Consider the following 65,396-nt stretch of genomic DNA (forward strand, 5'->3'; position numbering starts at 1 on the left):
CTGAGAACCATCCTCAGAGACATCAGGATGTCCTAGTGTCACAGACAGGCCATGGGGGTTAGGAGGACAGATTCCCAAGGTGAAGACAAATTGTACTTACTCCTGCCTTTGGAGTTCACCGGCAGCACTCCTGGGGGCTTTGTCATCCTGACCTCTGCAGGGTGGCCACCAGCCCCTAGTTAAAAGGGTCTGAGGCACCCTGGAGAGAGTGGGAGTGGGGGGCCCGCCTCCTGCTGCACTTCGGCCCTCAGAGGGAAGAGGACAGGTGGGCAGGGTTCTCTGGAGCTCGGAGGAGGAAGGAAGGTGAACAGAGTCCAGGGTCCACTAGGGAAGAGCAGGAGGCCCACATGGGCCTCGACCAAAGTTCTCCACCCAAGATAGGGCAGCTCTGCTGACAGCCGGGGCGGCCAGGCCACACTGCGCGAGGGGCTGGTGCTCTGTGCTGTGGTTCCTTCACGGGATGCGCTCAAGACCAAGGCTGAGTCCGGGAGAAATAAAGTTCATAATAATAGACTTTATTATGACAATAAAGTAAATTTAATAATAAAGTTTATAAAAGTGGTGTGTGGTGTTGTAGAAAATTCAAAGAAAGCAAACTAAAGCAAGAAAAGTATAATTCCACCGTCCGTAGTTCATATCATCCAGCAAATACAAATACCAAATGTTAAATCTGCTCTTCCAGTCTTTTAAGGCATTTTGACTGAGTTGAGATGAAAAATGAATATACGTTTGCAGTCGATGTTTTTTCACTTGACAGTATCAGCATCTTCCTATGTTCTCAGAGACTCTTTGAAAGCATCGTTTTCAATGGCTGCTTCATCAGAACACGAATTGACCACGTTTGCTCAGAGACTTCCCTGTCTTTGAACATCTAGGTCGTTTACAATTTTTGACTCGAAGGACATATTTATACATGTTTTCATCCCGGATTTTGTTTTGGATAGTTTACAAAAAGTTAAATTAATAGACCAAAGTATAAACAATTGTAAGTCTTTCGATTCTGTTGTAGATTTGCTTTCTGAGTGGGCTGCACCTGTTTTCTCTCCAGCCCAGATGAGATGAGATCTGCCCTGACCTTCCATCCCTTAAGCGTCCCCTGGGGGCCTGGCCAGTGCTCCTCCCCCAGGCTGGGGATGCTGCCTTTGCCCCAAGGGCCCACAGGGGCCGGCTCTCTCGAGCAGCAAGGATCTCAATGTCACTCAGGTTCTCTCACACCCTCGGAAAGGTAGGAATGAGAAGAAGCAGTGTTTCTGAAGCAATAAAATTGGGAACGCCAAATAAAGAGAGCAGCTGTGTAGACACTTGAAATGATGTCTGACTCAGGGGTGACATCCATAATGCGCTGGAGGATTGGTTTATGGTAATGTAAACATCCACGGAGAAGGTCTTGAGCAGGACACTGGGAGTGGCAGAGTCCAGGAGCTGGCTGGCAATGTGGACCTTGAGTTCCGATTACTGGTGCTCAGAAACCCTTGCTGACTGTTTCCTGAACTCTTAGCCAGCATTTGAAGCCCTCTGGCCTGTGCAGAGACGTCGGGTTCGCCCAGTGTCCTTCACCTTCTTCCTTAGGAAAGACAATCACACTTCCCAGGCTTCCTTGCAGTAGGCCATGTGACTGACCACGTGAAGCGTGGTGGGCCCCTCCTTCACTCTTTCTTCTTCCTGCTGGCTCTAATGTGGATGTGATGCCCAGAGCTTGAGCAGCCATTTTGAACCATGTGGTGGAACCATGGGCTTAAGGTGGCAGAGCAACAAGTTAGTGCTAGTCCCAGACTGACCACTTCCAGACTTCATTTCTGGGAGAGAGAAATGTACTATCATCTGGGATTTTCCCTCACACCGATCTTAATGCATTTGTCCAAATCTGCTCCATCAGAGTTGCACAGGTTCTGTGCTGCCAGATCCCTCCCTTGTCTTTGCCACCTCCTACTTCACTCATGGTCTCTGCTGCTATCACAGCCTGCCATGGGGTCCCCCAAGCAGAAACATGGGTGGGGCCATGTTTTCCCTGGGGGAACCGGGAGCAAACATGTCCACCCAAGTTCCAAACCTCAGGGTTGCATGGGCTGCATAATGCTGTACCCTGACACTAGGGGTGCTCCCTGCTCCCCTGTGACATTGGGGGTGCTCCCTGCCCCCATGACATTGTGGGAGCGCCCCGTGACCTTGGGGATGCTCCCTGCCCCCTGTGACATTGGGGGTGCTTCCTGCCCCCCATGACATCGTGGGTGCACCTCGTGACAGTGTGGGTGCTCCTTTCCCCCCTGTGACATTGGGGGTACCTCCTGCCTCCCCATGACATACATTGTGGGTGCTCCCCATGACATCGGGGTGCTCCCTGTCCCCTCGTGACATTGGGGTTGCCCTCCGCAACGGTGTGGGTGCTTCCTGCTCCCCACAGTTGCCCCCTGTGCTGCTCAGTGTTTCCGGGTATCTGGCTTGGCTGAACTCCTGCCCTGTGTCCTCAGCTTCAGAGCAGCTTTCAGAGTGCGGGCACCCCACCTCCCTGTTGGGGACAGTCTGCTGTCTCCCACGGGACAGTCTTCAGTTGCTGCCCTCAGGCCTCAGTTGTCCATGCAGCCTGGGGCCAGCCATGTGTCCTCAGGACCCCAAGGGCTCCCCTTCCTGAGCTGGGGTCCACAAAGCCAGGGCTCAGGGTGAGAGAAGACAGTTTCTTTTTGGGATCTGTCTCTTCCTCAATCCTCCATGCCCCAGTTTCTCCTCTAAGGGAATCAACACTGGACATGGGGGGTAGAGGTTTGGACACTCTGGAGGGGACCTGGGGAAGGTGAGTCCTGGTGTCAGGAAGAGTGATGGGGAGCAGGGGGCCAGGTGATACTGTTGGGTGCTCATGTGCCCCCCACCCTGCTTCCCCCCAGGAGGGGGATGCCTATCTAGCTCCGCCTTACCCTGGAAGCCCTCTGCAGGTGAACTTGAAGGCTCAGGTAGGGGGAGGGGTCCCCCACCGGGCCTCCAGGAAGGTGTCTGAGGCCCGCTTGCTCCTCCCCATGCCTGCCGGCTCGGGACCAACGGAGGAGTAGGGAGGAGAGAGCAGGGAGGAGAGAGAGGCGGGGGGAGAGAAGGGCGAGTCCCACGCGGAAGTCAGGTAGACGCGCCAGGCGCCTCGCAGCCACACTCGGTACCCGCACCCCGACCGCCCGCCCTGCTGGCCCGGGACATAGTGTGGCCATCAGCATGCAGGTGAGTCCCGGCTGCGCGGGGTCCACACCTGCGCCAGCTGCCGCAGGTGTTCCCAGCCACGCCCACCCGGCCTGGGCCAGCCCGCCAGCCCCACCAGCCTCACCTGGAGAGTGCCTGCTGAGTTCCCTGCAGCCCCAGGCCGGGCTGTGGTGTGGCGGCCAGAGCCCGGCGGAGCCCTGGGCTCCTGGGGTTTGGGGCAGGAAACAGGAGGGCAGCTTTCCGCCAGGCCAGCCAGGGATTCTGGGGACCCCCAGGCCGGGCTCTTGGTGAGTGTATGGGGCCTAGATGGGGAGGGCATGTTCCTCTTTGTCATCGTCCCCCTGCCGCCTCCCCACCCCCAGCCAGGGCAAGGACCCCCAGACCTTGCAGCTTTGCCCTGCAGCTGGCATCTGAGAGGCAAGGGACTGTGGCCTCTAAGGTGGGCTGACCTGGGGTTGGGGAGGCCCAGGGGACCAGCTGGGCCCTCTACTCCCTGGGGGTCCTGCCTCAGGTGGAGGTGGGGGCTGCTGGATTCTGATTCTGAGGGACAGAGCAGGAGGCTGTGGGGCCCCCCTTGGAGGTGGACAAGAGAACATCCTGGGAAGACATCCTTCCTCCCCTCTTGCAGGGAAGAGGTCGAGGAGGTGGGGGCCAGCGCCTGGGCAGCCTGGGGAGGAGATCCACGCAATGTGGGGGGAGAAGCCAGCCTCCCACTCTGCCTCTGCCCAGGGTGTCCTGAGCCTTTCCAGAGCCAGCTCTGGCACCCTGGCCACTCAGGCTGACCCAGGCACCCCTGCCAGCCCCTTCCTCCCATGCCAGCCCTCCCAGGGTGGAGGAGAAACTTGGGGGGACCGGGGTAGGGGAGAAGTCGCACTTGGTTTGGCTGAGGCGAGAGATCAGCCCTTTGGGCAGGTGCAGATGCAGACAGTGGGGAGGACCTGGTGGCCCCAGCCCCCGGCTGGATCTGAGCATACCCCTTCCGGCTCAGATCCCTTCCGCAGCCCCTCATTGCCCCCAGCTGAAGCCCAAGCTCCACAGCTGCCTGAGCAGCTCCATGGATCGCCCTCCATAACCCGGCTTCTGCCAACCCCTAGCCTCACCTTCCGGCAGCTCCCTTCTTGTTCTTTGTGCTTCTGCAAAGCTGAAGTGCCGAGGACAGAGTCCCTGGGTGTAGTAACTACCAAGTCCTTTCAGGTGCTGAGGACCAAGTCTCTGGGTGGTGCTGAGTACCAAGTTCCTTGCTGCCCGTCATGGTCTGTCCACACATTTCCCTCTCCCAGGAAGGCTGCCCCCACTTTTTCACCTCCTGCCAACCTCTTGCCCTACAAGGCTAAGCTCCAGGCTACCTCCCCTGCAAAGTAGGCACCTGCCCCTCCAGGCCCGTGTCTGCTCACACCGTGCACTGCCCAAGAGGGCTGAACGCGGGGCGGGCTGCCTCGTCAGGGAGTGTCTGGGGTGGAGGGACACACGAAAGGATGAACTGACAGATGACGGACAGATGGATAGCTGAAGGGGGGCGCAGACGACCGGCTTGCGAAGCTGAGGAGGCAGGGCCGGGGGGCATTTGCTCAGGGAGGGTGGTCACAGGGCGTCCGGGCTGGGCGAGCACGGATGGGCTTCTCTGTGTGTGGACATTGGTGGGGGCAGGCAGGTCCCCCTGCTGGACCATGAACCTGCAGCGTGCCCATGGGGCCAAGCCAGGAGGGCAGGGGTGTGACATGCCCCTCACACAAGGTGGGCCACGGAGGGCGAGGGGAGGCCCATGCGTGTTCTGTGTGCAGCTGGGTGACCTCACATGTGTGCTGCATGTTGCCCGCTGGGCCAGGCCTGGTCAGGACCTGGGTAGTGGTCACATCTACACAGCTGTCTCTTCCATCCCACTGGTGACCTGGAGGCCAGCCTGGGAAGGGCCAGGCAGGGGCAGGAGTCCCCAGCTCTGAATCTTCCTGTCCCCGTGAGGAGGGAGGGTCTCCCAGGAGCTGCAGCATCTCCAGAAGTTTCCCCATCCGGAGCCAGTGGTGAGCCCACCGGACTCTGGCCTGTGCCAGGCCTGGGACCCTGGCCCACTGCGTGTGTGGGCTGTAGGGGGTGGGGCTAGATGGACTGAAGGGAGATAACAGTGACCCCAGAGCCTGAATCCCTGATCTGTGTGCAGGGACGTGCCGGGGGTCCGCCCATGGCAGGGCTGGGACCCCTGAGGTGGAGTGTACAGGGGAGCCCCTGCCCTGGCTCAGGGATCTGGGAGCCTCATGGGCACATGTCTTCCTGGAGGTGGGGCTGGTGGCCGGGGCATGGGGGTCCTGGACAGCCCGCTTCGGGCGCATGTAGCAGTCTGCTTGGCTGGAGGTGGGCTTGGATGGGGATGCTGACCCGAGTGGACAGGAAGCAGATTCTCAGAGCCTGCTCTCTGTCTGGCTGTGGACCAACCTGGCTGCTCCTGTGGCTGCTGGCCCATCGCCGAGGAGGGACCAGGCGGTGATGAGGCAGCCCTCAGGTGTGCGTGTAGCTTTGCTCTTGGGGGTTCTCCCTGTCCAGTGGTCCGAATCAATGGTGGGGGCCAGTGCCTGGCGGACACCTTAGGCGGCATCACTCTCCACTGATCCAGATAGCATACGAGTCCCCAGGGGAGATTGAGTCAGCCTTTTCCAAGAGGCTCTGGGTAACCGTCCCAAAGCTGTCTCTGGTGGGGCAAGGGGTTGTCTGTGAATTGGGAGCTGCACCAGGTCCAGCAGCCTCATTTCTGGGGCCACTAAGGGCTGACCTCCCACCTCAACCTTTGATGGTCCCTCATGGCCACCCCTTCTTCCCAGGCTCCTTCCTCCTGCCAGCATCCCAAAGTCCTACCCAGTCTGGCTTCCCTGAGCTGCCCCTTCCCGCCCTGGGGTCCCCTCTCCCACCCCTGATTGTCCTGCATGGTCTTCAGTCTCCGCCCTGCTAATATTAGGGGTCTCTCCTTCCAGCCTCTGCCAGAGGAGCTCGGTCCCGGGCACAGGGGGCATAGGGAGGGCCCTCCAGGGTCTGAAGCCAGCACTGGAGCTCCTGAAAACATAAGGATCCATTTCACTGACAAATTTCTTCAGCACGACACTTACTGAGCCCTATGGTGGGCAAGTCACAGAGCTGAATGCTGGTGACACAAACGTCCCCGGTCCCCTCCAGCCAATACTTACTCTCTTCCCTGAGACAGAGGCGCCTCAGCCCGGGACCCCTGCCCCTCCCTGCAAACCTGTCTGTGAACGGCCAGTTTCTCCTCTGGCTGGAGACGGGGGAGAAGTTTCAGGTCTTGCCGGCCACACCTGAGCTGAGGGATCTGTGGGTGTCGGTGTCGTGGGAGGGCAGAGCGCCCGGGAGCAGAGAAGGTGATGCTGGCGGGGCGGAGACGGCTTAGTGGGAGACCTGCGCCGGGCAAAAGGCCAGGGTGAGCCCACCCCAGGTGATTCCCACGGGGCGAGAATCTCAAGGCCCAGGCAGGAGCCGCAAGTGGGTTTGGGGCACCAGATGGCATCTACACTGGCCTGTCTCCACATGACTGTGACATCCGGTGCCTTAGAACCTGCAGTCCGTGGTTGGATTTGATGTATTTCCTGGCTTCTGTGATTGAGAAAGAGGGGGCCCAGGCTGTCCCGGAGCCAGCAGTGCTGGGTGGGCATGGGGTGGGGGCGGGCGGGTGGAGCAAGGTTGCAGTTTTAGCGAAACAAAGTAAAAAACAGACACCTACTTAAATTGAGTTCCACATAAACAATGACCTTTTCAGTATAAGTATGTCCCATGCAATAATTGAGACATACTTATACGAAAAGTGTTTGTTGTTTATTGGAAATTCAAGTGTGACTGGACGGCCTACATTTCACCTGGCAGCCCTCGAGACAGACTGGGTGGAGCAGTCCAGTGGGGCTTCCTGGAGGAGGCGGGTCTAGAGCTGGGCAGGAATGTGGTTGGGAAAGGGAAGGGATAGCAGGTGGGAAGACCAGCAGGGGCAGCAGAGAAGACGGGTGGTGGAGTAGGGTGCGGTGCAGTGGGAACCACCTTGCACCAGGCTGAGGGCTCAGCCGGGGAGGAGCAGGGCCTTGCTGGGGCTGTGGGGGTGTAGGCTGGCAGGAGCCCAGGGCCAGTGGGGGCCATGGAGGGGTGAGCGGTGCCCAAACCTGCCAGCTGGTCAGGGCAAGGTGGGGTACTCAGACAGACACAGCCCCCACAGTGGCCCCCACACCCAGTCCCCTGGGACGCAGCAGGGTCCCTGTCCCTCCGGGATCCATGTGCCTCTGGGAGCTGCCAGCTGGGACGCGGCTAGGGTCCCTCTCACTGGCGCACACACAGCGTGCTCACGCCACGCTGGGGCCACAGGATGCCCTGTGCATGGGGTGAAGGCCCTCAGGGCAGATACCATCACTGTCTGAGGTGGAAGAGGTAGATGACCTGGCCCGAGGGCAGTGGCGTTGGCATCCCCTGGCTCTCGGCTCCAAAGCCAGCGTCATCTCCTGGCTCCTTGGCCTGGGGCGCCCCCTGCCTGACCTGCTCTGACCATGTGCCCTTGTCCCCACCTCCCGCATCCCCCACCCCTCAGCCATGCGGCTCCCCCAGCGAAGGGGCCTGGTCACTTTGTCCTGGCCTCAGTGCCTGCTGTCCATTTGCTCACTGAGCATGAGCCAGGCCTGAGCCCACGCCCACCCAGACGCTGACCCCAGCACACCCAGCTCCCTGTTCCTGTGTGTGCACTTTTAGCACAGCTGTAAGAATTCCTGAAGGGCTATGGAGATGGTACAAGGTCCCCTCTGCCCTTCGCCCCACCTCCCCAACGTCAGCGCTCCACCACCTGAGGCACCCAATGCCGCCCCCTTGACCAGCTTTCCGTGTGTGTCCTTTCCTGTGGCTGGTCCTTGCAGGATCCCACATGGCACGTATCGTCATGTCTTCTTGGCACCCCACCGCGTCCATGACAGTCCCTGTGTCCCTCTTTGTCCTTGTCCTCCTGACTCTCAAGTCTGCTCGGGCTCTGGGGAAAGTCCCTCTGAGGTCTCCTCATGCTGAGACAGGACCAGAGGTTCAGGGAGGGGACCACATACTATGACCTCACATCCTGTCAGGGGGTCCCTGACATCCCAATGATGTCACCGTGACTTGACCTTCATCACCAGGGTCGAGGGGCATCTGCCGGGTCCTCCTCTGCAAAGTGACTGCCTTTCCCTCCCGCGCTTTCTCCATTAGTCACTAAGTCCAGCCCACACTCCCTGAGGGATAATGAGCGAATGTGTGACATTTGTTGATGCTGCCACAAGGATAAACAGATACTCAGGGAGAGACTGGGAGGCTGTGCACATATTCGCTTCCTCCTTCAGGTTCTGCCCACTGACCTTGGCATCCATCTGTCCGTCCGTCCTGGGTGTGCCCACAGCAGTTACTTCTGTGGGGCTCCCATCAGACTCACCATTACCCAATTCAGTACCGTGTCGTTGGTCCCTGACACCCCGCAGCTGCCCACTCGTGCGCCTGTGGTGTGATCTTCCACCGCGTCACAGAGTCTCGTCCACCCGCCCGCCCGCCGATGGGAATCTGGGTTCCCTCCACAGTTTTGATGTGAAATATGCTGCTGTGAGCACCCCGTCCACGCCTCCAGGGGCGGCTGGGCCAGGCCGGGCCGTAGGGTCTGGGATGTTTGATTTTGTTTCACAAATTCATGCACCGACGTGCACCACGGCAATACACAGGGATTCCAATGATTTGCTGCTGTCTGACCCAAAAACACCTGTGACCAGGGGCCTAGGAGGCGCCACCTCCTGGTCACTGGCCCTGCGTTTTCCTGATGGGCCACCACCTGAGCACCCTCTCCTGTGAGACCCTTTGCTTCTCTGTCTGTCCATCCATCCTGTCTCATGCGTTTCAGGGGCTCTTGGTGTAGATTCCCAAAGACACCTTCACTGCTTGTCTGTGTCGCACCCCTGGAGCCCGGCCGCAGCTGGACGGTCCTCTTGTTTCCCACCTCCCCCTTCTGTTCTCGCCCCTGGTGCTGGAGGCCTGGCCCAGGAGCTTAGCAATGAGCCCGTCCCTCTGTCTGCCCCCACCTCAGGGGGAAGAGAGCCTCCAGTTCCTGGGGGGGACCGAAGGGGACAGCTTCCCACTGGTAGAGATCAATACTTGTGAGGTGAGTCTCGCTCGGACCCTTGGGAGGGGTCTCACCCCCTCCCCCTGCCCTGTGCCTGGCCCACCCCGTGCCTGGTCCCACACCTTCCTCCTCCAGACTGAGGCCTCTGAGCAGTGGGATTATGTGCTTGTGGCCGATCAGTGCACCCAGAGAAACCCCAGGCAGGCCCACCAGCAGCAGCGGTTCTTGGAGGAGCTCAGCAGAAAGGGCTTCCATCACAAGGTGGGCTGGCTGAGGCCCGGTGCCATGCGAGGGTCATCGGATCTGGGTGGGTCCTGTGGGGGAGTCTGGGGAGGTGGCCTGTGACCTTCTGCCTGAGGTGGCAGTGGACGAAGGGGCAAGGGTTCTGAGGTGGTGTAGCGGGTCCCGTGCGGTGTCCTGCCCCCAGAAGTTGCAGGACAAGGAGAAGATATTCTTCGGGATCCGAGCCGACAGCAGGATCTTCAACCTGTACCGCACGCTCCTCCTGGAGCCTGAGAATCCTGCCCCCGGAATGGAGCCGGCCACACTGACCCCCATCCCAGCCACCACCAGGTGAGAGCTGGCCCAGAGCCTGGCCAGGAGGAGCCCTGCCGCCCACATGCCCTGTCCAGGCAGCGAGGCTCCCAGGCGTGGTCTCAGGGTGGGGCCTTGGGGCAGTTTTGTCTCTGTGATAAGGGATGAAGGCCCTTCTCACCTCTTGAGGTGTCCTGAAGGTTACACATGACTGGGTCCCCAGGACCCAGAGGAGAAACCAGCCTTAAAGGGCCAGCAGCATTTGGAGAGGCTGAGGGGATCCTCTCAGCCGTCCCTCCTGGCTCTGAGGTCGTCCCGCACAGACCCCAGATGTGGGTTCCCACCTCGCCCCTCCTGACCGAATGCCCTTCCCTGGACTTCTGTCCCGACCTCCATACACCCACCGCCTCCTCTGTCTCCAAGCACCACTTCTCCCCTTGACCCTCCAGTCCTCCCAGCCAGCCCTCCCTACTCCCTTCCCCACCACCTGCCCAGCGGGCCCAGGCCCCGCCAGCCCAGCTGGGACCCGGCAGGTAGAGATGGCAAAGAACGCTCCAAAATTTGGATTCAAGACAACAGGGGGCCTCCTGTGAACACAGGAGAACTGGCTGGTCGTGGGGAGGCAAGGGGAGGACGGATAAGGAGAGGCACCTTGATGGGGCCTGGGAGGAACAGGCTGTGGAGAGTGCCCTGGGACACCCGAGGGACAGCGTCTCACAGGAAGATGTTTTAGAGGAGCATAGCTCTCTAGTCAGGTGCCGCTGTGCTACTTCCTGGCTGTGTGGCCTTGGGCAAGTTACTCAGCCTCTCTGAGCCTCAGTCTCCCCACAGGCAAGATGGCTCACGGGGTATAAAGAGGATTCATGCACATAAAGGTGTAGGGTGTGCCCTGGACAAATGGGGGCTCCAGGTGGGAGGTGTGATTGGAGGTGGGGGGTCTGGGCTGAGTGTTGGGGTCCTGGGAGGAGAGGGACCATCCCTGAGGGAGCCTCACCCTGGAGCCACGGGGCGGCTGGACCCTGGGAGGATTTAAGGAGGTGGGGGGTAAGCTCATGGTGGGCTCCACTGAGTCCTGGATTCTGGGCTCTGGTCAGGCGGTCAGGGCAGGTGGGCTGGGGGCTCTGCCAGGATGGAGAGGGGCCTGAGCCAGGCCAGACAGAGGGCGGGGTCCACCGAGGCCACATGGGCCATCCTGAACCAGCTCCTGTGTTCCAGAATCCGAATCGTCAACTTCATCCTGAAAAGCAAAATGGCAGCCGGCGGTAAGGACGGGATGGGCAGGGGGCCTGCACGGTGGCCACCAGGACGTAGGGAGGAGATAGCAGGTCCTCCTCACCCCTCACTCCTCTCTGACCCGAGACTCCCCGTGACCCCCAGCCACCTTTGAGGATTTGGTGAAGGACGGGGTCTTTGAGACCAGGTTCCCACTACACAAGGTGAGGGGTGAGCCGGCTGGGAGAGGGCCTGAGGGCGGGACGTGGAGGCAGGAAGCTCTCACTGTCTGCCACCTATGCCCAGAGGGAGGAGGACCTGATAAAGAAATGGGCCCAGTGGAGAAACATGTTCCACAAGCAGCCGATTGATGAAATCAGGTAATGCTGCCCCAAGCAAGTCACCTGTGCCCCCATAGACACATCTGTGCCCCCACAGATGCACCTGTACCCCCACAGACGCACCTGTACCCCTACAGATGCACCTATGCACACCACAGACGTACCTGTACCCCCACAGACACACCTGTGCACACCACAGACCCACCTGTGCTCCCACAGACGCACCTGTGCCCCCTACAGATGCACCAGTGCCCCCACAAACGTACCTGTACCCCCACAGATGCACCTGTGCACACCACAGATGCACCTGTGCGCATCACAGATGCACCAGTGCCCCCTACAGATGCACCTGTGCCCCATATAGACGTACCTGTGCACACCAAAAACGCACCTGTACCCCCACAGATGCACCTGTGCACACCACAGATGCACCTATACCCCCACAGACACACCTGTGCCCCCTACAGATGCACCAGTGCCCCCATAGATGCACCTGTACCCCCACAGATGAACCTGTGCACACCACAGATGCACCAGTGCCCCCTACAGATGCACCTGTGCCCCATACAGATGCACCTGTGCACACCAGACACACCTGTGCTCCATACAGATGCACTTGTGCACACCACAGACGTACCTGTGCCTCCCACAAATGCACCTGTGCACACCACAGACACACCTGTGCCCCCCACAATTGCACCTGTGCCCCCTACAGACGCACCTGTGCACACCACAAATGCACCTGCGCCTCCCACAGACACACCTGCACCCCCCACAGATGCACCCGTGCCTCCTATAGACACACCTGTGACCCCCAGGACACACCTGTACCCCCCACGGACGCACCTGTGCCCACACTGGCACACTGATGCCATCACTACAACACTCCTTGCCCCCACATGTGTCACGCCCACCCAGGCGCTGGCGTGTGACGTCACCCCTGGGGGGTGGCTCTGACGGGGCAGCTGTGGCCATAGGGACTACTTCGGTGAGAAAGTGGCGCTGTACTTCGCCTGGCTTGGCTGGTACACCTACATGCTGGTGCCTGCCGCAGTGGTGGGCGTCCTCATCTTCCTGAGTGGCTTCGCCCTGTTCGACACCAGCCAGATCAGGTGGGAGGCTGGGCTGGGGGCTGGGAGGGGGTCCCGGGGCCAGAGATGGGGTGCAGCGGGGTTGGGGCTGGGGGCAGGGGCAGGAGGGGCCTGTGTCAGAGAAGAGCCCACACCAGCCATGCCTGCACCCCCAGCAAGGAGATCTGCGAGGCCCACGACATCTTCATGTGCCCTCGTGGCGACCACAGCCGCAAGTACCACCGGCTCTCAGACACCTGCACCTTTGCCAAGGTTTGCCACTTGGGGCCTGGCTCACCCTGCAGGAGAGGCCTGGCCTGTCCTCCCAGAGAAGGGGAAGCCGAGGTTGGGTCCCTGCAGAGCTGGGCTCACCCGTCCCCCCGGGGGGGGATGATGGGTCAGGGGAGGCGGCCCCCAGGCCACACATGTGCCTCTCTCCCCAGCTCACCCACCTCTTCGACAACGACGGCACGGTGCTGTTTGCCATCTTCATGGCTGTGTGGGGTAAGTCACCTCAGGGGAGCTGGCCTGAGCTCCAGGGCCACTCCTGCCCCCAGGCCCCTGGGCCGCCACCCCCACTCCCATCCCAGGGACACCCTGTGATGCCTCTCTGTGCTCCCGGCTGCAGCCACGGTGTTCCTGGAGATCTGGAAGCGGCAGCGCGCCCGTGTGGTCCTGCACTGGGACCTGTATGGGTGGGACGAGGACCAGGTGAGTCGGGGCAGGTGTCCAGGGCCGTGTGGCCACAGTCCTGGGTCTGCCGTGGCGGGGAGTGTGCCCATGTCAGAGGCGTGTGCATCTGTGTCTGAGGCGGGGGTCCCATGTCTGCGCTGTGTCCGGCGCCCTCTGCAGGAGGAAATGGCGCTCCAGCTGATTAACTGCCCCGACTACACGCTCCAGCCGTACCAGCACTCCTACCTGCGAAGCACCGCCATCCTCGTCCTGTCTCTGCTCATGGTAGTCCTGGGGGACCCGCAGCACGGCTGGGGCCCGGGCTGGGGACGGCACTCCTGAGGCCTACCATCCTGGCCGCCCCTCCTGCAGATCTGCTTCCTGATCGGAATGGCCCACGTCCTGGTGGTCTACCGCGTGCTGGTCACCGCCCTCTTCAGCAACTTGCCCATCCTTGGGGAGCAGGTGACCACGGCCGTGGTGGTGACTGGAGCCCTGGTGCACTACGTGACCATCCTCATCATGACCAAGGTGGGAGCGTGGGCAGGGGAGGGTGGGGAGGACCCTGCTGAGGCCCCAGTGAGCCTGCCGGTCTCCCCTCCCGCAGGTCAACAAGTGGGTGGCACTGAAGCTCTGCAACTTTGGTGAGATGAGGGCCCAGCCCCCTCTGGCTTCTACGGGAACCACAGGAAGCGGATGGGAGGATTCAGGGCTGGGGTCCTGGAGGCCGGGGAGGGGCCTTCCTGCTGTCTCTGTCGCCACTCCCATGAGAGGGCAGGGGCGCACACCTGGGAGACAGGTGAGGGGCGCAGATGCCCCTGAGTTGGCAGGATAAGGACTGGTGGGGTGTGGGGCTGCCGTCGGGGCGAGGGGTGGGTGCGGGACAGCCCCACGTCTTCTTCCAGAGAAGCCCAGGACCTTCTCGGAGCGAGAGAGGAAGTTTACCATCAAGTTCTTCACCCTGCAATTCTTCGTGCACTTCTCCTCTCTCATCTACATTGCCTTCATCCTGGGCAGGTGGGCCACCACCCCGCACCCCTCCAACTTGCCTCTCCCCCCTTAAAGGTGGAAATACCTGCTCCTTCTAATTCTAAAAGAATTCACGCTCAGAACAAGTGGAGACCCAGCATAGAAATGCGTGAAGGGAGCCCGGACTCTCCAGTCCCCGTCCCCGGAGGTGACCCTGTAGCCGGTCAGTGGGTCTGCCTGGCTTTACTACACGTTTAAGTCACACACATACGCCCAGTGACATAAACTGTTCTGTCTTCTGAACACCTCCATCTGCTTTCCGCGCTGGACACACAGTGCGGGCATCAGCCGCATCCGCGTCGGGGCCAGGCCTCCTTTTAAAACCCACCGCGAGCGCTCTTCCTGGGATGTGCTGGGGTGCACAGACCCCTCAGGTGGTGCATGTTTCAGTGACTTCTGGTTTCGAGCTTTATCCATAAAGCTGCAGTGAGCGTCCCACACGACACGCACGCATACTCGCTCACACTCCCCTCACCTCCCCAGTCAAAGTGAAACGAATCCTTCAGATTCCGTCAGTATACTTTTTTGTCTTTTCTGAAAATAATTGTTCCATTTGTTCTGGGTTTGCTTAGGGTTTGTAAAGTGCATACACATTGCCAATGAATCCCAAACTCTCTACCAGAACTTTAAAAAACCCCAACCCCTCCCAGTACGTCCAGAGCTGTGGGGCATCCCTCTCTGGCCCTGGAGGGCCGTGTTTGGCCCTCCGTCCTGGGAAGCCCTCAGTGTCCGCCACGTAGGAGCCGGGTTCTCCCGAGAAAGGCGGATGGAGAATCCGATGTGCATAGCTTCCCCTTCACGGGGGGCCGGACCGAGCGCTTGCTGGAGACAGAATTTCAGGCAGACAGTGTTTTCCTGACTTCAGAAGGGTTTTTGTCTCCGGCATGCAGCATGCATTCTGCAGGCCCCACCTGATTGCAGTCCTGACTCTGCACACCCAACCCATCCCGGCCTCTGAGGTCGCAGCCCTGCGTCTCGGTGGGTCTTCTCCATCCCACACACTTCGGCGCTGGCTTCTCTGCTCTGCCTCACCAGCTTGCTCTCCCTGGATGATCTCCACCGTCACACAAATGTGCGTCCCCTTCCTCAAGGAAGCCTCTCCCCTCACGTCCTTCCTGCTCTCCCTCCTCAGCACCGGCCGCCCCCTCCCCTGCTGGCTCTCCCCCCTCTCTGACTCCAGCTGTCCCCACGCCCAGGCTCTGTCTGTGACTGCAGGCACCATCACAGACACCACCTGGACACACCAGCGAGGCCGCACGCCCCCACCCAGGCCTCTCCCTGGAGTCCAGACTCAGACCCAGCTGCCCCTCGGCACCCCCACACAATGCCTCGCAGGCGCCCCAACCTTACCGCGTCCACAGCTCATCCCCCATCGCCCGCCTTCCATACTCCACTCTTCCAGCACCTGCCCTGCTTCCCTCCGTCACCCTCCTGTCCAGGACGCGTCCCAGGGGGCATGGGTGCTTGTCCATCACTGAGTGCTCAGCGCCCACAGCAGGCCTGGCGTGCGGACTCCAGTCGGGCAGCTGAGAGAGTGTCATGCCGGAGCCTCCATCCTCCGGTCCCTCTCATGTCTGACGACGCCTGCTTTCGTGCCCTGCCCCTCCTCCAGGATCCTTCCTGTAAGGAAACTGGGCCTTCTGAATTCACCACCTAATTTTCTTTGTTTTCTTCCATTTTTGTTCCAGCTTCTGTGAGTTTTCTCACCTGTGTCCCAGCCCTCTGGCTGAACATCCTACGCCTGTTTGCATCCTTAGTCTCAGGTGCTCCTTTCGACGTCTGCAGGCTCCCCACAGCCTGCCCCTCGTGCTGCCTGTATGGCTGTCCTTGTCTGAGGACGGGGCCTCTGTCTTTTTCTTCCCCTCTGGCGTCGCGTCTGTTCTTTCCAAGCTTCTTGGATGCTCTTCCTTTGATTGGTCTCTGATTTTGATGTCAGAGACTTTCTTAAACGTCCTCGATTCTGGGCCACCTGTCCGTAACTGAGAAAGGTGTGTGCCAGTGGCTTTGCTCTGGGCCACGTGTCTCCCATCAGACCTCTTGCTCCATTGGTCCCTGGAGGGGAATTCCTGGTCTCCTGCCTGGAGGCGGAAGGACGCTTGTTGGTGTGCTGGGAGCTCAGCTGGGGCGGGGACAGTATGGGATCACAGCGTGCACCCGACATGTTCTATCTTAGGTGCCACAGGTTCATCAGCTCTGATCCGCACAGCAGCCCATGGGATAGGGACTCTCTGATCCTTGTCTTACAGATGAGATGACTGAGGCCCAGAGAGGTTAAGAAACTACCTAAGGGTCACACAGTCTGTAGGTGGAGGAGCAGACAGAGGCCAGAGGGTGTGGTTCCAGAGCTCAGGTCCTCCAGCCTTGCTTGTGTTTGCTGCCTCTGTGGGCGAGGTCTCTGAGAAAAGAGGCACAGCTCCAGCTCGTTACTCTGGAGGCAGAGTTCCTTTTTTATGTCCCGAGGCTTGTCACATGTTCTTTTATGGTGTCTGCTTCTCATGCCCCGCTTGAAAAGGCCTCCCCCTCCTCAGGATTAGAAACCTGTTCAGCTGTGATTTCCTTTAGATGTTTATGGTTTCGGCATTTTAAGCCTTCAAACCTTTGATTCGTAAGGAACTTGTCCTGCTGTGAGGGACCCTGTTTTATTTTTTCCGAATGAAAGCCAGCCATCCCCAAGCTGTATGTGGCCACTGCATCACCCCCCTCGCCCCTCGTCAGACACCGCAGGCCCTGCTTGCTCGCGTCCAGCCTCTCTGGCTGTGTCACCCCGGCACCTTCCTGTGATAAGTGTTGTTTCACAGCTTCGCTTTTAGGCAGGGCCAGCATTCACGACTCTTCTTTTCCACTGTTGCTTGATTACGGTTATTTACACGTTTATTATTCCAGGTCGACTTTAGAATCCTTTTGTCCAACTACATCGAAATTCTGTGGGATTTAGCTTCAGATTGCAGTAAAGGTATACATTCTTTCAGGGAGAATCAACATGGATTCCCTATTAGTTTCCTGTGGCTGCCGTAATGAATGCCCACAACTCTGGCTTTAAACAACACAGATTTATTACCGTACTGTTCTGGAGGCCAGAAGTCCAAGAGGGGTCTCCCTGGGCCAAGATCAAGGTGTGGGCGGGGCTGTCTGCCCGGGGCCTTGGGGGAGCACCTGCTCGCCTTTTCAGCCTCTGCAGTTGCCTGCCTTCCTCCGCTCCTGGCCCCTTCCTCCTCCACCCTCAGAGCCAGCAGCTCAGGCTGCGTCCTTCTCACCCACCGTCTCTCTGGCTCTCCCTCTTCCTGACTTAACGACCTTGTGATCACCGTGCAAGCCTGGATAAGCCCAGATAAACCCGGATAAGCCCGGATAAACCTGATAATCCCTGCATTGTAAGGCCAGCTCATTGGCCACCGTGACACCCTCTGCCGTGTAAGATAACATACTCTCGGGCTCCAGCAATTAGGATGTGGACGTTTTCGGGGGCCCATCCTTCCATCAGAAAATATAATCTATTCGTGTCTTTTTTTATGTTCTTTTTAAAATTTTTTAAATTTAAGATGGGCACCTGAGCTAACATCTGTTGCCAATCTTTTTTTCTTCTTCTTCTTCTCCCCAAAGCCCCCCAGTACCTAGTTGTCTATTCTACTTGTGAGTGCCTCTGGCTGGGCTATGTGGGATGCCACCTCAGCATGGCCTGATGAGCAGTGCCATGTCCACGCCCGGGATCCGAACCAACAAAACCCTGGGCTGCTGAAGTGGAGCACGCGAACTTAATCACTCGGCCATGGGGCCGGCCCCTTTCATGTTCTTTAGTCGTTTTACGGTTTCCTTCACCTGGGTCCCACTGAGTTCCTGTGAATCTCACTCTAGTTATTTTATAATTTTTGCCTGCATCTGTGACGGTTATGTCCTCCTGCCACGGTGCCCAGGATTTTCTTGCATCCAGGAAAGCAAGCAGAGCTTGACAGCAATTTTGTCTCCACTCTGAGCATTTGTCCGCTGTTTTATCCACCCAACCTCTCAGTTGATTTATTTTGTTTTTCCAGGTATATAATCATGTTTCCTAAAATAGTAATTTTTCCCGTTGCAAATTTATACAGTTCCAGCAGCGAGTTAAGTAACGGTTGTCGTGAACTGGAACAGGAGTGCTTCCAGGGTTTCACCGTTGGGTATGAGCGGAACTTTGGTTTAACATAGCTTATGTTTTTTACCATGTTACGGAGAGCAGGTGATTTCCACACAAAGTAACCCCAAGTGCACAGCTTCCATGGGGGAGAAACTGAGGTCACTGTCACAGGCCTGTCTGGGACGTGCATCTGCACGTGTGAGTGAATGCAGAGAGGGTGCGTCTGGGTGTCAGCCGTGCCTCCAGCACCAGCCTCTGCTCACCTGCGGGGCGGGCGTCTCTCCTTCCTGCCTACAGCACCCTCTGTCCTCTGCCCCACGCCCACCCAGTCAGAGGCCAGCTGCCACCTCCGCCCCACTCTCAGCCTCACTGTCCTTCTAGGATCAACGGTCACCCTGGGAAGTCCGTGCGCCTGGCGGGGTTGTGGAAGCTGGAGGAGGTCAGTCTGTCCTGGATGCCTCACTGCCATGTCCCTGACCTACCCTTCCTCCCGGGCCTCCCCCCACACCCTCCTGCCTGACCTCCCACTACTGACCCCACAGTGCCATCTCAGTGGCTGCATGATGGACCTCTTCGTGCAGATGGCCATCATCATGGGTCTGAAACAGACGCTCAGCAACTGCGTGGAGTACCTGTGCCCGTGAGGACGCCCCCCCCCACCCAGGGGCCGCCCAGCCCCCACCCTCCCCTAGGGAGCACCTGAACCCGCAGGCCTAGAGCGCCACCCCTCTCCCCATTTCCCAGAACCAGCGGTTCTGAGGGCCCCTCAGCCCCAGCACCCCTCCTTCTCTCCCCCCTGGTTCTTGTCACCCCAGGTGGCTGGCCCACAAGTGTCGCTTGAGGCAGGGCCGCATGTCCCAGGACCCCGAGCTGAAGGACTGGCAGCGCAACTACCGCCTGAACTCGGTCAACATCTTCAGCCTGTTCGACGAGTTCATGGAGATGAGTATGTGGTGGAGTTGGGGGTGTGGGGCTGACGGGGGGGGGGTGCCTACGAAGGGGAGAACTTGCGGGAGGAGAGGCCAGTGCCGGAGGGCTGGCGGGTGGAAGGGTGGGTACTGGGGGGCTGGTGGGTGCCTGGTGGGAGGAAGGAACCTGGGGGGCCGCAGGCATGGGGGGGGAGGAGCTCAGATGGCTGGTGCCCCCCACAGCCCAGGTGACCCCCCATCTACCCCCAGTGATCCAGTATGGCTTCACCACCATCTTTGTGGCCGCCTTCCCACTGGCCCCACTGCTCTCGCTCTTAAGCAACCTCGTGGAGATCCGCCTGGATGCCATCAAGATGGTCAGGCTGCAGAAGCGCCTGGTGCCCCGCAAGGCCAAAGACATCGGTCAGGGCCCAACAGGGCAGCTGCACGGGGCAGGACGCTCCAGCTAGGGGCCGGGGTGGCAAGGGACACTGGGACCACACCAGTCCCCTTGAAATCATTGCTCTATGCAACGGCGGCAAGACAAGCCCCCTCACCCCACAGACAGCCCCCCAGCCCTCTCCTGGGGTCTGCCAGGATGGGGGATGGGCCTGGGGTGGGCTCAGGCCCCAGGACAGGCAGGGCTGGCTGTACCTTGCCTGCACCACCCCTAATCCTCGGGGGCCCAGGCAGGAGAGTTAGACTCTAACAGCTGGGAGCTGAAGGAGGGAGGGGTCGAGCAGCTGGGGGCAAGGACTGAGAGCAGGTGGCCTCGGTCACCCAGACCCTAAGGCTAACCCTCCTTGAGTTGGACAGCTGTCAGAGATGAAGAGAGGGGATGGGGTGCTGGACGTGGGCAGGGGAGAGACAAGTGTGAAGGAGGCCCCAGTCTTGGGCCCAGGATAAGGGGTTCCACCCTGGTGTGGGGGCCCAGGAGATAGAGCAGGCTCGGGGCTGCTGAGAGGTTCAGGCAGAAGACGGGGGAGCGGGGAGACCTGAGCCCCTCCCTGTCCATGTCAGAAGAAGGGAGTGTAGGAGCGTGGAGACCATGCTCTCTCAGCCTTCGCCGAGGTCTTCCTCATCAGCGACCTGGCCCCACGGCTGCGATGGGCTGCAGTGGGCAGAGGCGTGACAAGGCCCCCTGACCATCCAGGCTCCCAGCCTGGGCGGATGGACGGGTGTGGGTGGGGTGGGCAGTACCAGCCTCAGGGCTTGAGGAAGCAGCCCCCTTCACCCCACTGCTGTGGCCCAGGGACCTGGCTGAAGGTGTTGGAGACCATCGGCGTGCTGGCAGTCATTGCCAATGGAATGGTCATCGCCTTCACGTCTGAGTTCATCCCCCGAATGGTGTACAAGTACCGCTACGGCCCCTGCCGATGGGGGCCCCGCCCTGAAGTCGAGTAAGGGGGCACCACCACACAGCCCCGGGGAATCTCAAACTGCCTGGAGACCCCTGGCAAAACTGGCCCACCCACAGCCCAGCCTCAGGGGAGTCCAGGGAAAGGGCTCAATCCTGCCAGTATTACCTGCATACCCCAGGCTGGAGCCCAGGAGAGCTGACTGGGACCCCACTGGGGATTAAGGTCCCAGACCCAGCCGTTTTCAGAGCAGGCACGACCAGAATGGCTCCCCTCCCAAAGTCAGGCCCTTCGCAGCCTGCTCAGTGCGAGGGCAGAGGAGTGCCCTTACTCAGCCCTCAGGGATCCCACCAGAAGGCTCCCCTCAGCTCAGGCAGGGAAGGCAGCTGGTGGTACCCAGAGGCCCTTTGGTTTCTCCCATGTATAGAAATGAAGGATGGGGCAGTGCTGTGCCCCTCCCTGACTGGCCCCCCCAGACATGGAGTAGCTCCAGGGAGGCACCCCAGGGCCCGAGAGGCCGCACCCTGTGGCCGACACACCCCTGCTCCTCTGCCCTCCCAGCTGTCTCACAGGCTATGTCAACCACAGCCTGTCCTTGTTCTACACCAAGGACTTCCAGGACCCCGACGGGATAGAGGACCTGGAGGATGTGACCGAGTGCAGGTTTGGACCCCCACCCTCCCCTACTCCCGTGAGTGCCCTCTGAACTCCTGACCCCTGACTCAGGTGCTTCCCCATCCCAGGTACAGGGACTATCGCAACGCTGGGGACTACAACTTCTCCGAGCAGTTCTGGGTCCTCCTGGCCATCCGCCTGGCCTTCCTCATCCTCTTTGAGGTGGGCGAGGACTGGGGCAGAGGGGGGGGGGCAGCTCTCTCCAGCCCTCCTCTGGGACCCCCACCCCTGAAACCCCTGGTTGGCCGTCTCCACCGCCCCCAGCACGTGGCCTTGTGCATCAAACTCATCGCTGCCTGGCTGGTGCCTGACGTGCCCCAGATGGTGAAGAACAAGGTTCTGGATGAGAAGTACCAGAGGCTCCTGGAGAAGCTGAGGTGTGGGCGCTGAGGCCAGGCCCCAGCCTGGGGGGTGGGGGCAGCCAGGGTGAGAGGGAGCCTGGAGAGGCCCCAGGGTGGGGCCTGGCTCTGATCCCCACCAATCCTTTTCCTGCCTCCAGATCCAGTCCCAGGAGCACAGATGTGTAGGGGACCCCGAGCTGGTCAAGAGTTGCTGGTGCCCAGGAGCCAAGGCTCAGAGCCGCCACCACCGCCTCCTACGCCTACTGTGTAGGCCTGGGGGGCAGAAAGAAGGCCTGTGTGTGTGTGGGTGTATACGTGGGGTGCCCGGAGGCCCCTACACACGTGGGTCCGTGTATGTCTGTGGCTCAGGGCGTCTCAGGAGCACTGATGGTGGCTGTTCTGTCCGTTAGAGCTCGGGCTCGGCACAGCCCTGACTTGAACTCTTGAGTGACCCCTGCCACCCATGGAACTGACAGTGGAGTCTTCTCATGCGCTCACAACGCATGAAAACCCAGCCCATTTCCTGACCCAGGTCCTGCCCCACCCCGATTCTGGCTGGTCAGGGGCCCTGACCCCACCTCCCTGGCTCCCCTCAGCCAACAGAACTTTCTATAATAAAACAGGAAAAGACTCTTTATGTTGATTTCTGGGCCTCCGGTGGATTGCGTCTGCCCTCAGGGCTGGATGGGAAACAGGTCCAGCTGTGGAAAGGTCCGGAATGTGTAGCCTGGCCCTCCTCTGGTTTTCTATGGGCTTCCAAAGGAGGAGCGCCTTATTGAAGTCCTACCCTCCCTGCACCTGGGCCTCAGGAGCCAGAGTCAAGGCAGGCTTCCTGGAGGAAGAGGAAGAGCTGGGGAGGAGGGGGCAGACCCACAAAAGGTGCCCTTGGGGACGGTGGAGGCTCGAGGAGTCCGGGGGCTCCGAGACTCTCCAGGCAGGCTGGGCCGGTTTGGCCTCTGCCCCAGGCCATGCGGCCCCGGCTCCCAGGGGCTGAGTGGACACTCTTGAGCGCCAGCCTTGGGCGCAAAGCGGGACACTTGGGTCCGCCCTCGGCCCTGGCTGCTGGGCGGGGCTGCACCTGCCGCCGCCGCCGGGGCTGTCGCCGCTGCGCACCTGGACCAGGTGAGCCGCCCCGCCTCGCGGTCGCGCGAGTCCCAGGTCTTGGCAGCAGGTGAGTGGCAGTCGCGGCTCAGACCCACGGGGATGAGTGGAAGTCGCAGGCTCCCGGGAGCGGGGACCAGGACTGGAGCTTGGGCGACCCGGGTGCGCCTCGCCCCGAGGAGCCTCTGGGCCATGGCGGACGCGGTCCCGCAGGAAGTGGCACGGAGCCGGGCCGGCTGACCGCGTTGCCCGGAAGCCCGAGCTCGTCTGCGTCCCGGCCCCTTCGGCCCAGGGTGGGCAACGGCTGCCCTTCCTGCTCCGCCCGACGTGGGTAGTGGCTTCCTCGTGATTTTTGCGCGGAAGAGGGAGGGGGAGGCTCTGGGCGTGCGGGGACCCCCACGTCCGCTACAGACTCGGATCCCAGGCCTGAGGCCTCCCGGGGCGCCGGGGGCCGACCGAGCAACAGCAGGGACTGCGGCCACGGGTCGCCGGGCGGAGCTCTCCCCGTCAGCTCGCCCCCGCCCTCCGTGCGCGGCCCCGCGCCCCGCCACCTCTGACTTCCGTGCGCGCTCCCACGCTCCGTCAGCGCGCTCCGACCTCCGAGCGCGGTCCCGCCCGCCCCTTGACTTTCTTGCGCGGTCCCGCCCGCCCCCCTCGACCTCCGTGCGCGCTCCCGCATCACCGCGCTCTCTGCGCACGTCCCCGCTCCCGGCAGCCCTCCGAGAGCGCTCCCGAGCCGCCCTCCGCGCGCGCCGCCGAGCCGCCTGCTTACCGCACAGGGAAGGTGGGGGGGTCCTAAGGCAGGTCCACCCCCGTGGGAGGCGGAGCGCGGAATGCGGGGGGTGTGGCAATGTGTGCCCGGGGAGCAGGACAGAGCCTCTGGGCCTGCGGGGCCACAGCCTCTTATGCACGTTCTTTCCTTCAGGAGAGACGTCCGGGGGCGCAGCAGGCGCCACACGCGGAGGGGCTGCGCGTTCCAGATGAGGGGGAGATGTTCGGAGACTATGGGGTGCTGAGCAGCACACTAGGCAGTGCGGAGGGAACAGGGAGCATGCGCTGGCCGGGGGCTAGGCCAACACCGAGGCTCGGGGACAGCAGCCCCACCGCGCGCACCCAGCTCAAGTGCCTGGAGAAGCTGGGCCTTTCTGGGAACCACAGGGTGTGGGGCAGAGGGGGTGGGAGGTGCAGGGAGCGGGCTTGGAGTCGAAGGGCCGGTCTGGAGAGTGCCGGAGGCGATGTGGGTGTTTATGTTCACTTTGGAGAGTGGGCCTCGGGGGCGAGGGAGGGTGAGAGTGTCCAGGCATGGCTGTGAGATGGTGGCACAGATGGGCACACAGAGCAGCGGGCAGTCTGGCAGGAGCTGCCAAGGCTGGTTGGGGACACGGGGGAAAGCCTAGTTCTTTGCTTCCTGCCTGGGTATCCTGGGCAGGTCAATGACTACCGGTGGCGCTAACCTATGCATTAGGTGCTTCGCTGTCCACCCTCTGGCGCCAGAGCCCACAGGTGCACCTTCGCAGCGAGTTTAGTACCAGCTCCAGCATGCATCGAGGAAGCCAAGGCTCAGCGGAGGAGAGGTGCCGTCAGGCTTCCTTCCCGCCAGTTCTGAGGTCCCCAAGCCCAAGATGCACCATCACCCAAAGGTCTTGAGGGCCACAGGGGGCTTTGAACAGGGCTGGGTCAGGGTCAGATCAAGGATGTAGGAAAATTGGTGCTGCACTGAGCAGCTCCACTGTGGGCCCCACCCCTGTGTGGGTGAGGGCAGGGTCCGGCTGAAGGGGACCCTTGCCCCCCCGACTTCTCTGGGCAGTGATACCAGCCACCTGTTGCTAGGCCCTGAGTCCCAGGTCAGTCTAGGGTGGGGTGGGGGAGTCAGTGGTGACAACAGGAGATGCTGACTGGCCCCCACCTGGGCTCAGAGCCCAGGAGCCTCTCTCGAAGCCTCCTGTTTGCTTCCTTATCTGGAAAAGGGGGCACTGCCCTCCCATGACTGCCTGAAACCAAGGTCCACATGATACCACAGCCGCCTTGTAACTGCTCATGGTTTAGGGGCTATGCCTGGGAGGTAGACAGGGAGGGGCCAAGGGCCCTGCTCAAGGCCCCATTACTGGTAAGAGTTCCACAGGACCCCCTCCCGCACAGGTAGGAGGCTGCTCACTTAGGCCAGGGGGCACGACATGGAGACTCCCTCCCCTCCCGGGTGTGGCATCATGGGGGGTGTCCAGGAAGCGGACCACATCGCCCAGCTGGCCCTCCTCGTGTGTGTGCAAGATGGCCCTGACTGGGGGTCTCCTTGCCAGCACCCCCGCACATCGCCCCGGGCCCCAGGCCCTCTGCAATCCCCCCAGGCCTGGCTGCGGGAAGTAGGGTGCCTGGTGGGCTGGGGCGGGCCCCAGAGGAAGGAGCCGCTTGACTCAGAGTTACAGGAAGAGCGGGGCAGGCGGGGCGGCAAGAACCACCAACTGCCCGCCCGCCTGCGAGGGGTGGGTGCCTGGGTGGGGTTAGGGTTAGGAGAGGATGTGACTGCGAGGCCAGGAAGCTACGAGGAAAGCTCTGAATAAACGCACAAACAAAAGCCAGGTCCTCACCGTCCTTGGCCATGCGTCCCAGACAGCTGTGGTGCTTTGGACCGGGCTGGGGGCCCAGCTGAGCAGAGAGCTTGCTCCCAAGCACACGCCAATGACCTCAGTGACCGACATCCCCCCCAGGAGGAAAAAGCCGGAACCAGGTGACTTTGTGCCCTCCCACTCAGCCCCGCTGCTCCATGTGTGCCTGCATCCTCATCCTCTGACACCGTTCCCGCCTGAGGCCTGTCCTCGGAGTCTGGCCTGGCGCAGGGGAGGTCCACAGCATGTATGGGATGTGTGTGCACACATGTGTGTGCCTGTGAGAGTGAGGGGTGATGGGAGGCTGTGTGTGCGCCACTGGCGGCCAAGGGTAGGTGTGAGGTGCACTGTGTGGGGGGTGGGGTGTGTGCAATGCTCATGGCTGTGCGCCCTGTGGGAACTGTTGCAAGTGTGTGCACTGTGTCCAGGTGTGTGGCCCACAAGAGTATTGGAGGTGTGGAGAGTGTGCATGTGTGCACATGGACCAAGATAGGAGTTTAGTGCAGGTGTGCAAAGAGAGAGGGCGGAGTGTGCAACAGAGACTGTGCAGGGTAGAGGTGTGCAGGGGGAGGACACCTGGCACCTGACCATGCAGTTGGGCCTTAACTTTCGGGAGGGTCGGGCTGCCTTTCCAGGGTAGGAGGTCTGAGCGTGCGGAGGTCAAGAGACCACTGCAGGAGTTGCCCTGGGACCTGCTGGGCTGGGGCACGTCCTTCTGGGCATGCTGAGCAGGGGTGTGAGCTGCCCAGTCCTCCGCAGCCCCTCAGTGGGCTAGCTCTCCTGCTTCAAGGGCTTTCCCAGGACTGCCCTCCACCCTGAAGGGCTTCTGGAGGGAACCTCCTTGGGAACGTGCCTGATGCTCCAATTCCTGAGGAAATTCCAGCCCCTGCAAAGCCTTAGGGGTCCAAAGGGCAGGGAAGACAGCCCGAGGGAGCCAGGGAGAGGGCCTCAGCTCAGTCCCCGCACTCGGCCCCAGTGTGTCCACTCAGCAGGGACGGAGCGGAGTAGGTGCTCCATGAGTACTGCTGGACCAACGGGGTGAACCTGGGCACCCGGGAGGAGTTGGCCTGGGGCCTGCTGCCAAGGAGGCTGTCAGTGAAGGCTCCGTGCTGGGGGCTTCCCACTCCCTCCTCTCAGCCAGCTCCCTTTTGTGTCAGGAGGCACATGTGGCTGCTGCCAATCTGGGCCAAAAGTGGTCCCAGACCCCGCATAGGAGAGAAGAGTCACCTGCCGGTGGGGTGGGGGCTTCCCTCGGAGCACTGGAAGGACAAGTGGACAAAGTCTCTGGGTTTGGAAATGACAAATGGGGGGCATGCGGGCACAGGACCCAGAAGGAGGGGTGCCCCGTGAGGCCTCTCGCAGCGGACTCGGCCCAGCCTGGCCTCCACGACCTTGCCTGGCCCAGGTGTTGTGTTCACGTGCACATGTGTGCCCGCGGGGCTGGGTCCAGAACAAAGTTTTACCATTGGGAGCGTGGCTCAGGGTCAGGCCGCCTGGCACTTGTGCCCCTCAAGCTCCCAGGGCCTGGCTGAGTGCAGCCCACACTGTAGCACCCCTGTATGTGGCAGCCCTCTCCCCGGCGACAGCGGGAAAGAGGCCAACTCCTGGCGTCATGAGGGGTGCTGGGGGGGATGCACATCCACTGCCCCACCCTGGGCCATCACAGCTGCCCTGGGGCAGGTGGAAGTCTGTCCATGTGCCCCTCCCAGCCCCCTGGGCTCTGTGAGGTAGTGCCCACTCTGGCCATGTGTAAGGTGCTGGAGTCTGGGTGTCCTGCTGGCATCTATGAGGACCCTGGTGCAGAGGTGGTGCTGTCTGTGGCCGAAGTTACACGTTAACTCACCCTGTTCTTGTTTAACTTGTTCCCTGGGAATGGCAGCAGCCTGCGACCCATCCTGGCACCCTGACTGACTGGTCACAAGGACAGAGAGTGAGTCCTGCCCAGCCCTTGGGATACCGGTTGGCTCGGCCAAGTTGCCCCGTGGAGCCTGGGGTGGCCCCCCGAGGAGGTCCCGGCCAGACCATGGCAGGTAGACGGGTCAGAGAGGGACGGCACGGGCCCCACTCCCACCCCTGCCCCTCAGGCTGGCTCCACGCTGCGATGCTGCTTGGGCTTTCTGCTCGGCCTCAAGCCAGGGGTACAAAGGCCTCTGCTCACCACTCCCATGGCCCACGGTCCTGACCCCAGGGTCAGGATGGCCCTGAGCCCTCTCCCACCCAAGGCCTCCAGGCCGGGCCCGTGGGGGTCAGTAAAGCTCAGGGGTACTGGGAGTGGGCGCTGGTGGGGGACATGGGGAGCGAGGTGGGTAGATGTGGGTTGCTGGGAACCACACTACCAAGATGATGGTGGTCATCTCTGATCCCCTGCTAGGGCTCATCACCCTGATTTAAAGGTGAAAGAGTTCAGCTGTCAGGGAGGTGGGAAGGCTTGCCTGGGGCCAGGAGAGGGTCCTGGAATCCCAGGCTCCCATCTCAGGCAGAAGAGCCCCCAAACCCACGGAGCCTGGCCCCTCACCTGGGTGAGCTTCACAGCAGTGGGCAACAGGCGCACAGGGGATGTGGGGGCCCATGTTCTGGGTGGACGAACAGCCAGATGGGCCCCGCTGGGCCGCATGAGTCAGCTCAGCTGTGACTAGCCACTGTCCTCCGTCCCAATGTCCTCTCAAGACCCAGCCACTGCTGGGGGAAGACGTGCCAAGCGCCAGGCTCTGTCCACCATAGGACTTGTGGATGCCATGGTGTGGCTACCAAGCAACCCACACCACTGGCCATCTTGTTTTTCCCTGGCCCGCAGTCTGTCTGTGGACAGTGGGAGCTCGGCATCCCAGGCACAGGTAACCCACTGGGTGCTCTCTCCGCAGGTGTCTGCGACAGGGCCCCTGACTTCCTCTCCCCGTCTGGAAACCAGGTCCTGTGGCCTGCCCTGGGCAGTGTGGTCACTCTGAACTGCACGGCCTGGGTGGTCTCTGGGCCCCACTGTCCCCTACCCTCAGTCCAGTGGCTGAAAGATGGGCTGGTGCTGGGCAATGAAAGCCACTACGACCTCCATGAGGACTCCTGGTAAGAGGCCGGAGTGTCCGGGGCCAGAGTGACCCCCCTGGACACACCCATGGCCAGTGGCCTCTCTGACCTACACCTGGTCTACAACTACCTGGACTTGCGCTGGGGAGTGACTGCCCAGACATGACATGACAGAGTGCCACTCTGGACGCAGACTGAAAGTCAGTGACCGCAGGGACTGATGGCCCTGTAAACACTCACTCTATAGACCACCCAGGGCTACAGGTGCCAGCAGAGGGCCTGAACGAGGCACTGGCCGCCGGGCCAAACCTGGGATCAGAGGACCCTAGGACCCAGACCCAGGGTTAGGGTGATCGTCCCCAAACAGATCCACACTCCTCCAGGTCCTGGCCACTTCTCATAGCTTAAGGCCCAAGGGCTGCCCAGGAAGTCCAAATCCACAGCTTCCCTGGGTGAGCCCCAGACAGGTGGGGCTCTGGGGTGCCCACTGATGCTCTTGGGCCCCAGGTGAGAAGGTGTGGCCTGGTCTCCCCAGGATCAAGTCCAACTTGTCAGAGGTGCTTGCGTCCAGTGTCCTGGGGATCAACCTGACCAGTACTGACGACTATGGGGCCTTCACCTGCTCCATCCAGAACGCCAGCTCCTCCTCCTTCACTCTTCGTAGAGCTGGTGAGGGGCACACTGGGTCAAGGGCAGGAGGGAGGCCTAGGGGCACCTGGGGAGCGTAGAGGCTGGGGAATGCAGTGGCTCAGTCTGCAGCTCTGTCCCCAGGCTCAGCAGGCCACGTGGCCGCGGTGCTGGCCTCTCTCCTGGTCCTGCTGGCCCTGCTGCTGGCAGCGCTGCTGTACGTCAAGTGTCGGCTCAATGTGCTGCTCTGGTACCAGGATGCGTACGGCGAGGTGGAGATGAACGGTGAGTGGGGGATGGACGGACGGGAGCTCTGGGGGAGTGTGGGGGGGGGGCGCGGGGTGACCCGGCGAGGGAGGGGCGAGCATGGTCCAGAAAAGGGGCCAGGTCGGCATGAGGGCGGCGGCCGGGATCCGGCCCGCGGGCTCCTCTCGGAATCCCGCGCTGGGGAAGGCTTAGGCGCGGCCGGTGGCGGGACCCGCGGGGGCGGTGTCTGGGGGGCGGGCCTGCGCCCTGACCGCGGGGAGACAGTGGGGAACCCGGGACAGGAGAGTGGCCGCGCTGACCCGCCGCCGTCCGCAGACGGGAAGCTCTACGATGCCTACGTCTCCTACAGCGACAGCCCCGAGGACAGGAAGTTCGTGAACTTCATCCTGAAGCCGCAGCTGGAGCGGCGCCGGGGTTACAAGCTCTTCCTGGACGACCGCGACCTCCTGCCGCACGCCGGTACCGCGGCGCCCCGCCCCGCCCGGGCTCCACCCCGTCCCTGCCCGCGCCCCGCCCCCCAGGCGCCCCGACCTGGTCCCGCCCTACTTCTCCTAGGAGCCCCGCCCCACTCTGGTCCCGGGCCCCGCCCCTTAGGGCCCGGCTCCCGGCCCAGCCCCGCCGACGCCCGGTCCCCGCAGAGCCCTCGGCCGACCTGCTGGTGAACCTGAGCCGCTGCCGCCGCCTGGTCGTAGTGCTGTCGGACGCCTTCCTGCGCCGCGCCTGGTGCAGCCACAGCTTCCGGTGGGTTCCGTGCGGGGCGGGGGTGAGTCCCGGCCGCGCCCGGCCTGACGGTGCCGCCCCGCAGGGAGGGCCTGTGCCGGCTGCTGGAGCTCACGCGCCGACCCATCTTCATCACGTTCGAGGGCCCGCGGCGCGACCCCGCGCACCCCGCGCTGCGCCTGCTGCGCCAGCACCGCCACCTGGTGACCCTGCTGCTCTGGAGGCCCGGCTCCGTGGTGCGGGGGCGGGCTTGTGGGGGACCCCCCAAGGGAAGCTGGTGCGGGGGGCTTTGTGCGTGGGACCCCGTGGGCGGGGGCTCCGTGCCTGGTGCCCCAGGAGGGGCCTCTTCAAGGTCCTGGAGCCGGTGAGCGCGATGCATGGTGTGTCCTTTGGGGCTGGATGCCGGGGGCTTCCAGCGTTCGCACCCCTCTATGTGCTCACACGCCAACCGCCCCACCCTGGCCCCCAGACGCCTTCCTCCGACTTTTGGAAAGAGCTGCAGCTGGCGCTGCCACGAAAGGTGCAGTACCGAACGACGGAGGGAGATCCCCAGACCCGGCTGCAGGATGATAAGGACCCCATGTTGATCGTGCGAGGCCGCGTCCCGGAGGGTCGGACCCTGGACCCGGACCTGGACCCCGACCCCGAGGGGGACCTGGGTATGCCCACCCGGCCCCACCCCCCACCCTGAGAAGCTCGGCCTGCCGTGGAGGGAGGCTGCGCAGGGTTGAGGAGCCCAGAAAGGGACCCAAGTGTCGGGGACTCCTCTCTGCAGCCCGTGGATGGGCCTGATCTCTCACCACCCCTCACTGCCTTTCCCGGAGGCACTCGGGCCCAAGGCCTGGCTGGGAACCTCCAGGATCTCAATGCCACCTTGAGGAGGGTGAGCAGGGAGTGACCCCCAGGCAGGGGGTCCTGGCAGAGGGCAGGCTGTGGGCAGCCCAGCCTCAGGCCTGGTGGTGCCCCCTCCCCAGGTGTCCGAGGGCCCATCTTTGGGGAGCCATCAGCTCCACCGCAGGCAAGTGGGGTCTCACTTGGAGAGGCCCGGGGCAGTGAGGTGGACATCTCGGACCTCGGCTCCCGCAACTACAGCGCCCGCACGGACTTCTACTGCCTGGTGTCCGAGGATGACGTGTAGTCCCTACCTGCTGGAGCCGCAGGATCGCCAGAGACAGCTGGGGGCCGGGGTGGGTGGGTCTTTTCTCCACTCAGCAGGATCATGACCAGCCTGCCTGCAACTCTGGGACCCTCAGGGACAAGGGGTGTCCCCTGCCCCCCTCCTTGTGCCAGAAATAAAGTCCTTTTGGGTCCTGCCTGGGCCTCAGCCTCTCCTCTCCTTCTCTGGGCTGGGCACCCATCACTCCCATCTCAGGCTCTCCTCATGGCCACCTGGTCACCAGATCTGGTCATCCTCTGAAACTCACCCTCTCTCCATCCCCCTCCATCCTTAGCCAGCTCAGGTGTGTCTCTGGCAGTAGCCTTCTCAGGCCTCCCAGCTTGGGGGCCCCTGTTCCCAGCCTGACTCTCACCCAGATACATCCAGGGGTGAGGCCCTTTAGAGACTTCAAGTTCTGAGCTTTATAGAAGAAGCCTTTTGTTGTAAAAATATCAGTGGGAGCTTCACAACCAAATGGCCTGGCTAGGTGAGCTGGTGGAGGGATCCCAGCGTCTACTGGACCTCATGCCTCAGATGGACAGCATGAGAGTCACTGGTCAGGGCACCCCCAGGCCCAGGGGAGCAGGGCAGAGGAGGTGTTGGGTGCGTTTGCCGCATGAGCAAAGCCTAGCATGGCAGCAGCAGAGCCAGGAGTAGTCACTCTGTGCACGAGGTCCCCAGCTTTGCTGGGTCTGTGCCTCAGTTGACATCAGGGCTCCCTCTGCTGTCTGTCCCACGTCCTCCACTCTGTTAGCCAGCTCTTCCCCTGCTGGACACTCCCTCCTCCCTCTTCTGGGTCCCCTGACCTGGAGAGGCCCGTGTGTGGGCCTGGGGGGGTGGGGGGTGACTCTCCGCAGGGGCAGACATGGTGTGCTTGGGGACGCTGGGTTGGACCTTGAGGTCAAGCCAGCTGAAGAAGCATGCAAGGCCATGGCTGCTGTGTTCACGGCCACCTTTATTCCCAGTGCTGGCTGTCCCGAGGCACTGCCGGGCCACGGCCAGCCCCAACTTTGCCAGTGTGACTTGGTCACCCCCCATGCACCAGAGTAGCCTCAAGCCCTGCCCTACCCCCTGCCCTGCAGAAGCCAAATCCCCAGCCACAGCCCCCGTCCCCTCCCTGATGGCCCAGGCCCTTCAGAGTTGCACACGGGGGTCCAGAGAGGGGCCCCTGAGCCATCAGCCTTCTCCTCCAGGCCAGCCGGTGAGCAGTGCAGAGCTGAGCCTGTCCCTTGGAGGCTGGGCCTCATCACATCCTCCTCCTCTGAGAAGGCCTCGCCTATGGGCCCAGGAAGTCCTCCTTTCGATAGCCCTTCTGCAGTGGAGAGGGGGCCCAGAGTTAGGGCCCACGCCTGCCCGCCTGGCCCTGCTTGTCCCCGCGTCCCGCCCTCTGCCGTGTGCTGGGCATGGGCCCCTCTCTCTGGGTCCCAGCTCTCCTTTCTCTTGTCTCTGTGTCTCCCCTGATGCCGCCCTTTGCCCACGTCCCTCACCTGTGCCTGCCCCAGGCTCCCAAAACATACCGCCCGGAAGTCCCGGTGGAGCTTGCTGTACTGCCACAGATTGGCCAAGAGGCTGGAGGCGGCCCGGGAGGACTTCTCGCTGTCAGGGCTGGGGGAAGCGGGGGAGCAGAGGTCAGCAGGGTGACAGGCACAGCCAGAGGCAGGGGGTCTGGGGCCCCCGCTGTCCTGGGGTCAGGGCCTTCACCTGTCCCGCTTCTTCTTGATGAAGACCAGCTTGCGGAGCCCGTCGAAGTAGAGCAGGTCTCGGGCGGCGATGGGACTGGCCACCACCAGGTTGTTGAGCACGGCTATGATGTTGACCAGCACGTCGGCTGGGGGGGCCTTCTCACCCACGCTGCCCGGCAGCTTCTCGATCAGGTGACTCACCACCTTAGTGGCTGTGGGAGGCAGGGAGGTCAGTCTCCAGCCCCACCCCCAGCCACCTCAGCACCTTCGGTCCCCTGGCAGCTGGCCTGCCTGCCCATCCACCAGCTCCAGCTTGCCAGAAGCCAGTCCCACTGTCAGTAAAGACAGAGTCTAGGTGTGCACCCAGCCAGGCAGGGTGAGGGCGGAACCCAGGCTGCGAGACAGCCTGACTCACACATCTCGTCCTTGTTCCTGGCATTCCGAGACAGGTTTCGGATCAGGCCGGTCAGGGAGCGCAGCTGGTGGTGGTCCGCTGTCCGAACCCGGTCCAGCAGTGGGTTTAGGATACGCTCCTGCTCCAGAGCCAGGCGGCTCAGCACACCTGCCCACTGCAGGGGGTGGGGGGATGAAAGCAGGTGAAGGCCGCCCAGCCAGCCCATGACCAGCACTGCAGGCTGGCCCCTGTCTCTCGAGCCTCGTGTACCCTGGGGATCCTGCGCTGGACTAGCTTCTCTGTCTCACCTGCTCGGTGCACCGTTTCCTCAGGGCCGTTCTTGCTTCTGCCTTCGCACCCCAGCCAGGAGCCTCACCAAGTGTGACTCCAGCCTGGTCCCTCCTGGCTCAGACCTCCCAGGCACCTCCCCTAAAACCCTGCACAGAACCTAAATCCTCACGGCCCTGCAATGTGCCCATCAGGGATGCCGACCTCATGTTGCTTGCTGCGTTCACCTCCCTCCTGCCCTGCCCAGGCGCCGTGTCTCCTTTCGTCTCTCACTCTGGTGTCCTGGCTCATCCACCTGTCTTCATGCCCTGCTGTCTGTCTCCCACAGAGGGTAAACTAGGGAGCAAGCTCCCGTCCCCTGTGCGCCCTCATGTCCCCAATGTGTGGCCAGGTGTAGGTCCCATCAGACCGGGGCAAGTGCTGCGTGGTCCCCAGGATGCCTGTGGGACATCCGCAGAGGGATGCTCACCCTGCGGTCACCCGCGGTGATGTTCTGCAGCGCCCCGGCGGCCGCCTCTGTTGTGTGCCGGTTCAGCTCACAGCGCTGCAGCAGCCGGTTGTACAGGCCCACGATCTGGGGGCTCCACAGCCACTCGAGGCCCTTGGGGTCCTTGGACACCTCGGCAAAGGTGAGCGCGTCGGCCGTGAGGGGCAGCTGGGCAGGAGAGCGTGGAGGGTCAGCTGGGGTCAGGCCGGGGCCCCTGCTCCCGCCCGCCCAGGCCCGCGCCCACCTCTCGGAGCCGCCGGCTCTGCGGCGTAAAGCAGCCGACCACCTCGCCAGGTGGCGCCCCAGCCATGTCCCTGCGGCCCCGGCCCTCGAGCCGCTGCAGGGCGGACGGCGGCATCTCGTCGTACAGGCGGTAGGACAGATTCCTGAGCACGCACACTGCGTTCTCCACACTCTGCAGAGAGCGGACGGCGGTCAGAGCAGGCTGGAAACCCCGGGGCCCCCTCAGCACTGGCTGCCCCTCACCTTGTCCTCGCACTTGCCCACGTCCAGGGCATGGTTGATGTAGGTGACCAGGGCGTCCACCAGCCCGTGGCACTCACGCATCTTCTGGCGAGTGGTCTGGGAGGCTGAGCTGAGGTTCCTGTGGGTGGAGTCAGATCAGAGACCCCACAGGGACCCCTCCCCCAAGCAGAGCCCATCCCCACAGGGACCCCACCCCTGCTGCAGAGCCCACCCCTACAGGGACCTCGGGCAGAGCAACCCCACAAAGAGACCCAAACCCAAGGGCTGCGATCCTGAGCCCCAATCTCCTCCTTCCCCAATTTGGTCCTTGCCCCTCTGCACCTCCTGCTCCTGGTCCCTGCTGGACACTGCTGGCCCTGGTGCCTCTGCACGCCCATCCCCCATCCACTCCCCGAGTGTCCAGAGTGGGGTTATGAATGTCTGACCAAGTGCCTGATTTAACGAAACTCGAGCCTGCGGCCCCCAGAGTCTGCTGACGTCTAATACCTGCTGGCCTGTCCCACTCCCGTGTCACCACCTATGCCTTGCCCGGTCTGTCCACTCCTCCCAGCCCCTCTGGTGGCTCTGCCTTATCATGAGACCTCGGATTCGAACACCCCTTCTCCGGGCCTCCCCTGCCCCCTCCCAGGTATCCAGCTCTTTCCCCACGGCCACCATCTCGGCCTCTCCCAGCTGACTGCCCCCTGCTTGGCGCACCTGAGGAAGCCCGTGGCATTGTAGAAGATCTCAGCCTCGGAGGCATTCTGCTGGATGAGGGGTGGTCCCCCGGCCCCTGAGAGGGGGCTCAGCACCAGGTCCGTGAGCTGCTCCAGCGTGTCCCGGGCCAGGCGGTCCTTCAGGTTGTCACTGGAGGACAGGTTCCACAGGATCCCTGGGGCAGGTGGGCAGAGGCAGGGGTCAGGGACCGCCCTCTGGCCCCTCTGGCTCTTGCAGGGAGGGTAGGGGGAGGCTCCTGACCTCTCCCAGGGCCCCGCTGGGGGGAGCCTGAGTGACCCGCAGGGTCACAGGGCTGCACCGGAGCAGAGGGACAACGCTGGGGGCCGCCACAGAGACATGGAACAAGAACAGTCACAGGCACCCACGAAAGAGATGGGCCTGGGGCAAGGACAGGGACAGAGAGCAGAGAGGGACAGAGGCAGAGGGAGGAACGATGCTAGTGCAGGGCCCGGCCACCTGTGACGTTCTTGCGCAGCTCGTCGTCCTGCTCACGCAGCGTCCGCAGCAGCTCGAAGATGCCGTTCTCCTCCACCAGTGCCAGCTTGTTGTCCGCATTATCGTAGATGAGGTTGCGCATGGCGCCTGTGGCGTGGCGCTGCACCTCCTGGTTGGCGTGGTTGAAGAGCTTCACCAGCCGAGGCACAGCCTGGAGGCTGCGGGCCTGCAGGCACAGGCGCACAGGGGTTAGCACAGGTGTGCGCGCTAGATAGGTGTGTGTAGATGTATGCAAGTATATGAAGGTGTATAGAGATGATGCAGACGTGTGGAGGGGTGTGCAGCTGGGTGCACATGTATGCAGGTGTGTGCACATCTGTGCATGTGTATGCAGGTGTGTGCAGAAGTGTGCTGGTATATTCAGAGGTGGACAGGTGTACACAGGTGTGTGCAGAGGTGTTCAGAGGTGGACAGTGTGCAGGTGTGTGCAGAGGTGTGCAGGTGTATTCAGAGGTGGACAGTGTGTGCAGGTGTATGCAGATATGTGTATATATCACTCCCTCTTGCCCCTCCCCTGCTGAGGCGGCTCTGGGCAGGATGGGGTCTGCCCAGTCAGCTTGGGGATCAGTGAGGGGTGGTCAGGGACCAGAGGTCAGTGAGACTTGGGGGGGCCAAGGAGGGCGGTCAGCAGGGGTGTTCATGGGCCAGCAGGGGCGGTCACCTGCTTCTTGGCCGCTGCATCGCTGTAGCACTTATGCTGGATGTAGGCGGCTCCCAGCACCTGCAGGTTGGGGTCTGAGGCCATGAGGTACTTGACTGCTGAGGGCAGGTCAATGTCGTCAAAACTGCACAGACAGGGGCTGAGGGTAAGGCTGAACTGGGGATGGACCAGGTCCACAGTGCAGCCCCCTCCCTGAGCCAGGCCCAGCTCACCCGCTGCTGAGCCTCTGCAGAGCGCGGTGGCTGCCATAGCTGTCCAGCCCACGCATGTCCGGCAGGTGACCAGAGTCGGCCAGGCTGAGGCTGCGCACGGATGGAGCTCGGGCCACGGGCTCCAGGACACCTCCTGGCACCGCCCCGGCCCCCCCACGGCTGCGGTGGCTGCTCTGGAATCGTTGCAGGGTCCGCATGGCAGGGGCACGGATGGTCCGGCTGGGCGGCCCCTCGGCGGCCTCTGGCCAGTCCAGGCCCCCTGCTCGGCTGGAACTGGAGCTGGCCTGGCGCTCATAGGCAAAGGCTCTGTAGGCGGAGGCAGCCGAGGGCTCCAGCTGCTCGGACACCACGCTGTAGCGGTCGTCCAGGCCCCCGGCCCCCAGCCTCAGTGAGCGCAGGGACAGGGTGTCATAGTCCACCCGGCTCCCCCCTCCACCATGCTCATGGAAGGACACGGGCCGGGCAGGCATGGGCACAGCGGTTGGGGCTCCCCTGTACCCGACAGCCCCAAAGGCACTGCCCCCGTTGTGGGCAGAACTCAGCCTCCTACTGGAGCTCAGGTCCACGGCCGAGCGGGAGGACCAGGAGGCAGGGCTGTAGGCTGGCTTGGCGATGGGCCTGAAAGTCTGCGGGGTGGGAAGGGGAGGGCAGTGATGGGGTGCCGGGGGCTCACCTGGCACCCATCCCCTCTCCCTGACCCCAGAGCCCCCAGCCTCCCCCACGTAACTACAGAGCCCAGACTCTCCCCGGGCTGGAGAGGGTGTCACTCACCGAGGTGCTGTCCCCACTTAGGCCTTGGGAGCGGGAGCTGAAGCCAGCCTGCAGGGTGTGGTACTGGCCCCGAGATGTGCCTGTGGGCAGGGACACTGGTAGCCTGGTGGGCCAGATGGCAAAGTGCTGGCCTCCCCATTCCCTTCTATGACCCTGGGACCCAGGGCAGGAGGCCAGGTGGACTGCAGGTCCAGTGCCGTGGCCCCTGGTCTGTCTGTCACCTCGTCTCATCTCCTGTGACATCTGCCCTGGTCTTCCGTCTCCCACAGCCCCCTGCCCCTCAGCTGTGCTGGGGGACAGACGCGCTCATCCCACTGACCTCCTGGCTGCCTAGAGAATGTACCAGGGACTCCATCCTCCCTCCAGTCCCTGCCAGGGCCCAACACCTGGCCCCCTCCTCCAGGAAGCCACACTGACCTCCTGTAAGCCCGTCCTGTGCTGTGGTCACACGAGAGTGACGCTGCACTCACCAAGAACTCACAGTCTCCCTGGACCAGTCTGCCCTGAGGGGCAGCTCCCTGTCCCACCTGGCAGAACCACACCCACCCCATCCAGCCACACAAACTGAGGGCACCGGCGCCAGCCTGGCTCCGTGATGATGGACAGACAGGTGGGTGGGTGGAGGGTGGAGAGACAGGAAGGGGTGGGAGGCTGGGGGGATCATTGGAAAGATGGGTGGGTGGATAGTCAGACAGGTAGGTGAAGGGAGACCTGAGCTGGGAGGATGGAGGGACAGGAGGATGGAGGGAAGAATGGAAGGACGGGAGGAGGGATGGAAGGATGGAGGGACAGGAGGAGGGTAAACAGACAACTGGATGAAAATGTGGGTGGATACAGAGTGGACCGACGGGTGGGTTGGGTGTGGTTGGTCAGATGGACTGATGGGTGAGGGGACAGACAGATGATGGGTGCTGGGTAAAGGCCAACGGAGACAGTACAGCGAATGAACGGGGGGCACCGGCTGATGCCAGGGGCTGGTCTGTGGATGGGGAGGCAGTGTCTGGGGGTCAGCCTCTGCCAGGGTCCCTGCTGGGGCCACACCTGCAGGGAGAAGAGTCACATCTCCCCAGAAGTCCGGGGCAGAGTGGCTTGGCTGAAAGGACCCAGTGGTGAAAGGAAGGGGGCCACAGCCCCTCCTCACCCTGCCCCAGACCCGCCCTGGTTAATGAGGCTTCTAGGCTGGGACTATTAATCCTCTGACGCTGGTGAGGCTCAGCCTGGGGACCTACCTCCACCCCCAAATTATAATCCTCCTCCCCCTAATTGACAGGGTAGCCGCGTGGTAATTAAGCCCTCCCTGCTCCCTACTCTACCCCATGACCCCTGGGCACCCAACTTGGTCACCAGCAAGGCTGAGGCCCAGGGAGGGGAGGACCCAGGAATCCAGGCTGCCCTGGCAGCCCCCGCACTGGCTGGCCTTCTTCTCCCCCCGCCAGCAGCTGGAGGCCAGTCCTGGGGAAGGGCCCTCGAAACATCCTGTGAACCACTGTGAACCAGGGTTTCAGCCCCTGACATCCTGGGATGTTCATCCCACTGTCTAACTTCCACTCCTGTTGCTGCATCCTGGCAAGGGAGGAGATGCACACTGCAGAACAAGTGCCCTGAACTCACTGCCTCTGTGGGACCCTTTAACACTCATGCAGGCACACTCACACGCACACACTAACATTCACAGCCTCGCATGCACATACTAACAACATGCTCCCATGCGTGTATACACTCACACGTGCATACACGCATGCTAACACGCATACACTCATGCACATACACTAACATTCGCACCCTCGCACGTGCACACTAACAACATGCTCCCATGGGGGCATGCACTCACACGTGCATACACATGCACACATCATGCTAACACTCACACACTCATGCACACACACTAATATTCACAGCCTCACACACACACACTAAAACACGCTCCCGTGGGTGCACACACTCACATGTGCATACATTCATGCCATCACGTGCACACACACGCACACACTAACATTCACACCCTCGCGTGCACACACTAACCACATGCTCCCATGTGTGCATGTACTCACGTGCATACGTGCACACACACGTTAACACGCACACACTCATGCACACACACTAACATTCACACCCACACACGCACACACTAACAACACACTCCCATGCGTGCATACACTCATGTGCATACATACTCGCATGCACGCTAACACGTACACCCTCACATGCACACACACGCACATACATGCCAGTGGAGCCAGGAGTCCTACACAGGGTCTGCTGCCTGGCTCTGTGGGGCACTCCCCACCTGCGGTTACACAGAGAATATCTGGGTCACTCCAGCAGGGCCCTCCCCTGCAATTCCACCGGGAGACCCTGGTCCAGACAGGTCTGGCTCCCGCTCAGGATTCCCGGAGCCCGCCCCCTCACGCTTCTGTCTGTGCATTCCCATGGGGCGTGGGGGGTGCTGGGGAGGAACGATGGAGTCTGCGTGTCTATGTCTCAGTGTGTTTGTGTCTCTGTGGGACTGACGTGTGTGTCTTCGTGTCTCTGAGACGGTGTGAGTCTGTGTTACGTGGGACCCGACTGTGCATGTTCCGGGTTTGCTGACAGAGATGGGCCTGGCTGGCTCGCCACGTGCTGTTGTCTCCCACTTGGGGCTAGGGGCCAAGGCAGCAGGTGGGACCCAGCCAGGCTTGGCCAAGAGGACCCCCGAGTCCCCGCTGGGTGGTGGGAGGCCCCACCCATGGCTTCTCCCACGCCCGGTGGGGCGGGGCCGGTGACTCAGGGCAAGGCCTTGGTGAGTCAGGGAGCTGAACCCTGGAGCCCGCCCCACCATGGCCTCTAGCCCTGGCACCGCCACACCCACCAAGGCCACCTCTGCCCACGACCGCCCTCCCCGCCGCCCAGCGCCCACCCTGCCGGTGTCCGCCTACCTCTGGCTGCCTCGGCCACCCCCTCGGGATCGGCTGCCCCATTGTGCCTCGGCTGCTGGCCCAGCTGCAGGAGGCGGGCACGGACCTGCTCCTGGACGCGGGCTGCCCGCAGCCGCTCAGCCTCTGGCCCCTCGGCGCCCCGGCGGTCCAGCTGCAGGTCCGAGGGCAGAGCCAGGGAGCACACGCCGGCCTCAGGCTGCAGGGCCGACAGCAGGAAGTTACCGTCCTGCATGGCGGCCAACGAGTACGGGGCTGGGTCCACCTGGCTTGGGCCGCGGGGCCGCCTCCAGCCGGAGCTGTCTTCACCGTCTCGTCCTGCGCGGCCCTGTCCCCGAAGTCCCCTCCCTGCTTGCCTTGCCCAGAGCCGGGCCTGGAGACAGACACCCGCCCAGCCCTGAGCTCAGCTGGGGGCGGGGACACCTGGGCCAGGTGGGAGGGAGGGGCCACTGCCTGCTTAAGGTGGAATTTGGGCGGAAGAGCAGGCCTTGTGTGGCCCAGATCCGGGCCTGGCTCCCGGCTTCCGGCCCCTCCAGGACCGGGCAGCAGGGGTCTGGGCCTGACTTCGTTCCCAGTCTGAAAGGCCAAGTGGGCCCTTGGGATGGGGGTGGGCTGACCAGGCCCCAGTGTCCTGAGCATTAGGGAAGGCCAGGGAGGCCACTGGGGAGCCTATGGCTGGCCACCTCCGGGAGTCTGAGGGGGTGGACTCCCCTCCCTGGGGGGCTACGGGCTCCAGGTAGCTCCAGGGACCAGGCAGCCCAACCACAAGGCTGGGGTGGGGCCTAGGCAGTGATGGATCATGAGTGACTATTAGGGGTCAGAGATCAGAGCGAAGGATCAGGGTTGAGGATAAAATGATTGTGGTGGAACTTTGGGGGTGGATGGGGGTCCTATGGAGCCCTTGCCCTGGTCCCTGGTGCCCGAGAGCCCCTAGAGGCATGTGGACAGACCAGCCTACCCCCTGGGTTCATGACCCTCCAGACCTCCATCCTGTAGGCCCTGGAAGTTGCCCCAGCCCCCCACCTCTGCAGAGGCCTCCGAAGGGCTGGCTTGGCCCTCTCTGGCATCCCTCCCGGGCTCCTGCCCCCCAGGCCATGAGGGTGGGAGGCTGTTCCCAACTTGTGAGTCAGGGCCGGGCTCCACTCGGCGGGGCTGCCCCAGGGGATTGACTCAGAGGGGCCCACCTGCCCAGGCTGGTGGGGCAGGAGCTGGGGTGTTTGAAGAAGAACCCAGGAGTCTGGGAGAGCAGGGCCTAGGAGGGGCTGGAGTCGGAGGTGGGTGGGGAGGCCCGGGCCCAGTGGGGCTGGCCCCCACCCAGCTGGACCAGCATGCTCCAAGGCCTCCTGGGTCGGCCTGGTGTGGATCAGGACAGGCCCCCAGTAGACTGAGCAGGGGCGAGGGGTAAGCCCAGGAGGGCTGGAAGGTGAGGGCTGAGCGGTGCCTCCTGAGTTCCCCTGGAAAACTCACCATGGGGCCCACTGAAGCAGCCTCTTCTCTCCCTAGAGCCCATTCCTCTGAGCCCTGTCTTCCACAGAGGCCCCTTCCCTGAGCCCTGGGACAATTGCCTTAATCTGCAGTCAGTCCTGGCAGGGGACGTGGTCCCAGGTGGGGATACTGATGGGGGCGGAAGGCGGTAGCCTGGGGGTGAGGAGGGGTGTCAGGAGGCAGTCCTGGGGTGAGGTCAGTGCTGGGGAGGAGGGAGCTGCGGGGGTGGGAGTCAGAGGTAAGTGTTGGGGGGGTAGAAATGGAGGGGAGGCACCCCAGAAAGCGCCCTGGGGTGGGGCTGCCAGGCCAGAGGGGTGATGCATGGGTGGGAGACCTACCCTGCTGGTGCTCCGGAATCTGCTGGTCCCATGGCTCATCCCAGCGCCCACTGTTGCTGGCCCAGGCTCCATCCTGGGCCTGGCACGTCCGTCCGGGGCAGCCTCTCACTGCGGGACGGGACTGTGGGGGCACTGGGAGGGCGGGGCGGGAACGCCCGCATGCCCAGCTCACCAGACTGGTTGCTTCCCTGGGAGATGTGTTTTGTGTGGAAAAATCCCGAGAGACAAGTTTGTGCGACGCCGAGCGGGCCTGGAGGCGCACGGCTGGCATGGGCCTAGGGCCCGCCCTTCACTCGGGGCCACCAGGCCTGCAGCATGACTGGGGGAGGCCAGCCTCCAGAGGCAGGCTGCAGGCGGGGGTCTGAAGGGCTTGTGACGAGGCGCCAGGTGGAGGGCCAGAGCTGCACAGGGGTGAAGGTGCTTTGGTGGGGGTGGCAGCCATGGGAAGGAGAGGAGGCCTGGGGCAGGGGTGGCATAGCCGCAGGTAACTCCAAGCCCTGGTTTTCAATAGCCTCGCAAGTTACCGAACAGCTGGCAGGGGCCCCGAGGCCAGTTCTGTGGGGCTTCCCCCTCCTCTTGGCAGGGAGGGCTGGAGGTGCCCCAAAGCCATTCTGAGGAATACGTGGACTCCTCCCCATGCAGACCTCCCGCCTCTGTGGCTCAGTGCCCCAGGAAAGCCTGGGGTCTCCGGCGCGCTTTCTCTAACTGCTGCAGGGCCCGAGGGACCAGCGGTGGCCAGAACCTGTCCCCATCGCTCTCAGTCCCAGGCTCGCAGCCGCGTCGCAGGCGGAGGAGGGTTCACCCAGAGAGCTTAGAAAACAGGGCAGTGCTGGCTGTGCGGGCAGGGCCTGGGAATTTGCCTGTGAGCCCTGCGGTGGCTTTGGTGCACCATCCGGTTCAGAACCTGGAACCTGAGGGCCTCAAAGGGTGAGTGAGTGAGGTGGGCGGCTCTGGGGAGCCTGGACTCTGCCTCCGGGAGTCCCAAGGAAGGCTATGGGGGCTCCTCCCTCTGACTGGGCGTAAAGGACTCCTGGCAGCTGTCACAAGTCTCCGGAGGAGGATCTGGGGGCACAGAGCAGGGCTGGCGGTCGGCAGGCCTTCAGGGCGGAGGGCAGAGTAGGGGAGGGGTGGAAGGAGGACCTCCTGATGCCGGCTTTGGTGACCTGCTGCGAAGGGGGTGCTCAGCAGGGGGGAGGGGCTGCCAGGTGTGTGGTGCGGAGCTGGGGGAGGCACAGGGGACCCCCGCCCCCAACCCCTGTCCGCAGCCTGGAGGTGGCTTATGAAGGAGCAGAAGAGGGAGAAAACCTCGAAGACGCAAACAGCAAAATAACATTCCAAACAAAATTCAGGGGCGCGCCGGCGCGCCAAGAGGTTAGCTAGGTCGCCTGGGGCCGCACAGCCTGCAGGGGTGGGGACGGGCCAGCGTGGCCCTGCCGCGAGTGACGCACCAGGTGCGGGGGCGCAGCTGTGGCGAAGCCCCCAGGCGCCGGTCCCGCTGCCTCTCGGCTCCTGCCTCGCGCGTCCTAGGCGCTTCCTGTTTGCAAACCCGCGCCCACGCTCGCCAACCTTCCAACTTCGCGCGGTCTGGCTCCCGCCAGTCCAGCTCAGGGCCCGCCTCTTCCACTGAGGCTACCTGGACTTGCGCGGGGGGCGCCTCCGCGATCCCCGGGGTCCCTGGGGGGACGCAGGGGCCCGGCATCCTGTTTGCCCCCATCTCCCGCCTTTGGCTGGAAGGTAGCTGAGGGATACGGGTCCCAGTCGGCCCGAGGGAGCGGGGCACACTCTTCATCCGACCCCCACCCCACCACCCGTCCACCGTCTGTCCGTCCGTGCGTCATCTGTCCGTCAGAGCAGACTGAGCTCTTCCTGAGCACCCGGCGCTGCTCTGGGGAAGGTTGTGTGACCAAGCTTCTCGAGGAGCTCTCCTTCTGGGGTCTGGCGGGGCGCAGACGATGAACAAACAAACGCTTGTCCTTCGTCCTCACAGGAACCCCAGGAGGGCGGAGCTATGCCGGCCTCCAGTCTACGGTTGGGGAAACCGAGGCTCCGAGGCTAAACAGCTCCCGGAAGTTGCAATGCCGGCCGGCTGTGCAGAGAGATTTCTTACCCTGAGCGACAGCGGGAAAAGAGTGGTCTTGGGGGCTAGCGCCGGCTGGGAGGATGGAAGTCTGGGCAGAGCCCCGGGTGGTCCCCTAGCCAGGTCTGGGCCACTTCCTGGGGCCACTTCCTCCGCTGGGGCCAAGAGGGGGGATCTGTGCCCTTAGCCTTCCCTGGGGGTTTAGCTTTGGTTTTGTTTTAACACAGATCCGCTCCTGGGAGCCCGTCCCAGCACCTGCCTCTCGCAGCCCTCTGCTCTCACGTCTTGGCCCCTGCATGTGGCTCGTGTGCACACGCCAGGGCTGCGGATGTCTGTGGGCTCACACTTTTCCCTCAGGGCTTGGCCGGTCTTGTGCTGACTTCCCGGCGGTGGAGAGATCAGAGCTGTAACTACCACTGCCCGCACCGTCCGCCCTCTGCTCTGAAGCCCAGAGACTTCACACACACACACACACACACACACACACACACACACACACGCGCGCGCGCGCGCGCGCACTGCATAACTTTCTAGCATCGGTGTTTCCCACTTTAGATTATGGTCTGTATTTATCTCAGAAAAGTTTTCTTCTGCTGTATCACTTGCATATTTTTTTCTCTTTCACTTCTCTTGTCTTCTTGCTTGTCTGTGCTCCTTCGTCTGTTGTCTTCTCGTGAATTGCTTTTAACTCTGTTCTTTTCCATTTCATTTTGTATCTTTTCCACAAGCTGGTCTTCTGTATTCCTGACTGGGTTTTTGACAATGGCTATTCTTATTTTTTGAATAATAGTGTTTTTTGAATAAAAGTAGCTTTTATTTCTGTCAAGGTTTTATTTTTCTCTTCCATTTTTCCCCCATGTGTTGTCAGATAATTTTAATTTCCTTTGTTTTTGTCACTGACTTTTTAAGGAGACATTTTTTTTTAGCACAATTTTAGGTTCACAGCAAAACTGAGAGGAAGGTGCAGAAGTTTCCTCTACACTCCCTGCCCCCATGCACGCACAGCCTCCCAGTATCACCATCCCCCACCAGAGTGGGACATTCGTTACAGTGCTTGAACCTACGTTGACATGTCATCATCACCCCAAGGTCCATAGTTTACATCAGGGTTCACTCTTGCTGTTACATATTCTGTGGGTTTGGACAAATGTATAATGACGCGTGTCCACCATTCCAGTGTCACGCAGAGTAGTTTCACTGTCCTAAAAGTCCTCTGTGCTCGGCCTGTTCGTCCCTCCCTCTCCGCTAACCCCTGGCAACCACTGGTCTCTTTATTGTCTCTGTAGTTTTGCCTTTTCCAGAATATCATGTAGCTGGAATCATACAGTATGTGGCCTTTTCAGATTGGCTTCTTTCACTTAATAATATGCATTTAAGTTTCCTTCATGTCTTTTCATGGCTTGATGGCTCATTTCTTTTTTGTGCTAAATGATATTCCACTGTCTAGATGGACCACAGTTTATCCATCCACCTACTATTGGGCATCTTGGTTGCTTCCAAGTGTCAGCAATTATAAATAAAGCTGTTGTAAACATCTGTGTGCAGGTTTTTGTGTGGATGTAAGTTTTCAGCTCCTTTGGGTAAATACCAAGGAGTGTGATTGCTGGATCGTGTGGTTAAGAGTATTTTAGTTTTGTTAAGAACCACCAAACTGTCTTCCAAAGTGGCTGTACTGGTTTACAATCCCTCCAGCAGAGAAGGAGAGTGTCTCTTGCTCCGCATCCTCACCAGCGTTTACTGTTGTCAGTGTTCCGGATTTTGGCCACACTGGTAGGTATGTAATGATATCTTACTCTTGTTTTAATTTGCATTTCTCTGATGACACGTGGAGCATTCATGTGCTTATTTGCCATCTATATATATTCTTCAGAGGGGTGTCTGTTGAGGTTCTTTTGCCCATTTTTGAATTGTGTTGTTTGTCTTCTTATTATTGAGTTTTAAGAGTTATTTCTATAGTTCAGGTAACAGTCCTTTATCAGATGTGTCTTTTGAAAATATTTTCTCCCAGTCTATGACTTGTTCTCTCCTTCTTTTGACATTTTCTTTCACAGAGCAGAAGTTTTTGATTTTATGAAGTCCAACTTATCAATTATTTCTTTCATGGATCGTGTCTTTGGTGATGGATCTAAAAAGTCATCACCATACTCAAGGTCTTCTGGATTTTCTCCTTTGTTGTTTTCTAGGAGCTTTATAGTTTTGCATTTTACAATTTAGGTCTGTGATCCATTTTAAGTTAACTTTTGTGAAAGATGTAAGGTCTGTGTCTAGATTCCTTTTTTTCCTTGTGGCTGTCTGGTTGCTCTAGGACCATTTGTTGAAAAGACCATCTTTGATCCTTTGTCAAGGAAGAGTTGACTGTATTTATGTGGGTTTATTTCTGAGCTCTCTATTCTATTCCATTGACCCGTCTAGTCTTTTGCTAATATGACACAGTCTTGATCACTTTAGCTTCACAGTTGGTCTTGAAGCTTGTAGTGTCCTGCAAGTTTCTTCTTTCCTTCAATATTATGTTGGCTGTTCTGGGTCTTTTGCCTCTCCATATAAACTTTAGGATCATTTTGTTGAGATTTGTTGCTGGAATTTTGACTGGGATTGCATTGAATCTATAGATGAAGTCGGGAAGAACTGACATCTTGACAGTATTGAGTCTTCCTATCCATGAACATAGGATCTCTCTCCATTTATTTAGTTCTTTGATTTCATTCATCAGAGTTTTGTAGCTTTCCTCATATAGATCTTGTACAGATTGCTAGATTTATACCTAAGTATTTCATTTTTTATGATGCTAATGTAAATGGTATTGTGTCTTAAATGTCAAATTCCAATTGTTCATTGCTGGTATGTAGGAAAGTGACTGACTTTAGTATATTAACCTTGTATCCTGCAACCTTGCTATAATTGCATATTAGTTTCAGGAATTTTTTTGCTGATTCTTTTATATTTTCTACAGAGATGATCATGTCATCTGCAAACAAAACAGTTTTATTTCTTCCTTCTCAATCTGCTACCTTTTATTTCCTTTTCTTGTCTTATTGCATTAGCTAGGACTTCCAATCCTCTCCGATGTTGAAAAGGAGTGGTGAAAGGGATTTATCATTGATTTTTAAAAATTTGCTCAGATGTCACCTCTGACCACTTGCCTCCCCCACCTGCACTCATGATAGCTCTCACCACAACCTTAAGGCCTCTGCTGGGATGTCACCTTCTGACTTGCTTTTTCTGACCACTGTTTACAACTGCGGCAACTTGCCATCCTCTTTCCTGACTTTATTTTTCTCTACAACAGTTGCGACCAGCTAATATGCTAGACATTTTCTTTGTTGTGTCTATCGTCTGCTCCCACCACCCTTCACTAGAGTGTAAGTTACATGAGGGCAGGGATTCTTGTCTGTTTGTTGACTGCTTTTTCCTCAGTGCCTGGCACAGAGTGGATGCTCAATAAATAGTTGTTAAAATGGGTTAATAAGTTACAGTGTATGTTGAGTTCAGAATACATGGGATTTTGTCTGAAAGTTTCTTCTGTTTGCTGAGGTAATTACATTTCTGATGTATATGCTCCATCTACCTGTGGCTTACATTTCTTCTCTCCTTTCTTCTTCTTCCTCTTCTTTTTTCTGCAGTATGTGTGCTTACGTCCAGTGCTCGTTCTTGTTAGGAAATACTCGTGAGTGGAGACAATTAGATACTTAGGGAGGAGTGGGCAGTATGACCTGGGGGCATCTGGTGGCTTCTGAGTAGGCATGTGGCAGGTTAGCTGTGTCCTCTGCCCTGTGGGCACTCACTCCCTGAGGACCAGCAGGACTTGCGGTGAAGCCCACATGTCACAGGTGAACTTAGTGTCTGCGAACACCTGCTGCCTGCCCTGGTCTGAATGCCCCTTCCCCCTCCCTTCCAGCAGGGCCATCTCTAGAATCTTCTCAGGGCCCTACTGGCATATCCACCTGGTTCCTCTTTCACTGACATCCGTTTTGCTGCCCTGTGTTCATGGTGAGCTATGACCTAGGGATACAACCTGGGTAAACATCATGAGGACGGTTTGGTCTGCCTGGCTGACATGCTGCCTTCCTGCTGAACGTGAATGAGGAAGTTCACAGAATTATGGCCCCAAAGATGGCCACACCCTGATCCCTGGAACCTGTGACTGTCACCTTATGTGGCAAAAGGGACTTTGCCGATGTGATTAAGTAAAGGATGTTGACTGAGATGGGGAGATTATCCTGGGTTATCTGGGCGGGACCAAGGTAATCATAGGGGTCCTTATAAGAGGGAGGCAGGAGGGTCAGAGTCAGAGAAGGGAGTGCGATGATGGAAGTAGAGGTGAGAGAGAGAGGGACATGACAATGATGAGATGCTGGCTTTGAGGACAGGGGAAGGGGCCATGAGTCAAGACATCCAGGTGACCTCTAGAAGCTGAGAAAGGAAGGCAGCAGATTCAGTCCTAAGGCCTGCAGAAGGAGTGCAGCCCTGCTGAAACCATGACTGTAGGACTTCTGACGTCCAGGACTGTAAGAGGATAAACTCCACTGTGTCTGTGGAAATGTGCTAGAGCAGCCACAAGAACTCACACAGGCACCCAGCACGGGCACAGCACTGGCCTCCCTCCCATGACCAGGACCCAGCCTAAGACAGGCTGAGCCCCCCAGGGAAGAGCTGGTCCTCGGCAGCATCATCCAGCCTCAGGTCAGTACCCCTGGTGTGCTCCGGACCCTGAACTTCCAGTTACATTAGCCAAAGTCAGACAGGCGAACTCCTGTTATGGCGTAAACCAGTCTGAGTTGGGTTTCCTGTTTCTGGCAACTCAGTCCTGGAAACCCCCAACCTGGTCACAGGACAGTCCCCCCTGGGGGGGCCGGTGCTCCTTCACCTGCCGGGAAGAGCAGGGAGGGTGACATGCATGCTCTGTCTTCAGAATGAAGGGGCCCGAGGAGATGGTCAAATGTTCTCTCCTCACAAGTGGGGAGGCTCCACGCAGTCGGCGTCTGTTGTTGGTGGCCACACGACTTCACAGGCTCAGGGCGGCAAGGACGAGGTCCAAAGCCTGCTCCCCTCCAGGGCCCAACACAGAAGCTCAAGGGGAACCAGCGAGAGGCAGGAGTGGTCTTGGGGAGAGGAGGGTGGGGTCAGCACAGGGCATCAGGAGCAGGGACAGTGCCCAGGGCCACCCATGGGTGCTGGGCTCTCTGGTCATCCTGAGGCTCATCTCTGCCCCCTTGAGAGAACCAGGCACAGAGGACGAGTCAGAACTAAAAAAAATATTTCATTTCATTCTGAATAAAAAACGGAACAGACAGAACTCTCGGAAATCCTGAAAACAACGTCATCGCTACAGCAAAATTTCACAGAAATCATCGCACAGAGTGTGGGGACCAAGCCCGGGCCCCGACCCGCTGTGAAGGTGCCTCTCTCTGGGGAGGGGCGCAAAGAGGGCCACGGAGGCCAGAGAGGAGCAGGCACAGGTGGTGGCCGCGCCCTGTGACAAGCCCGGCCTCCTGCTGCCACTGCAGGACTGTGGCCAGGGCTGGGGGGTGGCCTCGTCTTCACGGTCGCTCCATGCGGGAGCCCTTGCGGCTGCGTGTGCCCCACATGCCCCGCTTGGAGTGGTAGTGGTGGTAGAAGTTCCGCAGTCGGAGGCGCTCCACCTCCAGCCCTGCCTGCAGGACCCTGGGGGAGAGGGTGGGGTCAGGGCCCTAGGGAGGGGTGTCCTGCAGGACCCTGGGGGAGGGGGGGGTCAGGGCCCTGGGGAGGGGTGTACTGCAGGACCCTGGGGGAGGGGGGGGTCAGGGCCCTGGGGAGGGGTGTCCTGCAGGACTCTGGGGGAGAGGGGAGTCAGGGCCCTGGGGAGGGGTGTCCTGCAGGACCCTGGGGGAGAGGGGAGGTCAAGGCCCTGGGGAGGAGTGTCAGGACCCCCCCCCCCAAGCCTGGAGAATCTTGAGGGGGGATGGGGTGGTCAGGGCCCTGATGGAGGGGGGTAACTGGGGCTGCCCTGATTCTTCAGGATGCTGGAGTCGGGTGGGATGAAGTAGTCAAAACCCTGGTCCAGGGTCTAGGGATGTCAGGGTTTCCATTACTATAGCATCCCAGTGGGAGAACAGAGACTTAGGGCCACCACCCGGTCCGTGGGATATGGAGGCAGAAGTGGTTCAAGGGCTGTCCCCGAGTTTGCAGGACCTGGGGGTGGGAAGGGGTTTCGGGAAGTGGGGCGGGATCCCAGGGTCTCTCTAGGTCTACAGATCCTGGGAGGCTGAGGAAGAGGAGGACAGAGTCCCCTTAGCATGTGAGAACCTCTGGGGGTCCCCCTCCCCTCAGAGGAGGAGGATATGGAAGTCTCTTCCATCTGGTGAGAATGGGGCAGCAGTCACCTGTCCAGGAGCTCCCAGTCCTCGCCTCCCCACTGGTCGCGGAACTCCTCAGTGTTCATGCCTCCAACGCGGTCAAAGTCTGACTTGTAGATCCCAAAGAGGCCAAAGCCATTCACCTCCCAGTACCCTGGGGCGGGTGGGGCGCCCTTCAGAGCCAGGTCCTGTGGGGCTTCTGCCCCGCCCACAGGAAGGGGTCTGGGGCAGGGTCCCACCACCAGGGGGCTCTCGGGGTCACCTTTCCGAGGTGCTCATAAACCAGGAGCTCTGAGCATGACTGGTGTGCTAGAGGAGGTTCCTAGGGGCCAGGCATGATCCCGGGGGTATGGGGGGTGGGGGGGAGGGAACCTGGGTACTACAAGGGTCCTAGACACTACAGGGGGTCCCGGGCACTATGGGGGGCACTGATGAGGCCCCAGGCCTATCTTGGGGGTTGGGAACGGCCCCCGGGGGAGCCTAGATTTTACTCTAGCGTTGGTGGGACCCCTGGCGTTACTGGGGGGGGACATCCAGGGCATTACCGTGCGGGTCCCCCGGCGAGCTCCCACAGCCCAGGCGCATGACCACAGGCGCGAAGGCCAGCTTGCCCTCCACACAGTGCTTGCGGATGCCATCCAGGATGTTGGGGGGGAAGTAGATGTGCAGGTCGCACAGGAAAACGATGCTGCTGGCATCCTGGAGGTCGCAGGGAGGTCTGAGCTCCACCTCTCCTCCTCTCCGGCCCCCAGCTCACTCTCCCGCCTGCCCCACCCCGCGCACGCACCTCCACTGCATCCACTCCAGCCTGCAGGCCCGCGGAGCGCTCAAAGTTTCCGGTTCGCCTCAGGTATTGGTACCTGGGGTGGGGCAGGAGGAGAGTCACAGGCACTGATTCTGGGAGCAAGGGCAGGAAAACCCACCTCCCTGAGGAGGGAAGATGCGCTCGGTCCTCCCTGGTGGGGGTGGGGTTGGAGAATGGGGTGGAGGGCGCCGTTACCGGGGCAGCCGCGCCGCGCGCAGGGCCCGCTCCACGTCCATGTCCTCGCTCTCAAAGTCCACCAGGATGACGCTGAAGTTCGAGTCCCCGGTGTGGGCGTGCAGTGCGGCCATGTCCGCCAGGAACTGTGCCACCCAGCGCGCCTGGTTCTTCACTGGAGGAGGATGGGGCTACTGAGCCCACCCCGACCTGGCGGTACCCGGCCCAAGGCCAGTGGGGCTCCCTCCCCTTCCCATGTGGCCCCCTGGAGCCCCGCTACCCCATCCTAGGTGCCCGTCTCGCTCACCCCCGCGCACCTGGCACAATGAAGTGTACCATCACGTCCTGACGCCAGGCCAGGCGCAGCGGCCGGCAGAGCTCCGGGCGGCCGTCGGGGCGCGCGGAGGCGGCGGGAGCGGGCTCGGGACTCTCTGCGTCCCCGTCCCCGTCCGCGGCGCGCGCTCCCGGCAGCCGCAGGAAGACGTACTCGGACAGGCGCCGGCGGCCGCCCCCGCGCTCCTGCAACTCCAGCTCCAGGAGGAAGCGGCTCCCGCGCGCGGAGTCGCGGCGCTTCTCCACGTTCACGATGCGCAGGAGGGCGAAGCGCCTGGGAGGCGGGGCCGGGTCAGCCCTCTAGGGCTTTGAGCCTGCAACTCCCGCCCCCAACCTCAATTCTTCCTGCAGAACGCCCTATTGCCCTAGCCCCAGAAACAAGGGCCCATTCAGGAGACGCGGGCGGTGGGGGCAGGAGCGGCTGCCACACACACGTCGCCCCATCACCTCAGGCCCGGCACGGAGTTCCCAGAAGGCGGGAACATTTCCCATATTCCCCACCCCGCCTCCCCAGGGCAGCCCACCATAGGAAGTGTCCCCAAGCCCAGGCCGGCCTCCTCTGGGGTCTTTCTACCACCACTGAGATCCACGGTGACCTTTATGTCATGCCCAGGGACCATCAGGGGCACCCACTGCCCACTGGGAGGTTCGGATGTCCTAAAGCAGCTTCTGGGACTGTCAAAAGTCTCTAACTTGTGGCTTGAGCAGACTTGCTCTTCTCTGGGGTCTTTGTCCTGAGTGTCCCCCATCTGGATGCTTGCCCCAATCCTCCCCAGTGCCCCCTCTCCAAGGCCCTGGGCAGCTCCTCTGAGAAGCCTCCTTCTTGCCTCCCAGGCACCAGTCCAGGGGCTGTCCTGACCCCTGAGGGAAGAAGCAGCAGGCTGCTGGTGAACCCCTCCCTGGCCTGTTCCCTGCACTGGGCCCTGCTGAGTACCTCGCTCCCCCTCCACCCTGCCACACCAGAGGCTTTTCCTCACCCTGGGAAAACAGGACCCTGCCCTGACTATGGTCACTTCTTCCTCCTGCCGCCTGCCCTCCCTTTGCAACCAGTGCCCCTCACGGACCTGGGAGCCCACCTGTGTGACCTCCGAGGGGTCCACACTCCTCTCTCCAACCCCTGCCATCCCCACCATCCTCTCCCTGAGCGTCAGGGACTTTCTGCCCCAAATGGCCTGGGTCAGTCTACACTCTTGCTCCTTGGGGCACCCCCACCCATGCACTGCCCAGGGAGGGTGGGGCACTGCCATGACCATGCTGCTGGATAGACCCCCTCATGCCATGGAACGATGAGCTGCTCTCAGGAAGCTTAGAGCCAAGGGCAGGCTCGTTCTCTCAGCCACCCAGAATCAAGGCCCCCCACTAGAGGGTCCAGGCCATCTCATCACCACCCTGCACCATGACTGTCCCTCACGGCCCCTGGGCTTCCCCTTCTAGGCAGCCACACACCTATCTACAGCTCAAACCCCTGTCCTGCTCAAAACCTTGAATCACAGGCAAGAAAAAGGAGTCCTGAGCGTGCCTTTCGAGGCCCAGGACAGCCCTTCTCCGTCCTCTGCCTCCCAGTCCCCTGGCCTCCTGCCCCATGCCTTTGCTACTCATTCTGTCTGTGCAGATTCTGCCCCTCCTTTAAGGCTCCGCACAACTCTGAGGACTCCACAGTGCCTCCCCTCTGGCCAAACTGGGGCATCCACTCTCCATCCCCCTACCAGCATGGGGTGGAGACAGGACTGGATTTCCAGAGCCTGGGGGAGATCTGAGAGGGCAATGGGGCAAGACCTCTGTACCCCCTCCTGGAGACAGGCTGAAAGTCCTCTAGGAAGACTCAAGAGCGCTGTGCCAGGAGAAGAGGAGGGGTCCAGGTCTAATGTGACAAGGTGGGGTTTGCAGGTGCAGGACAGGAGCCAGCCCTGGGTTGTGGATGGGGGGAGGCTCCCAACACTGACAGGAACTCTAGGCAGTAAGCAGCCTCAGAAAGGAGAAAAGACTGGGGCAGAAGACACTTCCTTGGGGTGTGTGTACCTCCCCCAGATCAGCACCCTGTTAAGCCCTGGGGAAGGTCTGAGAGCCCCACGGAGGGCGCAGTCCCCCTTCCCGCGTGCGCCCCTCCGCCATACCCGCCGTGGCGAGCGTTGAGCCGCTCCATGTACTGAGCCACCACGTCCACGGCCTCAGCCTCGGGCAGCTGCAGGTTCCCAGACACATTGCAGCGCAGGTCATTCCAGTCGGAGCGCAGCAGCTCGAAGTCCATCGCGCCCACGCTGAACGTGCGCTGCCAGTTGATGGCGTCCTCGCGCCAGTGGCCCAGTGCCGGGCCGGCTGCCTCCTCGCTGTCCTCTGATGCAGCCTCGTCACCAGGGGCCCCATCATCGTCCCCTTCCTCCTCCTCCTCGCCGTCCCCAGGCAGCTGTGGCCGGGACACTTGAGACAAGCTCAGGAAGGAGGTCACAGGCCGCGCTTCGGACGACGAGTTCAAGTCCGCCGTGGGTGCCGCGAGTCCCAGCACGCGTGCCTGGCCCTCACGGCTTCCCTGGGTGGCCTGCACCCGGACCAGGGGCCTCAGCTCTGTGGCCTGAGGGCTGCCGGTCCTGCGGCCTCGAGACCGGGGAGGGCGTGGGGGCGGCCGCAGCTGGACCCTGGGCAGAGGTCTAGGGCGCAAGAAGATGCCGCGGAAAGGCGGCCAGGGTGGGCCGCGTGGGCTGAGCGGCGCCAGGGCTGGGGGAGCCCGCAGTCCCGGCCGCATCCGCGTCACGTACACCTTCGCGGGCGGCTTCTGGGCAGCAGTGTGGGGGCGGGGGGCGCGGCCCAAGAGGAGGGGCAGGGGGTGACCGGCCCAGCTCAGCGCCCGGGAGCGCCTGCGGGCCAGCTCGTCCTGGGCACTGGGAGGCGTTGATGGGGCCGGGGTGGCTCTGGCCTGGGCGGGGGTCCCCAGTGCCTGTGTGGGGGTCTCCGGGGCGGGGACTCGGTGGTCACTCTGTGGTGGGGGCGCCTCGGTGGGCTCCAGACTGTCGAGCGGCTCCCCCTCGTCCTCGTCGTCCAGGAAGTCTGCGGGAAGCGCAGGTGAGCTGCTCGGCCCAGGTGCACGCGGGCTGGGGCACTGGGGACACTCACCGTCGGCGTTTAGAAAGAGGAAGGCTCGGCGCTGCACCTCCTCCTCCTGGTCTTCATCCCCCTCCTCACGGTCCATCTTCATGTATTTATAGAACCCAAACCTGCGGCGGGGGCGCGGCATCAGAGACCCGATCTCCCTCCGCAGGACCTCGCCCCCTTTCCTCCTCGCGCACCCACCTTTCCAGGTACAGCGGAGACTCGCGGTAGAAACACTTGTTGTCCGTCTCCATGTGAGTGAGGCGCGTGTGGTCATTGGGGTAAACGAAGGACAGGTACACCTGGGGATGGGGCAGGGGGCTCAGGGAAGGCTGCAGGAGGCCCAGGGGACCTTCGGAGGGGAGGCCCGGGGCTCAGGGAAGGTCTGGGCGAGGGGCGCTCACAAACTGCAGTCCCTGGTATCTGGCGATGGGAAAGTCCTTGACCACGTAGGTGGGGGCGTAGGCACAGGGCTGCAGCACGTTCTCCAGACTGGAAGGCTCCACCCGAGGAGCTGCAGGAGGGGTGGTCACAATGTGGCCAGCCGGGCACACCCGCCCACCCCCCTCGGGCTCCCTCTCACTGAGGAAGAAGGTGTCTCTGGGGTCAGGCCGCAGCATGTCGGCTCTGGGCTCCTCCTGCCGCAGGCGCCCCCCCACGTGGCTGGCTGGAGACTGGGGGATGTGGGCCACGTGGTCCATCTTCAGGGCCGACTCATCTGGGGACAGAGGGATGTGTGGGGTCCCCAGGAGGGCCATGAGACCCCCCCTCACTCCTCCCTACCCCCATCCAGAGATGTCCCAAAGAGACCACCCATCAAGAGCCCCCCCCTGCCCCCCCCCCCCACTCCCGAATAGGCACCGGGCTCCGAACCTGTGTACAGAGAGATGTGAGCAGAGCCTATGACCTCGAACTTCAGGCCAGGCAGGAAGGCTCTCCACTGGGGGTGGAGAGGGTGATCAGGACCAAAGGGTGGGGGTCAGGGTGGGAACAGGCTGAGCCTGGGAGGAGGGGGTCTTCCCTGACGTGGGGGTGGAGGACTAGTGGCAGCAACCCCTTCAAGGATGCAGGCAGCTGGGAGGCTGGATGGAAAAGGAGCAGCGGGGAAGCTGGGGGAGGTCCAGAAGGCTGGGAGCCCTGGTGGCAGATAAGGAGCCCCCATGCTCCCTTCAGGCTTTTCCTGACTTCCTGAGCATGTCCTCGCCTGCTGGTTACGGCTTCCACCCCACCTGCTCCCGGGTTCTATAGCCGTCGCTCTCCCAAAGGTCACAGCTGGCCTTCCAGGGGCCAGAGCCAGCACCTCCCCCGCACCCCCACCATCCATTTCCCCAACTCCTGGGGCTGCTCCCTCTCAGTCTCTTTTGCAGACTCTGTCCCTTCCCCACCTCCTCAAGTTGGGGCTCTTGGGGGCTGTCCCAGGCCCTCTTCCCTTCCAGCTCCTCCTGGGCCCCCTCAGCCACTCCACTGGCATCCGCAAGGTCACCCTGAACTTGCGTCTCCAGACTGGATCCTCCACCAAGCTGAGCTGGGGTGACGCCCACCAGACATGTGCAACATCCAGCAGAGCTGGGCTGAGAGCCCCCCACCCCCAACACGCAGCCAGGCTCAGGCCCCTCCCCTGCACCTGCTGCTTCTTCCACCCCCTCCCTGGTTCCGGACCACAGCCACCTAAAAGTCCTCCCCCAGGCTCGCTGCACACAGAGGGTTCTTCCTGAAGTGCAAACCCAACCGCCTCATTCTCGGGAGGAAGCCAGAGCCGTCAGGTGGCACTGCAGGCCCCGCCTCATCTGGCCACCAGACCCTCAATCTGGGTGGTTCCACACCAGTGCGGTTCTAGAGATCTGGAATTCACCGGATGCACCCCTGCCCAAATTCTCTCCACGGGCTCTCCCCGTGAACATCTCTCATCTCGCAAGACTACTCAGGGGCCGCCTCCTCCATGAAGCCTCCCTGAGCCCCCAGCAGGCAAAGTGGACTTCGGGCCCCTGTCCCTGAGCATCTGCCTTGTCCTCTAGACGGGAATCTCCTCAGGACAGGGTCCACACGGCCCCGGGGGAGTGGGCAGAGGGAGAGGGCAGAGCAGGGGAAGTGGGTCTCCTGAAGCCCCGTGACGGCTGGCCACACTCACGCCCACTTCCACGTGGTCCGAGCCTCGGTCGTCCTGCTTGTGCAGCAGCTCGAAGTAGTACCTCCGGGAGGCCATGAGCCTGGGGACACGAGGAGTCAGGGGGACGTGCCTCCACCGGGCCCCAGGGACCCCAAACAGATGGAGAACCCAGAGGAGGCCGGGGCCAGGGCTGGTCCCTCAGGGCCAGTAGTTTGGCTGGGATGGCACAGGGGCAGTGGTTCCTGCGTCCAGCCTGTATGCCCCTCACACACACACACTCATGCACACACACCTGTGCGCACACACACACTCCCTAGTCACTCACCGCCTGGGCTTGGACACCTGGGAGCTGAACTTGGTGAATTCCCCAGGAGCCGTCCACTCCGAGCCAGTCTGGGGGGCGACAGAGGGGCAGGGGCTCACCCTCTCCTTGGGGGCACCGGCCCCACCCAGTCCCCATGCCTAAGAAGCTGGAAGGAACAGGTAGCCGAGGCCGCGGGAGGCTCAGTGAGACAGATGGGGGTGTGGACAGAGGGGCTGGAGTGGGAGGGCAGACTGGGGTCAGGGCCTCGGGGTTGGGTACCTTGCCCACAAAGGCCACCAGCTGGGCACCCGCTGGGCTCTCGTTTGGACTCAGCCAGAACTCAGAATTGTCATCCGAAGCCACAGAGAACTGCACATCTCCTAGATGCAGGACAGGACTCAGGGGGGTGGGGGGCCCCTCATGACACCCGCCCCTTCGCCCCCCCACACATACACCCCTAACCCGCACCATCTCTTGCCGGGTGGATGAAGCCAAAAATCCGGAGTCCATAGTTCTTCCACTTGGGGGACACGGCCAACTTCTTCACGGTGGTGCGAGTCTGAGGGGGCAGCGACCGCTGATGTCGAAGCCCACCGCCTGCCCTGCCCCAGGGCCAGCCCGGCCGCCCCCCAGCACTCACGTGAGGGAACAGCGGGAAGTGCAGGTTCCTCCTCAGGTGGCCCACGGCGCCCCCACACCAGTCCTCAAACACGTGCAGGTTCACCTGCCCCTTGTACTGGGGGTGGGAGGGGGCCTTACCTTCTGCACAGCCCACACCGGCCCACCCCCCGTCCACCCAGAGCTCACCTCCTCCCGCCACGGGGGCGCCTGGTGGGTGAGGTTCTGCGGGGTTGGCCTGCCAGCGCCCCCAGGAAACAGCATGTTTGGGTCCCACCCTTCAGGCTACAGGATAGGAAGGACACCAGGATCAAAGCTGAGAAACGCGGGCAGGGAGGGGTCACACGACCAGACACGCACACACACACATGACACGCTCATACACCAGTCAAGACACGCCAGCCACACACACCGGGACACGACTTCACAAAGACCCCCTTGGCGCAGCTAGACGCAAGACCTCGAATGCATTGCACCCTGGCCACACACCCGGACGACTCTTGTCACACCTGCCCCTGCAGGCCCTCGACCACGTACATGCCGACACACCGACACACCAGCACACATGTGCAGCCCCTGTCTACCCAGACTCAGAGCTCCGGGCCGGGATGTCTGTCTGTCGGGCCATGCTCAGCACTGGAGCGTGCACGAGTGAGCTGCACCCATGTCCTCCATCCACACAGGCCACAGGTCCCTGTGGCCACTGGCACACAGGCAGCCTTGGGGTTCCACGTGTGCCCACATGTGCTCCTCCCCACGGCCCCACTCACAGCCTGCTCCTCCTCATGGCTCTCACTGGAGTCCTCCACCCTCTGCGTGGACAGCATAGCCCGGACGCCCCGGTCGTCCGTCACGCCGCTCAGCTTCTCGCCATCTGTGGGTGGCACACAGGGCGTGGCTGGGCCCTGGCTCTCTCCAAGGCTACAGCCCCTGCTGCTGGGCTTGGCTGGGGAGCAGGGACCCCTATCTCACGTGGCTGGAGCAGGCAGGCAGGCCACTGTGTCTCCTGCAGAAGCCTCTCCTCCCCAGTCTGCTCCCTCGTGCCCTCGGATGCCCCACCCTACAGCTAGGCAAAGACTCTCCACTGGGCCCTTCTCCCACAACCACCTCTGGGGGGGGCAGCCCCGCCCAAGCCCTCCACCTGGCTTTTCCCAGCCCTGGGCTGGTTTGTGGGAGCAGAGTCATGCATGTGCATGTGCTAGTGTATATGCGTGCACACACACACCCATCTGCCCATCCTCACCAGTGGCTCCACCTCCAGGAAGGCCCTCAGGACTGTTCTGTGTCCTCAGCACTCTTCCCGTGTGCTCGAGTGTTTTGTGTGCCTCCCTCACCAGAACTGAGAGCTAAGGGTTAGTGTCAGAGCTTGTTGTCAGGAAAGCCAACACTGTTGTCTCGAGGCTGAGCCAGCCCCAGCCCATGGCACATGTGCCACCTGCTGCCCTCGAGGCGGGGGCCCAGGACCAATGGAACCCCGGCACCAGCCTGGGCAGAGAAGGGACAGGCATGCTGGTCCAGTTGCCAGAGGACCTGGGGCCAAGGTGGCCTGAGAGGGAGACTGTCCCCTGGGCGCACCCTTCCCAGGTCTGCGTGTGGACACTGCCAGAGCTTGGAGCCCCCAAAACCCTGCCAGCCTGGGGCAGACAGGGTTTTGACATCCATGCCCATCCCTCAATCCAGACCCCAGGAGCTAGGTTCCTGTATGGACACAATTGCCCTGGGCCTCTTCTGTGGGAGAGGGTAACTGCTCATGGTGTCCTGCCTGTGAGACCCCTGTGGTGCCTGCCAACCTGCTCCTCGTTCTGGGTTCTTCCCCCAATCGCTGTCCTCTGTCCAGCTAGGAGGTGAGTCCCTAAAAAGCCTCCTGGCCAAATCCCACAGCCTGGCCCCAATGCCCGCTGCCCACCAAGTTAAGTATGTGGGCATGGGGAGCCTTCCGCAGGGGGTCCCAGCCAGGCTGCCACCACTGTCCTGCGGGGGCTGAGCCCTGCACAGCGAGGTCCAGATGGGCCTCCTGCCTCCCGGCTCACCCTCCCTCGGGGACCTGTGCCTGCATAAGCTGCTGGACAGCGGGACGGCAGCCCTCCTGCCCCACTCCAGTGCCGTCTCCCTGGTGGAAGTGAGGCAGAAGGGCCTCAGGCACGTCCAGCCACTCAGCTCCTCACAAGCCCTGCCCTGGTGGGAGCCCAGGCGGCCCAACAGGAGGTGGGGCTGCAGCCCGGAGCCGAGACCCATGGGCTGCAGCTGCTCCTAGAAGGTGCCACAGGAGGGTTTGATCTTCCAGGACCCTGAACAGCTCCTGCCCACCCAGGAGCTGCAAGGGCAGGCTGACCAGTCCCCAGCCTCCCTGCTGGTCCAGCTGAGAGCAGAGGGGGCCCCAGAAGGGTTCCATGCCTCTACCCCCTCCCAGCTGCTGAGCTAGACTCCGCGGCTGCTCAGGAAGTCAGACTGGGGAAGCCTGTGGTTTCTTGAAAAACCGCGGAGGCAGCTGAGGAGGGGGCTGGTTTTGTTCTCTGTCACCGGATCACGCTATGGGGTCCTGACTTGTTTGCTGACAGCCATGGGGAGGCAGAGGGTTCTTTTAGGGACCGGGCAGTGCTGGGGGCCTCTCAGGGGTGTGGCCGCTGTGAGGCGCATGGACTCTGGGGGGTTAAGACAAACCCCAGAGCCCTGGCTGGGGCAGTCTGTGGAGCCAGGTGTCCAGGTACATGGAGGGGAGGCAGCAGGGCTTCGGCGAGTGGGAGGCAGGAGTGGGACTGAACAGGGAGGTTCAGACCCCAGGGGAGTGGCCCAGGATGCTGTGAGTCAAAGTCAAAGTTCTGAGACTCTGGGAAGCAAGATTCTCACGCCCCACCCCCCCCCATCCTAAGGACACCTGCTTCCTTGAGAAGGGTCAGAGGCAGCCTAGCTGGGATCTTCCCTGCTCTGAGTGGGGGCTTCTGCTCCTGCCTTAGTGGGGGGTTACTCCTAGGGCATCTTCCTCTCCCACCCCCATCTCGGGTTCCAGGCACCCTGCTCCTCCTCCTCTTCCCATCCCAGGTCTTCATCAGTGCCTTCCGCCTGCAGGATGCTCTCCCCCCAAATGCTGTGTGTCAAAGGTCACCACCTCCAAGAGGCCCTCCAGGATCCCCTAACCAAAGCGGAAGGCTCCTCCCCTGGCTCCTTCACACAGTGCTCACCAGGACCTGGTTTGTCTGTCCCCATGGAGGGTGAGCTCGAGGAGCCGGGAGAGTTCACCCCTCGCAGTTCAGGGCTCCCCAGACTGGATGCCCCCCGCCCCCCGCCACTCCTCCCCGCAGCACACAAGCATCTCAGTGCTTGATCACAGGTTTACCCAGGGCACCCCCTCCAGGAAGTTCCAACTGCACGGGTCAGCTCCCTCTACCCTGCTCCTGGGTCCAGAGGCTGGATCTCTGCCCCTGCCCGCTTCCCCAGCAGACGGGGAAACTGAGGCTCTGCGAAGCAGGCAAGTGGTGGAGGCGCAGCCAGACTTGGCCTCCGGGAAATCCCGGCAGGCAGGGCCTGGGGGAGGAGATCTCTCCAAGTGCCCACCGTTAACCCTGTCGCTACCGGCTCCAGACCAGATCCCGGAGTCCGCTCGGGCCGAGGGACGCCCCCCAGGGGGGTCGCGCACGTCACTGCTGACGTCATCGGACGCCCGGGCCGAGCCGAACCGCGCCCCCCACCCCGACAGCGCCGAGCTGGGCAGGGCGGACGCGGTCTCCGGGCGGGTCTGGCCTTGGCCGAGACTCGGGGCGGTGGGAGGACCCGGACCCGCGCCTCTCGGGGCCCTCGCCGCCCCGTCCCCGCCCCCCACCCCGGGCGCGCCCCTCCCGTACCTCGCCCGTAGCCCAGCCGCTGGCGCAGCGCGCGGCCCTGGCGCACCAGGCTCAGGTGCACGTACGTGAGCCACGCGGCGCAGGTGAGCAGCACCAGCAGGAGCAGCAGCTTGATCTGCTTGCGGATCTTCTTCACCGGGAACCACGGCATCGCGGCCGGTCCCGCCCCGCCCGGGCCGCGCTCAGCGGCGCCGCTGCGGCCCCCGGCTCCCGCGCGCCCCGCGCCGCAGCCCCCGGCCCCGCATGGCCCTTTGTCCGCCGCCCGCGGCCAGGGGAGCGGCCGCGACCCCAGCCTGCCTTGGCCGCGGGCCCGGTGGGCGGCGGCGCAGCTCCCGGCTGCCCCGCCCGCCGCCCGGCCGCTCCGGCTCCACGCTCCCGGGCCGCGGCGGGACCGAGCAGCATCCACGCTGCGGTGCTACCCACCGTGAACCGGCGGCCGCGCGGCGCCCGCCAATCGGGGCCCGGCCAGCCCACCGGGAGCCAATCCGCGACGCGGGGGGCGGGGCCGGCGGGTTAGGGTGTGCCCGCCGCCCGTCTCCACGCGCCGCGCGCGCATCCACCTGGGCGCGCCGGGCCGCGCGGCGCGGGGGCGCGGGGACACGGGGTGCGGGGCATGGAGAAGTGCGGAGGACCGGGGACGCAGGGATGAAGGGTGTGGGGAGCGAGAGGTGTGCGGACAGGGGTTGCGGGGTACGGGGATGTGCGGGGACAGGGGACACGGAGGACCGGGGACACAGGGAGGAGGAATGTGGAGAGCGAGAGGCGCAGGGACAGGGGTTGCGGGGTACGGGGGGCTGCGGAGGGCCGGGGACGCGGGGACATGGGGTGCGGGGTACAGGCGGGTGCGGAGGCCCGGGGACGCGGGGACAGAGGGTGCGGGGTATGGGCGGGTGCGGAGGCCCGCTATGAGTTGGGGGACAGTGGGGACACAGGGAACGGGTTGGGGGCAGGGTGATGGGGAACACTAGGGGCTTGGGGAACGTGGGGGAAGGCTGAAGAATGGGGGCAGCACGGTCTTGGAGTTGGAGCAAGCCTCTTGAAAACAGTGCACCCAGAAGGAATGGGAGCTGGAGCTGGAGGAAAGAGGAAGGAAGTTTGGGGGAGAGACACTGGGTGGGTGAGGATGCAGGGTGAGGGGCTGGGCTGTGTGGGGGCGGCAGACTCCGTGGAGGGAGACTCAGGAGGGTCTGGAAGCACATGGCTTCACCCTGAGGAGGATGAGGAGCTGCCAAGGGATCTTAGCCTGCAGGGCCAGGGTCTTACTTGGCTGCCAGGTGGACAGGGGGCAGCTGAGGGGCCAGGTGGCGGCCTCCCCTGGGAGCAGAGTGAAGATGGAGAGGGGTCTAAGGGGTGCACTACTGAACTCTTCCATTTCTGACTTGAGCAGTGCGTCTGAGGTGGGGCTCATGCTGAGCGGGTGCAGAGTGTGGTTGATGACAACTTTGCCCGCCTTGGTTCCCACTCTTGCTGGGCCCCTCAGCCCCTCCCCAGCCTGTCTGTCTCTTCCATCCCTCCCTCTGCCCAGCTGCAAGGCTGACTCTTGCCTTTATCCCTTCCTCTGTCTGTTTTGGTTTTTTCTTTTTTTTTTTTTTTAAAGATTAGCCTTGAGCTAACATCTGTTGCCAATCTTCCTCTTTTTTTTTTTCTCCCCATAGTTGTATATTCTGGTTGTAGGTCCTTCCGGCTCTGCTATGTGGGTCACTACCTCAGCATGGTCTGACACATGGTGCTAGGTGCTTGCCCAGGATCTGAACTAGCGAGACCCTGGGCGGCCCAAGCTTAACCACTCAGCCCCAGGGCAGCCCCTGTTCTGGTTTTCTATTGTGTGACAAACCACCTGACATTGATGTGTAAAGCAACAAATGCTTGTTATGCTCTTGGATTCTGTGGGTCGGGAATTTAGACAGGCTGAACTGGAGGGCTTTTCCTGGCCCGTGCTGTCCGGGCCTCAGGTGGGAAGACAAGGGCAGTGGGCTGTGCCCGGGGCTGGCGTCATCGGGAGCCTTCTGCTCCCTCGTGTCGGTGCCTTGGTGGGGACAGCTGGGTCAGTGGGATGGTTGACCAGATCACCTGGACATGGTTACTCCGGGGTGGTGACCTCTGGGCTCCAGCAAGCAAAGCAAAGCACCTGGTGAGTCACAGCCCACTGACTGCCAAGTGCTGTCACAGGCCACCCAGGTTTAGAGGAGGGACATGGACCCCACCTCAGCCTGGAAAGACTGTCTAAGAGGTCACAGTCGTGTTTTCACACTGCCACACCGTCCCTCTGTGCCTTTTGTTTTAACTGGGGGGCGTAGGATCAAGCTGGCTGAATCCCACTATGTCATCTGTCGTCTGTCCTTCAGACAACAGCTGCAACCTTTCCAAGCTTTTCCCACCCATCACCTCCCGTTCTCGTCCCTTGCCCCTGCCTCTCTACTTTCCATATTTGTTATCCGCACATTCATTAAAACAGATGTCAAAGTGTGTGTATTTTAAACGTTTTAATAGTACTGTGCTATACAGCTCATTATGTTTCTTAGTTTTCTCCAAACCTTGTTTGTTTACATATATCTATGTTGCTGTCTGTGTGTTGATGCTTTCTGTCTCATCCCGCCAGTGCACACTCACCCAGCCAGCAGGTACTCACCTAGGACCTTTATCTTTATGAGCCAGAGAGTAAGGGGCACAGCCGTGAACCAGACAGATAAGATCCCTCCTTTTATGGAGCTTATATTTTTCTAAGCAGAGACAAACACGTGAACAATAATAGTTTCAGCTACTGGTCAGAAAATAAAATGAAGCAAGGGAACAGAGAGTGATGGCATGGAGGATTTCTTCAGCTAGAGTGGTCGCTCTTTGGGGAGGTGACCTCTGATCTGAGACAGAAAATCTTTGGGAAGTAGACACCAGGAGGGAAGTGTTTGGGACCCCGCTGCCTGTAGGGGTCCAGGCAGTCTCGATTCTCCTGGAAACCAGCAGATGAGATGAAGGGCGAGAGGCAGGGCAAGCGAGAGGACAGGCTGGGATCTGCCGGACACGTCTGTGCCGTCTGTGACCATGTCTGACCATGACAACCTGTCAGAGTAACGGCTACTGCCCACTGCTGTCTCCCCAGCCTCACACGGTTCCTCCTTTACCCAACTCTGACCTGAAGTGTACAGGGGAGGGGAATCGGGGAAATGGATTCTCAGCGCAGCCGACAATAGACCACCCAGCGGAGTCGCCCTCTGGACAATTCAGCGTGGACACACACTTCTATTCTAAACCGTGTTTAACTTTCAAACAAAAACAAAGGCACAGTCATGTTTCTGCTTGATATGACATGGCTATCCCGACCCCAAACCGGCTGATCCTCTCCAGAAGACACTGGGCGAAAGTTTCATATCATCTTACCCACCTCCAGGCAATTCGGCTCCTGAGCAACATGCTCTGCTGGAGTGTTGAACACGCAACCACCCTCAAAGAAAGTGTTGGAGAGTGAAGTGACAAACACTGAGATGTGGGTTGACTGTTATCAACATGTCTTGTCGGATGGAGGAGAGGGAAGAAGAAAAGACGGAGTTGCTTCCTAGGAGTACAAGGTTGCCTTGGGTGAAGGGAAGGAGGGAGAAGCACATGGTGGCAGTGGGTGCCTCTGCCTGCCTCTCTCCATGCCCGCTCCACACTCCCTTTGTCCTCAGCTGGTCTTTGTCCAGGGGGAGTGACCTGAGCCTTCACTCCTGGAGGGGCTGGGCAGTCCTAGTCTTCCATTGGCATTTACTCCAGGAATTAGGGGTACTCAGAGACACCC

General features: G+C 61.5%; 5 protein-coding genes and 1 long non-coding RNA gene across 25 annotated transcripts; 3 read left to right on the forward strand and 3 right to left on the reverse strand.

The window, feature by feature from the left end:
- Positions 1–514: 514 nt before the first annotated feature.
- On the reverse strand, positions 515–6,937 carry LOC111776018 (uncharacterized). 2 transcript variants are annotated; one of them, XR_011423775.1, is made up of 6 exons: positions 6,407–6,937; positions 6,078–6,219; positions 4,281–5,860; positions 3,305–3,482; positions 2,910–3,012; positions 515–1,796 (listed from the first exon to the last, which is right to left on the reverse strand). It is a non-coding gene; the product is annotated as an uncharacterized lncRNA (long non-coding RNA). The 2 variants fall into 2 exon arrangements; XR_011423776.1 differs by lacking the exons at positions 2,910–3,012; positions 3,305–3,482; positions 6,407–6,937 and having other exon boundaries at positions 6,078–6,352.
- Positions 3,099–22,165, forward strand: ANO9 (anoctamin 9). Of its 2 annotated transcripts, none has more exons than XM_005598407.4 (24): positions 3,099–3,201; positions 9,245–9,319; positions 9,416–9,541; positions 9,708–9,853; positions 11,030–11,076; positions 11,192–11,250; positions 11,333–11,406; positions 12,345–12,479; positions 12,614–12,710; positions 12,881–12,941; positions 13,066–13,148; positions 13,290–13,394; positions 13,482–13,640; positions 13,717–13,753; positions 14,015–14,126; positions 18,628–18,685; positions 18,789–18,886; positions 19,062–19,192; positions 19,425–19,577; positions 20,407–20,554; positions 21,074–21,175; positions 21,256–21,349; positions 21,452–21,564; positions 21,687–22,165. In XM_005598407.4, exons 1-24 carry the CDS (start codon positions 3,196–3,198, stop codon positions 21,712–21,714), a joined length of 2,247 nt encoding a protein of 748 aa, XP_005598464.1. In that variant the 5' UTR covers positions 3,099–3,195; the 3' UTR covers positions 21,715–22,165. The 2 variants fall into 2 exon arrangements, with proteins under 2 accessions (XP_005598464.1, XP_070085152.1); XM_070229051.1 differs by having other exon boundaries at positions 3,109–3,467.
- Positions 22,159–31,180, forward strand: SIGIRR (single Ig and TIR domain containing). 15 transcript variants are annotated; one of them, XM_070229060.1, is made up of 11 exons: positions 23,313–24,269; positions 25,237–25,354; positions 27,112–27,262; positions 28,094–28,292; positions 28,789–28,922; positions 29,025–29,165; positions 29,463–29,606; positions 29,786–29,888; positions 29,953–30,103; positions 30,337–30,526; positions 30,842–31,180. In XM_070229060.1, exons 3-11 carry the CDS (start codon positions 27,256–27,258, stop codon positions 31,003–31,005), a joined length of 1,233 nt encoding a protein of 410 aa, XP_070085161.1. In that variant the 5' UTR covers positions 23,313–24,269; positions 25,237–25,354; positions 27,112–27,255; the 3' UTR covers positions 31,006–31,180. The 15 variants fall into 15 exon arrangements, with proteins under 15 accessions (XP_070085165.1, XP_070085162.1, XP_070085157.1 ...); XM_070229062.1 differs by having other exon boundaries at positions 27,115–27,262; XM_070229064.1 differs by lacking the exons at positions 23,313–24,269; positions 25,237–25,354 and adding an exon at positions 22,159–22,650.
- Positions 31,181–31,958: 778 nt separating this feature from the next.
- Positions 31,959–42,724, reverse strand: PKP3 (plakophilin 3). 2 transcript variants are annotated; one of them, XM_023654848.2, is made up of 14 exons: positions 41,952–42,724; positions 40,132–40,327; positions 37,217–37,296; positions 36,446–37,071; positions 36,234–36,357; positions 35,534–35,738; positions 35,057–35,231; positions 34,361–34,478; positions 34,119–34,289; positions 33,857–34,042; positions 33,121–33,274; positions 32,725–32,917; positions 32,541–32,628; positions 31,959–32,335 (listed from the first exon to the last, which is right to left on the reverse strand). In XM_023654848.2, exons 1-14 carry the CDS (start codon positions 42,021–42,023, stop codon positions 32,300–32,302), a joined length of 2,424 nt encoding a protein of 807 aa, XP_023510616.1. In that variant the 5' UTR covers positions 42,024–42,724; the 3' UTR covers positions 31,959–32,299. The 2 variants fall into 2 exon arrangements, with proteins under 2 accessions (XP_023510616.1, XP_070085151.1); XM_070229050.1 differs by having other exon boundaries at positions 40,132–41,766; positions 41,952–42,063.
- Positions 42,267–45,564, forward strand: LOC138916551 (uncharacterized). The gene is made up of 4 exons (XM_070229189.1): positions 42,267–42,368; positions 42,463–42,878; positions 43,939–44,151; positions 44,256–45,564. The coding sequence occupies exons 1-4, from the start codon at positions 42,267–42,269 to the stop codon at positions 44,560–44,562; spliced, it is 1,038 nt and encodes a 345-aa protein (XP_070085290.1). The 3' UTR covers positions 44,563–45,564.
- A 3,701-nt stretch (positions 45,565–49,265) lies between these two features.
- On the reverse strand, positions 49,266–62,038 carry B4GALNT4 (beta-1,4-N-acetyl-galactosaminyltransferase 4). Of its 3 annotated transcripts, XM_023654860.2 has the most exons (20): positions 61,625–61,899; positions 58,556–58,659; positions 57,975–58,070; positions 57,808–57,903; positions 57,636–57,726; positions 57,447–57,547; positions 57,189–57,256; positions 56,885–56,963; positions 55,630–55,696; positions 55,340–55,474; positions 55,161–55,270; positions 54,958–55,058; positions 54,781–54,881; positions 53,787–54,714; positions 51,657–51,946; positions 51,361–51,514; positions 51,148–51,220; positions 50,906–51,059; positions 50,388–50,514; positions 49,266–49,689 (listed from the first exon to the last, which is right to left on the reverse strand). In XM_023654860.2, the coding sequence occupies exons 1-20, from the start codon at positions 61,773–61,775 to the stop codon at positions 49,566–49,568; spliced, it is 3,150 nt and encodes a 1,049-aa protein (XP_023510628.1). In that variant the 5' UTR covers positions 61,776–61,899; the 3' UTR covers positions 49,266–49,565. The 3 variants fall into 3 exon arrangements, with proteins under 3 accessions (XP_023510628.1, XP_023510627.1, XP_023510629.1); XM_023654859.2 differs by having other exon boundaries at positions 53,787–54,881; positions 61,625–62,038; XM_023654861.2 differs by having other exon boundaries at positions 53,787–54,881; positions 61,690–61,818.
- Between the last annotated feature and the right edge of the window lie 3,358 nt (positions 62,039–65,396).

Source organism: Equus caballus, chromosome 12 (genome assembly GCF_041296265.1).
Source record: "Equus caballus isolate H_3958 breed thoroughbred chromosome 12, TB-T2T, whole genome shotgun sequence".
NCBI lineage: Eukaryota > Metazoa > Chordata > Mammalia > Perissodactyla > Equidae > Equus > Equus caballus.

What these genes read in the sequence shown, in the direction of transcription:
- ANO9 (XM_005598407.4), top strand. An exon ending in TTCGACACCAGCCAGATCAG is followed by an intron (nt 12,480 to 12,613) that starts GTGGGAGGCTGG and finishes CTGCACCCCCAG; the next exon opens with CAAGGAGATCTGCGAGGCCC. An exon ending in CATCTTCATGGCTGTGTGGG is followed by an intron (nt 12,942 to 13,065) that starts GTAAGTCACCTC and finishes TCCCGGCTGCAG; the next exon opens with CCACGGTGTTCCTGGAGATC.
- SIGIRR (XM_070229052.1), top strand. Translation starts at nt 25,501, where the DNA reads ATGTGTGTGCCTGTGAGAGTGAGGGGTGATGGGAGGCTGTGTGTGCGC. An exon ending in CTTCACTCTTCGTAGAGCTG is followed by an intron (nt 28,923 to 29,024) that starts GTGAGGGGCACA and finishes CTCTGTCCCCAG; the next exon opens with GCTCAGCAGGCCACGTGGCC. An exon ending in CGGCGAGGTGGAGATGAACG is followed by an intron (nt 29,166 to 29,462) that starts GTGAGTGGGGGA and finishes CGCCGTCCGCAG; the next exon opens with ACGGGAAGCTCTACGATGCC.
- PKP3 (XM_023654848.2), bottom strand. Translation starts at nt 42,023, where the DNA reads ATGGAGCCTGGGCCAGCAACAGTGGGCGCTGGGATGAGCCATGGGACC. An exon ending in TAAGTGGGGACAGCACCTCG is followed by an intron (nt 37,072 to 37,216) that starts GTGAGTGACACC and finishes CCCACCCCGCAG; the next exon opens with ACTTTCAGGCCCATCGCCAA. An exon ending in CTGCAGAGGCTCAGCAGCGG is followed by an intron (nt 36,358 to 36,445) that starts GTGAGCTGGGCC and finishes CTGTCTGTGCAG; the next exon opens with TTTTGACGACATTGACCTGC.
- LOC138916551 (XM_070229189.1), top strand. Translation starts at nt 42,267, where the DNA reads ATGACTGGGGGAGGCCAGCCTCCAGAGGCAGGCTGCAGGCGGGGGTCT. An exon ending in AGAGCTGCACAGGGGTGAAG is followed by an intron (nt 42,369 to 42,462) that starts GTGCTTTGGTGG and finishes GGTTTTCAATAG; the next exon opens with CCTCGCAAGTTACCGAACAG. An exon ending in CCGGGTGGTCCCCTAGCCAG is followed by an intron (nt 44,152 to 44,255) that starts GTCTGGGCCACT and finishes GTTTTAACACAG; the next exon opens with ATCCGCTCCTGGGAGCCCGT.
- B4GALNT4 (XM_023654859.2), bottom strand. Translation starts at nt 61,775, where the DNA reads ATGCCGTGGTTCCCGGTGAAGAAGATCCGCAAGCAGATCAAGCTGCTG. An exon ending in TGGTGGCCTTTGTGGGCAAG is followed by an intron (nt 57,257 to 57,446) that starts GTACCCAACCCC and finishes GTCGCCCCCCAG; the next exon opens with ACTGGCTCGGAGTGGACGGC. An exon ending in CTCGCCGGGGGACCCGCACG is followed by an intron (nt 50,515 to 50,905) that starts GTAATGCCCTGG and finishes CACCCGCCCCAG; the next exon opens with GGTACTGGGAGGTGAATGGC.